This window comes from Ostrea edulis, chromosome 1, assembly GCF_947568905.1.
Source record: "Ostrea edulis chromosome 1, xbOstEdul1.1, whole genome shotgun sequence".
NCBI classification, from domain to species: domain Eukaryota; kingdom Metazoa; phylum Mollusca; class Bivalvia; order Ostreida; family Ostreidae; genus Ostrea; species Ostrea edulis.
Genome location: NC_079164.1, coordinates 73,126,116 through 73,185,492, shown reverse-complemented (window position 1 = coordinate 73,185,492; position 59,377 = coordinate 73,126,116). Strand labels below are relative to the sequence as shown.

At 36.1% G+C, this 59,377-nt stretch overlaps 3 protein-coding genes and 1 long non-coding RNA gene across 5 annotated transcripts; 2 read left to right on the top strand and 2 right to left on the bottom strand.

Moving 5' to 3' along the window:
* Positions 1-4,728: 4,728 nt before the first annotated feature.
* Positions 4,729-14,898, top strand: LOC130053134 (uncharacterized). 2 transcript variants are annotated; one of them, XM_056159786.1, is made up of 2 exons: positions 4,729-4,809; positions 9,634-14,898. In XM_056159786.1, exon 2 carries the CDS (start codon positions 9,874-9,876, stop codon positions 11,401-11,403), a length of 1,530 nt encoding a protein of 509 aa, XP_056015761.1. In that variant the 5' UTR covers positions 4,729-4,809; positions 9,634-9,873; the 3' UTR covers positions 11,404-14,898. Both variants share the same exon structure in this region, with proteins under 2 accessions (XP_056015761.1, XP_056015765.1).
* Positions 14,899-22,408: 7,510 nt separating this feature from the next.
* On the bottom strand, positions 22,409-46,183 carry LOC130053133 (SCO-spondin-like). Its single transcript, XM_056159780.1, has 12 exons — positions 46,023-46,183; positions 39,310-39,460; positions 39,008-39,183; positions 38,406-38,550; positions 37,669-37,847; positions 37,452-37,596; positions 34,535-34,725; positions 33,889-34,452; positions 32,123-33,667; positions 27,730-31,998; positions 27,519-27,632; positions 22,409-22,861 (listed from the first exon to the last, which is right to left on the bottom strand). The coding sequence occupies exons 1-12, from the start codon at positions 46,102-46,104 to the stop codon at positions 22,770-22,772; spliced, it is 7,653 nt and encodes a 2,550-aa protein (XP_056015755.1). The 5' UTR covers positions 46,105-46,183; the 3' UTR covers positions 22,409-22,769.
* A 922-nt stretch (positions 46,184-47,105) lies between these two features.
* LOC125660621 (uncharacterized) lies at positions 47,106-54,311 on the top strand. Its single transcript, XR_008801618.1, has 3 exons — positions 47,106-48,137; positions 49,036-49,102; positions 51,512-54,311. It is a non-coding gene; the product is annotated as an uncharacterized LOC125660621 (long non-coding RNA).
* Positions 54,312-58,041: 3,730 nt separating this feature from the next.
* Positions 58,042-59,170, bottom strand: LOC130048124 (semaphorin-5B-like). Its single transcript, XM_056144389.1, has 2 exons — positions 58,690-59,170; positions 58,042-58,595 (listed from the first exon to the last, which is right to left on the bottom strand). The coding sequence occupies exons 1-2, from the start codon at positions 58,772-58,774 to the stop codon at positions 58,042-58,044; spliced, it is 639 nt and encodes a 212-aa protein (XP_056000364.1). The 5' UTR covers positions 58,775-59,170.
* Between the last annotated feature and the right edge of the window lie 207 nt (positions 59,171-59,377).

Below are 59,377 nucleotides of genomic sequence, written 5' to 3'. Positions count from 1 at the left end.
TGTTAATAATACGATAAAATTAAGTATAGTGAAATAAATTAATGTCATATCTAAAACAATAGTTTCTGTATATGTCATAACGCAATGAAATTGCGTAGAATTGAATTTACTTTGACAATGCGTAAAATTCTATTCCAGACTGAAAATGAAATAGAGCGCATAAGGGGACTATGATATGACTTACAATGGTCAGGGTATGGGGGGTAAACGTTTCTTTAGTATGTTGAGATACCGTGAGTTTTGAGTACCCCGTCATTGTGTTATGAATCCACAAACTTATGTTATACACCAATAAAACCAAACAGACTGCTTTCTCACTCACTCTTCCACATGCAGATCCCTTAAGTTTCAAGAGAAGTTGTGTTTGATAGAATGACGTTACTAGAGTTGATATTTCCCTTGCCAGATGGACGTTTGATGGTCCTGCAACACTGAATATGGACTTTGTTGTATTGATCATGCTGAAAGCAAACACGCCCATTAATGACAAAATGAGAAGATACGTGTTAAGTCCAGCACTAACCGGCTGTGTGTTTTGCCGATTTCTTGTTGCATAGGTCAGCCAGATTATGAAACAGAAGGAATTGATATTTGTAAGTAGGAAACCCCATTCCTTTGTCAAAAATACTAGTTCAATATTTTTTTTAAAAGCAAATTTCCCCACACAGGACAAAAAGATAGGAAATGCCATAAATATTCCGAAAACAAATCCAAAGGCAGAATAACCTGATAGCATGTTGGACACACGGTTATCCGTAGTTCGATTTTCATTACTACCATATTCAGACGGCCATAAACGGCAAAGAAGAATGGTGGCCATGACACTAAATTCAAGACGATATGGAATCAAATAAGGTAAAACCTTTAAGAATTCGGAGTTAATCGATGAATTAATTTGACATTGTATTTCATTCTTAAGAGCACTCCCACTGAGATTGAAATGTGTTTGTGAATACAATCCGTAAACATCCGACACAAAGGAGTTCGTCCAGATCGTTAAGTTTGCCATGGAGGTAATCGCGATGCATCCACGACTTAGAAAGCTGCTGTGCATCCTCCTGAATCTGTTATACGTAACTAAAACCATTTGTAGAATGTAGAACAACGTATACAAAACGTATGTTAAAACCGAAAACACTGCATAGGTAGTGTTATAATGTATCTTCCAAACACAGTCCACGACACGCACTATGGCAAAGACCGGATACAACGTCATGATTAGGCCACACAACCACAGAAACGTTAATCTCATGTAAGTTTCAGATTCTGGCGCAGTGCTGCACTCTTTTTTCTTGCTCATCATGAAGAATGCCATGATTTCAAATAAAACACTAGCTACGAGGACTAACAGGATTACCCCCCCCCCCCCACTACAAACCGAGCCAAGTCGTGGGTGATCTGATGACCGGCATATTTTGTTATGGCGGTAATCAGCACTGCAGCAACACTGGAAAACAATACTACGGAGAGAAGCTCATTGTCAAGACGGGGTTTTCTTTCAGGAGCTGCCATGGAGCTTGTTTACGACAGTCCAGAATTAGGTACCAATGTTACTGCACACAAATGATCTGATTTCAAAAGCAACCAATCCTTTCCTTTTTATATATATTTATTATTCAGATAACTTTATCTACAATGTTAAAAAAGCCTTAAAAGATAGATATTGTGTTGAACTTTCCTTGAATATCATAGATGATGATATTTTATACTTCCCACTGCAGCAAGCAATCATAGATTCAATCAGATAAAAAATACATCAAACGATAATTTTAGTTTCTTTATTACGTGAAATCACAAAAAACCCCAAAAACCAACCAAACATCATGCATGTGTTTATCAATCGCAACTACAAAGTGAATATTTTCCGGTAGGAAATATTCTTACCGTGTGTTAAGATATATGTGTAAGTACCAGAGGAATTTCTACAGTTTCGCTGATGTACGCGAACTTGTAACCTAACACAAACCTAAAATGAAATAATAAATTAATGGTTTGGTTTTCTGAATATTCTGATTTCATGAGAAAGAACATCCTTGAATAGGCACGGTTGATTTCTTCATCATCCCATCACCTGCGGTCAAATTATCTAACAAACTGTCTACCAAAAATGATTTTTCCGGACCGGCAACCTACAGGATCTACATTTGTCACTTAGCAGTTTCAATAAAGATAAAGTATAACTGTTAATTATTCTGTAACAATCTGTACCTTAAATATTTATAATTTTAGAATTGCTTATTTTTTCCATTTCATCAATTGTAACGTAATTCATGTAAACTGTACGTCTGTCGTGTTGATACAAGTTTTCCGTTATTTTTTATGTTTGATTTCTCCTGATATCATTTTTTATGTAACGGCAAAAATTCAAAGTCATTTTGTAAGATTTCATCAATTTAGTTTTGTACAGTTTTGCTGATGAAGATAGGGTGCCGTGAGAAAAGCAGGCGCTACAGGTTATGTATAGAGAGATGTAGAGAGAAGACAACAGGACAGTATGATGTTAGTACTTGTTATTACTCTATAAAGGAATTTCATATCGCGAATATAAAATAGCTAAAAGACGTTTTTGCATTGCCTTTAATGAAGAAAAATAATAATTATTTAGAGTATCATTAAAATAGATCTTACCTTTTTATGCCAAGCAAAGTAAAATACACTGTAAGCAAGTAAATAATGTAATGTATTTAGGGGGAAATACAACGAATCCCAACACACTGATCAAATGCATGTATCAATATTGAATAATTCGATGAAACACGATTTTAAAATGTTGGTGTTCCATGTCATTAATATGTGTATTCGATCTTCAATAACAAAGTTTACTTCCCGGGTAACAATATTTGGGTTTATCAATTACATGTGCCTTTTTATTAAATGTGGAGCAAAAGATTTTTTTAAAAAATACCAATTTCATTAAATAGCAACATTTTAGTGCTCGCGCTGGTTTTTGCCAGTAGCTGGGGTGTTGTTTTGAAAAGTGTCGAAAGAAATTCAAAAGTAGCAAAAATTATGTTTGCGATATATTGAATGTAAAAATACTATCTTGAGTTTCTTTTCATGTTTATTTGTCTATTCAGTCAGGCTCTGTTTTCTTTTTATGTTTATTTGTTTGTACTACGTACAGGTAGATAAGATTCGTCTTGATATAATGCTAATGATATCCCACAGGACCATATAGATATTTTAAAACCCACAAAAAGACTAAAGTTCGGTAAAAACTTCTCAAATATTTAACATGGCCGCTTCCCACTTCTTTGGACTTGAACAATGTGATCAATCTCATAAATCATAAAAAGAATACAAAATTATGAGTAGGGCAAACACACACCCCTGGACATACCGGAAGTGGGATTAGGTGCCTACGAGGAGTAAGCATCCCCTGTCGACTGGTGAAATCCGCCGTGAGCCCTATAGATGGAGTAATCCGTGGTCAGAATCATTGTGTAAAGAAGGGCCTAACAATCGGTATAAAACACGTCAGGCGACATTTGACCCAAGGGTAGGATGTAGTGGTAAATTAGATCTTTATACAATGTAACGACTATAAAATATGCGAAATACTGACTGTAAGGAGGAATGCTACAGCAGAGAAACTTGATATGGATGAAAAGTGGAGGTTGTGTACAACTATATTTTGAAATTGAAAACTTTCTAAACTTTATTCAGTCAAAACTGTAGTTTTAGTAGAAAGTAATCTAAAGAAAAAAAAAATGTAAACCCTGCTGGACTCAAATCCGCGATCTACAGATCAGCAGTCGACACGCTAACCTACTGAGCTAATCAGCTACGCAATTAGATCTAAAAGAATTGGACATATATTGCTGATACTTATGTTTTCTTGCTTTAAAAGGAAGTCAGACATTACGACGATGCAGTATACCTCCTTAAAGGATACAAGCTTCGTGACGCACATTTATATCAACGCCTATGCTTGAAAAAGTAAAACATACTACAAGTTGGATCCGAAAATATGAATATGACAGGAAAAATGAGTAGTTTCCTCATGGAGGATCTGAAAGGAATAGAATTATGGGTACTGTTTCTGTAAAATCAGCAAAGTCATGCTTCAAATTATTTTTATACGTCTGTAATCATTTATCTTTGTGGACGACATTTTTTATGGTTTGAGAAAAATAAACTTGTGATTTAGTGTGGACTTTTATTGTTAGAGAATTCTTATCTTTTGTTACAAAAGTAAAAGTCCATAAAACAAAAAAATCAGAAAGGTATATACGATATAAAAGTAAAAGTCCATATAACAAAAAATCAGAAAGTTATGTACACTATAAAAGTTGAAGTCCATATAACAAAACAAAATCAGAAATGGATGTATAATATATACGGGGGTTGTGACCAGTCGACAGGGATGCTTATTCCTACTAGGCACCTGATCCCACCTCTGGTATATCCAGGGGTCCGTGTTTGTCCAACGCTCTATTTTGTATTATTTATAGGAGTTATGAGATTGATCACTGTTCGTTATCTTCACCTTATATAGGAGTTATGAGATTGATCACTGTTTGTTATCTTCACCTTTCATGTAGAATATAAAAGTTAGATCCCACAATAACAAAACAAAATCAGAAATGTATGTACAATGATTTACAGTATTTCAACACTACAATTTCCCGTGAATGTAGGATCAGTACTTAATGAAAAGACATAACAAGGAAATATTATCGATCATACTTGTACAAGTTAGTGTGCTGAAATAAAGCTGGTCACATGATTTCCGTTTCGTAATTAGAAAACTTCAATTTCAAATTTGGAATTTACATGGGCGTCCATGTGTCAGGATTAAAACTTTTCGTGAGTAAGACTTTCCTTTGATCATATCATAAAGGTATACAGATGTATATGTGCAGATGCTAAAAGAATTCCGATAGGATTTAATATTTAGTGTAAAAGGCTATCTACCAACACATGGTAATTTAAAATGTTTGTGTTCGAGGGAACTGATTAATTTGAGTCTTAATGCTTTAATATTATTTAAAACTTATTATCTAAAAATTAGTTCCGAATACAAGCAACTACGTGTATCTAATTTGCCTATATTTTTTTTTTACATTGAGTACATTTTGACCGTCTTTGAATTAAAAAGAGAATGATTTCAATAAATTCTCATATGATATGCATATATCAATTTTGCTACAGTGACACTAAAATAGAAAATAAGGGTAATGTTTTTACCTTCTAAGATCTAGATGGCATTACCGGTCGACGGGATATGCTTACTCCTCCTAGGCACCTGATCCCACCTCTAGTATATCCAGGAGTCCGTGTTTGTCCAACGCTCTATTTTGTATTATTTATAGGAGTTATGAGATTGATCACTGTTCGTTATCTTCACCTTTCATGTACTTTTTTTTTACTTGTATTCCTTATAGGAGCATGAGATTGATCACTGTTCGTTATCTTTACCTTATAGGAACATGAAATTGATCACTGTTCGTTATCTTCACCTTATATGAACATGAGATTGATCACTGTTTGTTATCTCCACCTGATATAGGAGTTAGAGATTGATCACTGTTCGTTATCTCCACCTGATATAGGAGTTAGCGACGTAGGTTTTATTAAATTTATTAAGAACTAAAGGCAATGGCAGATCTTAAGGTGTGGCACAACGGACAGCTACATGTATAGGTCTACTCCCTCTAAAACAAATTTCCCGCACTTTGTTAGTTAATTTAGTACCTTCAGAATGTTCAGACTTGCAGAAAAGAAATACACCTAGTGAGTTTATTAATAAAGAATATGACACTTTCCCGTCTCTAAAATTGGATGAAATCCTATCTCTACAGTCCGCTGACTCAAACATTGGAACATTTCTTAATATATTCAATGAGGGAGTGAAACCAACGAAAAAAGAAATGAGAAAACTACAGAGAGCCGTGGTTACCTTGATACAGCAGTGGGATAAATTGATGTTTATCAAAGGAGTACTTTACAGAGTGGTAGCAGATCCTACGTTAGGGGATTTAAAACAGCTTGTTCTACCCAGATCGTTGCATGAGAAAGTGTTGATCAGTTGTCATGACAATCTAGGACACCAAGGTATTGAGAGAACATTCTCCGCTATTCGATCACGATGTTACTGGCCAGGAATATTTAATTCGGTGAAAGATTACTGTAAGCGTTGTGAACGTTGTGTTATTTCTAAGATGCCTCAACCAGCTGTTCGGACTACCATGAATAATCTCATCGCTTCCAAACCGTTACAAATTCTGGCAATCGACTTTACTGTTCTGGAGCCAGCACATGGTAAGGAAAACGTTCTCGTGATGACGGATGTCTTTACGAAATTTACTCAAGCCGTTGCGACTAAAGACCAAAAAGCAGATACCGTTGCAAACGTACTTCTCAATGAGTGGTTTTACAAGTATGGTGTACCGGATCGTCTACATTCTGATCAAGGGCGAAATTTTGAAGCAAATGTCATTGCTCAATTGTGTAAGATGTATGGGATTTCACGTTCACGCACCACTCCTTATCATCCCGAAGGAAACGCTCAATGTGAAAGATTTAATAGAACTCTGCACAACTTATTAAAAGCACTTACACCTGAGCGTAAGCGACATTGGCCGAAACATCTTCCAGAGTTACTATTTTCCTACAACGCAACGCAAAATACAACAACAGGATACAGCCCCTTTCATCTTATGTTTGGACGTCTTCCTAAACTACCGATTGATTTTCTACTTGGATTCTTGCATGACGACGATGACGATCCAATGTCTACTGATGAATGGATCAGAAACCACCGAGACCGACTAAAGTACGCGTTCGACAAAGCTGGTGACCGTACATCCATGATGGCGGAATACCGGAAGTCTACCAACGACTGTAGAGCATTCGAGCCGAACTTGGACATTGGTGACAAGGTATATGTTAGAAACCGTCAAGTGCGTGGCCGTAACAAAATACAAGATTCATGGGATTCAACTGTGTATCGCGTAGTGAACATTTCAGGAAACGTTATAGCTGTTGTATCCGATGGTGGCTGCCAGAAAACATTAAACCGCCGTGACGTTACCAAATGTGTTTCAAGATGACAATTCTATACATATTATATCTGATATTATGAACTTTTTTTGTTGCTTTGTGTTTGCATGTAAATATTATTAGTAGGAAGTATGTGGCTGTTCATATTTGATTAATCTTTTTCATTTATCGAGACGCTAAATTTAAAGCTGGGGAGTATGTGGCAGGGTGATCTTTATATCTAATTGAATTTTCTACATTTTTCAATACTAAGCTGTGCTATATTAATTGCATGAAATCTATTCACAACATTCTATTGGCCAGGTTGGTTGTATGAATTCACTCACTCTAGCTAAAACCAGTTTAATAACTTTTTCTTCTATAAATAAGTTTCACGGGCTTTTTCATCAGTGCGGGAAATTTGTTTTAGAGGGAGTAGACCTATAGATGTAGCTGCCCGTTGTGCCACACCTTAAGGTATATATTTGAAATGTTTATTATTAACTGATTGATAATTATGTACGTTGAACTATTTTTTTATCAGTATATTTCTCTACTATGAAGTGGCCGGTGTTTTTTTTTTTTTTATGAAGGACTATAAATTTTGTTACTTTTTGAAGTAAAGTAATAAAATCGATCATATACATTTCATTGGAATATTTTGACTTCTTTAAAGGGAAATACTAATATGAATTTATGTAATTGTATATTTTGTTGCATATGTAATGTGGTGTGTGATTTGTTAATTTCAGATCTGCCATTGCCTTTAGTTCTTAATAAATTTAATAAAACCTACGTCGCTTGGTTATAGGAACATGAAATTGATCACTGTTCGTTATCTTCACCTTATATGAACATGAGATTGATCACTGTTCGTTATCTCCACCTGATATAGGAGTTAGAGATTGATCACTGTTCGTTATCTCCACCTGATATAGGAGTTAGAGATTGATCACTGTTCGTTATCTCCACCTGATATAGGAGTTAGAGATTGATCACTGTTTGTTATCTCCATCTGATATAGGAGTTAGAGATTGATCACTGTTCGTTATCTCCACCTCATATAGGAGTTAGAGATTGATTACTGTTCGTTATCTCCACCTGATATAGGAGTTAGAGATTGATCACTGTTTGTTATCTCCATCTGATATAGGAGTTAGAGATTGATCACTGTTCGTTATCTCCACCTCATATAGGAGTTAGAGATTGATCACTGTTCGTTATCTCCACCTGATATAGGAGTTAGAGATTGATCACTGTTTGTTATCTCCACCTGATATAGGAGTTAGAGATTGATCACTGTTCGTTATCTTCACCTCATAAAGGAGTTAGAGATTGACCACTGTTCGTTATCTTCACCTCATATAGGAGTTAGAGATTGATCACTGTTTGTTATCTTCAACCTTTCACACATTCCGATCAGTCATCCAATTATATTCAGTTCAAGTGTTGTGAGAAACATGTCTATTTTTATACATATGTAGCAAGGATATTCGTATAAGATGAGGGGGGGGGGGTCAAAGATTGAAATTGATTGGGAGTTGTGGCGTATTCTAGCTACTTGGAGGTCAGAGTTGGTTATGTGTAGAGTGTATAGCGTCAGTCTACAGGTGACCTTCATCATGGTGCGAATAAAATCTACAATGTCAGGAAATAATTCTATTTTATTTGTCTGTACCTAGCACCGCATGGAAAAACTTAGTTGAGTCTATTCTGAGATATTTAGAACGAAACACTTGCTTTTAAGAGCAAGTCCACTCACCAATGCTGAGAATTTGTACACGTGCAAATAGTGATGATACTGTCTATCAGCTGGTTATACAAGGCTAAACACCAATAGTTTCTGACCCCACCCTTCACATCCATCCTGCACAGATATTCATTGTCGGGTGTGCATAAGGTACCTGCATTGTAATATAATATTCTATTTCAGTAATATAATATTCTATTTCACTATACTTATTGATAATTACAGGTGTTATATTCCATGCGATAGACATGACGTCATAAACTAGTCATAGTCATGCATATTTTTATGATCAATGAATTTTATAACATGCGAGGAAAAGAACAATGCATTATATACGGCTCTCGTTTTCAAAGAAAAATATACCGCTGCGGTGGTCTAGAGGTAGAGCGTTCGCCCCACATGCGGAAGGTCGGAGTTCGAATCCCGGCCGCGACAGACCTAAGTCGTTAAACAGGTAGTGACAGTTCCATTACCAAACGCTCGGCATCAGGTGTGAATGTCACGGGTCCTCGGAGATGACCTTAAAAAACGGATGTACTATGTCACAGTAGGTGTGGCACACTAAAGAACACTCACTGCTCAATGGCCGTAAGCGCCGAGCATAGGCCTACATTTGAAGTCCTTCACCGGTCATGGTGACGTCTCCATATCAGTGAAAATTTTTCGTGAGGGACGTTAATCAATATACAATCAATCAATCAAAGAAATACACATATGTTCTTTCTGTGAAATTAATGTCCAGATTTTGAATTTATTTCTGTCTTAGGAGCGCGGTATTCATCTGCTGAAAATGATCACTATTTTGTGTTAGTACTTTTGACAGAGTTTACGTCTTTGTTTTTAGCAGTGCAGATGTGAACAATGTTTCACTGATTGTATCCAAATAAACTTTTCTTTAGGTCTCATCTGAACCACGAATTCAATCTTTTGATGAATGAACTGAGTACTACAACCACCCTGTCGTCTGCTGACTAGGATGAAGCTAAGCTGTTATTCCTCTGTCGACAACAACGCTTCTCAATTTGTCAGCGACAGAATGAACAGACTTTTGGAAGAATAAATAGAGTGAAGTTACAAAAAGTTCTGGTACTCCAGTTTAATATCATCTACGGCGATTTATACTTTTCAAATTAAGAATAATGAGGAATATGTGTTCCAAACTTTGTGATGCAGTGTTCATAGCACCTTTCAGTGCAGGCAACCCTACGAAGACAAGTCGTGGTGAACAGAAAACAGACGGTAGCACTTCCGTTACTGTCTTAACTGCGGTCAGTTTTCCATTGATAACAATCATGTTTTTCATATTGATAAGACATAGGGGAGACAATGAAGAATTATTTAATCTTCACTGGGCGTGCAGCACACCATTTATGTTGATTGCTTTGACATCACTCATTGCCTTCACAATTAGTACATCAAGGAATAAACAGGCATGGACGAAAGAAAATGCAAAGAATAAACAAGAGCCGTCAGTTAATGTACAGCTAGGATTTCTTTGGATATTTGGAATAGCAATGATGGTGCAATGTTCCTTGGAAATCATAGTTGTAGCAAGCTGTATATCTTCCACTTCCGGGGTTCTTTTGGGATACCTTGGTCATCTGTTATCTTCAGCTGCAAAGATTGCATACTTGATTGTTCAATTACTTTTCATTTCTAGCAATATGAGAAGACATTTCGTGAACACTATCTGGATCAACTTTATGCTGGGGGGTATCGTGTTTACTAATGCGTGTATATGGCTTGAATTTGTATCGAGAAGAATTGCGTATCTATATGAATTTGAACAGAATGCCTTTCTCAATCGTACATTAACATGTTATCATCATTCCAAACCCCAGGAAATAATTAGGACGATCGACGTCTATATTGTTCCTATAACAGCCGCTTTTGTTCTTTTGGCAATTTCATTTACAGTGAAGATGTGTCCAGCAGTAGGGAGAGGAACAAGCTCTCGGGAAAGGGATCTTGTTTTGACGGAAGACAGCCAAATTGGACACAATCTAGTGATGAAAACTGCAAAAAAGTTCGGATTCGTTATATCCATTCTTGTTCATATACCGGTTTTCATTTTTGCTTTATTAACTCGCTATGTGTACGTGCACACCAATGTTGTCCTCTTCTACTGGCAAATAATAGGTGTTGTCCAAAAACTATTAATGTTAGGTATAATCTTTGTTGGGTTTTCATACTTGGAACCGAGAAAGTCTACAGCATGGAAATTATCATCCGATGATTACGTTTTGTTAACGTGTATGGTGGCAAAACTAATTAGTGTTATTGTGGTTAATCTTTCCGCTTTTAATTGCGGTTACAATCAAACATCTTTAATAGGCCTATTGTACCACGGTTTCGTTTATCTGGCTCTCATTTTTTATCAGACAATTTACCTCCTTATGTCTAATCGCCCAATGCACAACCGTAATGCAAAGTCACGCGTTTCAACATTTATTCAATCTGTGTTCGTCGTGGTATATATAGGTAGATGGTTCGTCGTATCATTCATTCTCTCTTATCAAGGGGAAGATATTATTATTACAGAAGACAAAGTGTGTATATTCAAAGATTCTCGGGTATGGAGTACAACACAGTATTTGATTACTCCATGTGCCACATTTTATGATTTTATCTCTGCCATGTATTACTATGGTATGATATTTACTCAATGACATCCACCATGATTTACATTTTATATCTAAAACCAATATTCTGCATTATCAGAATATTTTTTTTCTTTCCGTCTGTCATGCACTAAGGTATTCGTTTCTATTTCGTTGCATAATTATAAATGAAAGAGGAATCTAATTAATATATGATCTTCTCTAACCGTTGCACTAGACAAGATCTGACAGAATTGCATTTGAGGTCATGTTATTGACCCCAGTCTCATGAATAATTCAATAAATATTAGACCAATAAAAATAGTTTGATAAAAAATAAAGTACCAATCAGGAATCGTTATACTGAAGCGTATTCGGATTGTAAATTCACATAAAATGGCGACGATCCATGAAAAGTTTAAACGAATTCCAAATATTAGCGTCAACGGAAGACCAAAAGAAGATCTTACATTTTATACATCCATTATCGTTGAAAAACATTTTCTGTTGCACACTAACATCGCTCGTGGGTGCCATCATCTTCTTCGATTATTCTCCCGTGCTTCTAGGCAATTATTGACATGCGTATTATAAATACATAAATATCAAGTATGTTTGGATATATCAGCGAATCTTTCATGTTAACGAAAACCGTCATTTGATTGATAAAGTGTGAAAGATAAAATAACATGACCTCAAACGCAATGCTGTCAGATCTTTCTCCAATGTAACGGTTGGAGAAGAACTGGTTTTAATTAGATTGAATGAAAGACTACATCATGTTTTAACATCAATATAACATGTTATATTATGGTGTTTTTTTTATGAAAGCACATTTGCCCAATGTTACTTAGAGTCTGGCAGACAGAATGTATCGTGGGCCATAATTCCTTTTTCTCTAAGCATAAGCATGCTTTTTTTCATATTATCTTCAGTGTTTCTGATTAAGATATGGTCCAGTATTGAAATAACATCTCATATAGACCCATGCAAAGCAAGAGGTAGGGAGGGAAATGGTGCACCACAGCTTCCAGAAAGTATCATCCAACCACATGAACAGAACGGTGGCCCAAACCTGAAAATCATCCGATTCATATCCACTATTGTGGGAATCACGTTAGTCGTAGCATTTTTGACTATGGCTCTTTTGATGAAGTTTGTGTACTTGAGACATATAATTGCAGTTAAAATCTTCTGGGATGCTTCCATTATTGCATGTTTGGCGATAGGTTTGATCATTGTCCTTGTGGGTATTAAAAGTTTGGACTCTTATCGACCGATTACATGGATGATATCGTCTTGGGATTGTGTACTTCTGTGTTGTATGGCTGGTAATGTGGTAATGAATACAATAGGAATTATTTCCGTCAGTATCTGTCATGTCGAGAGACGAAAAACGATCTTTACAAAAAATTTATTAAACTTGTTTATGGTGTTTTATCATACGGTATACATAATGATGGCGAGAAGAATTCCATCAAACACTTTACGGAACAAGCCTGTGACTTTATCGGTTCATATTGTATTCTTTGTAGCGTATGCGGGAAGGTGGTTTCTGCTAACATTTATTCTTAGCACGCAAGGAAAGTATTTATTACAGGAAGGACAACAATGTTTATTTTCTGATCAAATATGGTTGACTTTGCAATATTTCACGATTCCCCTAAACACATTTTATGATTTTCAATCATTTGCATATTATTATAGTACTATATGGTAGATAATTTGACAGGTGTTTTTATTTCTCATTCGCGATGTATTAAGTAACTTACATGTACTATGTTATATTTCATTATTTTCGCACATTTTATTAATCATAAATATAATACCTGTGTTTTGAAAACGTAATTTTATAAAATATGTTAAATCATGAAAGACCGTTAACACTCTTATGAGCATTAAAGCTATAAGGAAAATGAATTATTTATAAAGTTAATACTTTAATAATCAATAAAATAAACAAAGCTGTTGCCGTTGGAGGAAATATGATCATTTGAAAACAGCTGTCATAACATCGATGACTGTGATTTGATTCTTCGAATTCATGTATCTTTATATATTGCATCTTGAGGTTGATGCTGAACTGGTATTCCGTTTAGGTAAATTTTTGCAACCATACTTATTTCTATATGTGTTCATAACTGGTCAAAGGTCACCATACCTACCATGTCTGTTTGTTTATTTGGTTTACGCCCATTCAAGAAGTTTTATCTCATATTGAGAGATCACCAGATGTAGGTGAAGTACCACAAACTGAGACCTACATCGTTCTTAGCAATCTCAGGGTCATTACAGTGAGAGGTTTTAATGTAACAATGACTGTCACGACACGGGTTGGTAAGAAGTCGTCCGAAAAATCCGCGACTCTCAATTCCGGCTGATGAAGGTTTAGTGAAGGACTACGTACTTCTTATGTTTACGTTTCAGCTCTTATGCTGCCAAATAAGGAGCATGGCTCGAATCCCAGAAACGAACCCTCTAACCAGGGAACTAAGGAGACATTTGTCCGAGACCAAATACGGTGATGATTTGGAGTACAGCAAATTGCGTTGGATAATGATATCAAGGAGCTCATGTATTGTGTGTGTTTATTCCATTTTTGGAAATATCCGAATTATTTTGATATTTACCATGTTACCAGTTAGAAAATAAAAAATAAAAATTAGATCGACCAAAACACAGCCACCATGTATAGATCACAATGTACCAGATTGCATAGTCTTAATGTATTTATAGTTGGTTCGAGAGTTTAGAGATTGTTCAGCAATACAATATAGTTTGTGAACCGTTGTCAGATGGTACCGGGTAGTCAATTTTTCTTGCGAATTCGATTCGGGCAAATGAATACAGAGATGAATAAGATTTCTTCAGATATTTTAATATGCATGGGAGTTCCTCTTGCGATCTGGTTAGAGCTAGCGAACAAAGAAAGGGTTTGGGAAACGCTTCAATCGTGACCCTATAGTGTGCAGAAATGTGACATTCTCCCGAGATAGCAAACAATCTGTAAATGTACAAAGAATTACAATACTTGTGATTGATGAAGGTTCTAATACCAGATGACTGAGAGTGGTTACAGGAAATCATTGTTCTTGAATATGAAATGTAGTCCAGATTTTGTTTCAAAATTCATAGGGTTATTTTTCCCAATTTCAAGAAATCAAAAATGTAAAATTAATCAACAGTTATCAATTTTATAAATCCTATAAAGAATACGAAATTGAAAAGTGTTGTCCCCTGGGGCATATAAAAGATTTAGACTTTCTATTTTTAGAAGTTCACTTGAAAGATTATCGTCCCTTTCTATGTTCAAGAAGAGAATTCTCCAGAACATTATCTTAGCATTAATAGACGATAAAATGTGTGGAAATAAGCACTAACTGAGCATTCTACAGAATTTTGAATTATCTCTAGAGACTAATTAACCTAATTATCACACGGCGGTAAACAAACAAAATACCAAACTCTGTTTATGGGAAATCTGATTAGATTGTCAATAATTTATGTTCTTTTTTTTTTTCACTGTCATATGTTTCTGTAAAAAAAAATTGTAAATAAATTGTTGATTTTTTAAAATCTGCTTGTGGTTGATTTCTGCTAGTTACACGGGTTATTCTGGTCCATAACCAGGACCTTTGGAAGCACAAGAGGTGGGATCAGGTCCCTAGGAGGTAAGTATCCCCTGTTGACCTGTCACAACAGCTGTGAGCCCTGTATTTTGGTCATGTAAACGGAGTAATTTTAGTCAAAATTGGTATGTAAAGAACATATTGGTAAGGAACCCGTCAGACAGCATTCGACTAAATGAAAAAATGTAAGAAGCAACATGCTAAGCTGTTACATCATTGATTCTATATGGAAACATTTTTTTCAGTCTGTATGAGGAATTTATTCTGAGAATGTTTTGTTGTTGTTTTTCCCATATGCATATATAATACGTAATACATGTATTATATACCGGTAACACAAATATCTTGGGAAATTAGATGTAATTTCTTTTCTCTTGTCTCTGTGAAATAAGAAATTGTATCAAAATAATCTTGAATTGGGTTGTTACGCATTACCATATTGGATATTGTATATATACATGCATCCTGTATTGACAGTAGTACAAGATATATGATATATATTCAATACTCATAAGCATAAAATTATTGTAATTGATTGTGTAGAATATAGATAAGAATGACCCTCATAGGCAATAGTTATTATGTTCAGGTGTTATCGAATTCCTTTGTTTCCCCGAGTTTTATTTTCATTCAGTCATAATATATACTTTTATATATTATTGAATCGGTGTAGAATATATGTACGTAAACCTATATATAGATATGTAATTCTCCAAAATCAAGTACACATGTATCCTTTTTTCAACTGTAAATTAAAGGCATGAATTCAATCCACATTTGATTTAATTTGGCCCAAATATTTTGGTAAATATAAAACCCGTGTATCTGATATGCAGGACTATATTGAAACTAGGTGTATTGCCAAATATGTTATCCTAGATATTGAAAGTATTTATCCTCACAAAGTGCGAAGTTAAAGCAATACTACATGTATACACTGACACTACTGTGTGCAGTTTTGAATTGGCTGCTGTTATTTTCACTTTCTTGTCTAAATCCACTTACAAGTGGCTATGAATTCACTGTTTTATGACACCATAACAACCCTCTGTTGAAGGTATATTCATTGTGCATTAAATTTGACCGATTTGGTCCTGAGAGAAATAATGATCTTTAAAATACAACGATAAAAAGATTGTACATGTATGCGGTATTCCTTCTGACATCATCATTATCGGAGAATATTTTATGTTGTCCTATTGTACTGTAATGGAATTGTAGTCTATATTGTACAATAGTGGTATTAATACAAAATACAAATAAGGTGGAAACAAGCCAGGAATGCAACCAAGAGGAAAGAGTTCGGAATCATCACACCTATCTCTATTTTTGTGTTTTCAATAGATAATCTACCGGTATTAACATATCAACACTAGTCTTCATTTGCTTTAAAAAGTGCATAACATCATTGGTAAATCATAGGTTTTGTTTTTATTCTGATAAGGTTTTCTTTAACCGGTAGTGGTAGTTCAGTGATAGCTCGTGACACCACCTCGAGCCCCGCTTGTGTCATGGTCACGTCAAACCTAAGGCATAAACGTAGACAATGATTTCTCCTTCGCCAAATGCTAGGCATTTCGAAGTGAGTCACACGTTTTTCTGATTTAACGTTAAATCCGGATGTTCCATGTCGCGACAGACGTAGTACGAAACGTTCACTGTTACAGCTCTGAGCACTACATAATTTTGAGAAAAAAAAAATCAATTTTTTTTTATCAAAATTTAAGGTTTGAAAAAAAGTCCTAAAAGAGATCCGGTTTTCATCGCGCTGTGGCTGGGTGTGTATGGCGACATTTTTTAAACAGACACACACACACACACACACACACACACACACACACACACACACACACACACCAACACAATCCTTCAAAGAATACAGGATTGAGAGAAGGGCAATAAGGAAGAACTTTTGAATTAACATACTGTAGGAAGTACTTTCGTGTAAACTTTCCCTTACAACGAAAACATTACCACAAGTTAGGAACCATGAACTTTTCAAATAGCGCGTTCATATAACGATACCTTATATCAGGAACGTTTGGCACACCAGAAATGATGATAACGAAAAATTCTTCCTAAATAAGAGATAAATATTGTTAAAAGTGGATTTATGTGCATACATTGTATATCTATTTTGTATTGCTTATGGGATGTATGGTGTGTGACCGGTCGACAGGGGATGCTTACTCCTCCTAAGGACCTGATCCCACCTCTGGTGTGCCCGGGGGTCCGTGTTTGTCCAACTATCTATTTTGTATTGCTTATAGGAGTTATGAGATTGATCACTGTTCGTTATCTTCACCTTTCATTGTTCGATATCTTCACCTTTCATGTATGCTTAATTCAAGTTTGAAATATTCCGATGAAGTATGCAAGAAGCTGTTCATCACAGACATCCTTTAGCCATTCTTCTAAGAACCCAAAGGAAACCTTAAGCAATACTGACTTGAACACATATGAGAAAATGTCGATAACCATGTTTTGTCAAGGTTTTAAAGACAATCTTCAATGCCATCTCACTTATCATCCTCCAATAGACGCTCAGCGTTTTTAATACCGGTTGCTCAATAGGAACTACACATTTTCTGTATATATTTGCAGAAGGAATCTGGGTTAATTCTACAAGATATGGAAAACGGAGTTCGGGTACATTACAGATGATATGACTGTGGTTTTTTTTAACAGGATGATGTGTTTTGGATATGCGTTTTAGATCATCGGAGTATTGGATAGTGTATCTTTGAATTCTCAATTTTATACGGGGGCCAAATGTTAGCTTATTTCAAATATGTGTACTACTAGATTTCTGATCTTTTAGTCTACTTTTTCAATAGACTCAACGCTGAAAGTAATATATTTTGTCTATGCGATAATGATATTATATTCTATACTTGACTCTCTAACTCTTACTAAATCAGGGTTAAATTTTGTATCAAAGAGAATATCAGAAGGTTCGGACTGGGATCAGAAAGACTATTCGAATTTCATCCCTTCAGTGCACTGTTACTATCAATCAAAGCAATGCATCCCAGTATACTGTCCTATTGTACATGTGATTATATTGGCCAAACCAACTGTGACGTATATAAGTAATTAAGGGCATAGATCCTCATTAGGGCTACATTCGCTACAATAACTGTACGCATTCCAAATGTTGTAATAACCACATGAGATCTACACATATGAAAGTATAAAGAATATATCTTCAAAGGGATGAAAATGAATGATATATTTCAAAATGTACCCAATTTCGGAATGCCAGTATTATCAAGGGATATAATGCTTATAAAATTCACCAATGAATTATTATGGAACATCAATATCCTTGACTGTTTCGCTCCTCTGTATGGTTTCAAAGATCACATGTCCTGTCATTACTTTTCTGCCTGTGTCTTCGTATCCAAATTGTGAAATTGCTTCATTGGCAAACACTATCCTGCTACTGATAAAGAAGTTGATTTTACAGGGATTTCAACATTCTTGTTTTTATACGTCCGCATAAAAATGCTGGCGTATTACGCTATACCGCTGTCGTCCATCCGTTTGTCCCTTTAACTTTGTCTTCGCAACTTTGTCTTTCCTCCTAAACCCTCCAAGGGAATTTGATGAAACTCGGTACAAAGAAAGATCACAATGTGGAACTGTGCATGTTATAAGGGGAATCTGTCCAATACTTTTTAAAAAATGTGACCCTTGGACTTAATTTTTTTAATATTCAATATACGTTGTCCTCGCAACTTCTAAGCCCTTTGGGATTTTGATGAAACTTGGTACAAAAAAGCTCACAATGTGAAGATGTCCAAATTACAAAGGGAATACTGCACCATTATTTTTAAGGAGCTAAGGCCCTTGGCCTTAGAGTTATTTTATGCAAGTACATTGTCTTCGCAACTCCTCCTTAACCCTTCGGTGGATTTTTATGAAACTTAGTACAAAGGAAGATCACAATATGTGCATGTGCATATAACAAGGGAAACGCTATTCCACTATTTTTGAAGGAGTGCAGCCCTTGGCAAAATACATTGTTATTGCAACTCTGACAAAACCCTTGTGTGGACAATCTTTTCTGACTTGTTCAAATTCCTGGGTCAATAATGTGTGCGGGTGTATCATGTACCGGTTTCACGGTGCCCTATTTGTATTTTTAAAGTCAGCCTTTCGCACATTGTGTTGTCTTTATAATGATGAACAAGTGTATATAACGAACTGTGATAAATCACATCAATCCTAAAAAGAATACAAAATCAAGAAAAAGGCAAACACAGACCCAAGAACATACCTGAGGTGAGATAAGATGCCAAGGAGGAGTAATCTTCCCTGTTGACCGGTCACAACCGACGGTAGCCCTATATCTCCATCGGGTAAATGGAGTAATTCGCAATCAAAATCAGTGTGTGAAGAACAGACTTACAAAATTGATATGAAACCCAGTAATAGCTTGTATTTGCAAATTGCATCATTATATTAACACACCATTTCGGAAATGTTGGCTTTAAACAAAACTGTTGGTTCCCCAAAATATCAACTTATTTGACAGCAGTCTGCCTCAATTCAAAAACCTATCATAAGCAGAACACGCTTTCGTACATCGAAACAGTTGAAGGATATAAACACCTTATGCAGATGGTTTTGGAATATTAATACACAATATGGGAATGGAGAAGTTGAAGTCGTCCCGATTGTCAAACATACATGTATGTGTCGTTAGTTTACCGTTGACATATATGAAGCAGATATTTCGAGTTCACAGGGATGTATCTAATCGACTGATTGGTTATTGTTTAACATCCCGCTCGATATTTTTTACTCATATGGAGACATCGGCATGAATGAGAATGAGCGTTGCTGATATATGAAACATCATAGATATATCTAAATATTGAAGCAGCAAGAGATTTTCTTCTGGTGTAGAAGCTTTCCAATAAATTCTGCCTCGTAAGAATAGAAAAATTGATAATATAGCAGTTATGAGATAGATCATTGCTCGTTATCAAGCTTGTAACAATGTTGTCTTTGTTTGAAAGGCTCATTATTACAACTGTATTTTAAACGAACGTGGTATGAATTCCACTTTTGGTAATCGTACTTATACTCCAACTGTCCTTTCAAAAGATGAAATTCTTCAAAACCATGCTTCAGTTTTAGACACATTTAATATCCCAGTCAATAGGGCAAATGAATATCAGTTACCGTACCTACATGTATACTGGATTCTTAAACTACATAAAAACCCTTACAGCGATAAATAGCGGGATCAAGTATGTGCTCAACCAAGCCCATATGTTTGCTACTCACGAATTTATTAACAGCTGTGAGAGAAACTTCAAACTTGATCAAACGTGAATTCTAAACAATTCTAAGGAACTTTTAGTAAACATGAAATCGCAAACCTTTTCCCAAATCAATAACATCAAAACCTTTTTTCAACACCTTACAAGACCATTCCTCACGATAAATTAAACAATAGACTTTTTTGACGTCATGGACAACTGATTCTTCCAACAAACATGAAAAACGGAAATATTCATATCTAGAGATCAGTCATTCAAAAAATTACTTTATCAAACACCACTCTGATTCTACGCAAAAGTCCACTAAAGTTGAAATATATATGCTAGAGTTCTTCATTGAAAATATCTTCGTGGTCTTTGGTGATTAGGTCTTCCAACAGTCTGTTGGAATTCCCATAGACACGAATTGTGCTCCTTTGTTAACTGACATGTTTTTTTTATTCATATGAAGCAGAATTTATTCAAAAACTTCTACGTGAGAAGAAAAATTTTCTTGCTGTGGCCTTCAATTCGACATTTAAATATATCGACGACGTTTTATCTATTAACAATAATGACTTTCATTCATATGTCGATTCGATATATCCTTGCGAGCTCGAAATAAAGACACCAGAGTCGTCCACTTCCGCTTCACACTTAGATATTTTAATGAAAGTAGATATTAACGGCAAACTGACAACTCAACTGTATGACAGCTTCTCCGTCGTCATCTTCCCATATCTTTGTAGCAATATTCCATTCTCACCTGCATATGGTTGTTCTAGTCAGTTTTTAAATAGAGGCAAGCTACTGACAAACAAGTTGATGGTACAGGGGTTTTAACAGTCTCATTTAAAGCCAGCATTTCGCAATTCTATGGTCGTTATAACGATATATTCGTCAATACGACCTATTTGGGTCAAATGCTGTCTGACGTGTTTCATACCGATTGTTAGGCCGTTCTTGGCACACTGATTTTGACTACGAATAACTCTGTTTACCTGATCAGGATATAGGGATCACGGTGGGTGTGACCGGTTGACAGGGGATGCTTACTCCTCCCACGCACCCGATCCCACCTCTGGTGTGTCCAGGGATTCGTGTTTGCCTAACTGTCTATTTTGTATTGCTTATAGGAATTATCAGATTGATCACTGTTCGTAATCCTCGCCTTTCATTCAAATAATCACAAAATACGAAGAAAATATTAATCATTCAATTATGAAATACGTGATATAGAAAAATAAAAATTTCTGCCTTTTACTTAAGGAAGTTAGCTCCTGAGCTTTTGAGTACAACTGCGCAGGATGCTACAACTAAGTATTCACTGGTTCAATACTGATCCCATTGGTGCAAATATATTACACATCTATTGCTGAACCCTATCCAGTTGAATTTTTTTGTGTCAATTCAAATTTTGAATGGGTTTGACAAGGACTCTATTTTGTGGCGGAAGGATTCACTAATCAAAAAGTTCTAATTCTGCATGATATTACGGTTTCTGTTTCATCCAATGCATCGTCTATTTTTATACCCCTATACGTGTATTTCAGTTTTATAATTCACGATACAGGTATAGTTTATACTTGGAATAGTTCAAATGCTGTAATTTATCAACTTGGTTGATATATTTTTCCAAACAGAACACTGAGTCTTAAAAAAGTTCTAATTAATTCACTCGAAATTTTGTATAAAATTTCAGTATTTTCGCCAATAATTAAAAAATTGGTCTTCAACCCCCACTTTTTTAAGTTGTATTTTAAATTGGAAGATCGGACCTTGAAAATTATGTAAAATTTTAGAAATTGACGTTACTCCTATGTCCTTTTAAACTCTCAATTTTGATATCATGAAGTTTTTCGTATATCAAGTGCAGAAAGGTCATTATTTATTTCCTTTACTAGTATTAATTTCTTTTTTCATCTGTAGTGTTAGAGGACATGGTTATGTATCCATTTTATGTAATGATTGATTTCTGTTGCTTATGTGTGTTGACACCAACAGAAAAATCAAGTTTAATTGAATAAATTTTAAGTGCAAAAAGGTGATATTTAGAACACTATAGCTCAATAACAACCGTTGCGACCCCAGGTTTTCTTTTTAATTTCCTAATTCTCCTTCAATGTAGAAATCAAACATACACTTCCCAAAAAATTGACATTACTCCAAATGTCAGGTGCGAACGTCTTTAATGCATTTAAATTGTAAATAAGAAAAACGCATTGACAAGAAATATGGAAAACACATGGCATAGTGTAAATAATAAATCAAACACTCAGATTGATTGTATACCAAACAATTAAATCATAATAATACATAAATAATCCTATAATTGATGGATTTTATGATATAGAATTGGCCGTAAATATAAAAATATAACAAATGATAAAGATAATGTTGCAATGAAAATAATGGACATTGATGATCGATGAAAATATTCCTTTACATTTGACAAGAGTATACACTTTCATAACACAATAATGAAATTGATCTTTACCGGTACATAAAAATATATCAATCCAGCATGGTAAAATTAACAATCATACTGACTGGATTTACAGGAGCCATCCGGGCACCTATACAATCCTTCAGGACAGGGTGAAGAGACGCTGGATCCACCATTACCTATAAAGATAATAATCCATTCATAAATTTGTTTTTGAAATACTGAAGAACTAACATAATTCTGTGATTACAAGATTACTTCATTCTACGAAATTTGAAGAACATAAGAACTTTGATATCATATATATCAAACATCAAAATCGATTTACTTGATGTAACAATCTCAATGACAGACGGAATCATTTCAACTGACTTACACTGCAAACCCATCTATAAACATATGTAGCCTAATAAAATATATAACCACTCCGAATCTACAACAAAAAATATATCACTTTTGGACTTTGGCTCCGTGTGCGTAGAATATTTTCCACAGAAGAAAATTTATCAAATTCAACAAAAGAAAATAAAGAATAATTTAAGAGAAGAGGCCCAGGGGCCTTATAGGTCACATGAGTATCATGTAACAACCTTCCAATGTTTGAATTAGGTTTGTGTTTAAATATAAGAATTTTACTTTTGGATGGAAGAAACATTGAATAGCTATGTGGTCATGAAGTACATGTGTCATTTTTATGTTCAATCAATAATCCTTTTTAAAAAACCTAGGTCTGAGACATCATAAAGAAAAGGGTTATTTACTCCTTAGATAAAACCAATATAAGAAGATTTTCAAAGAATTTCTACATTTTCACTATATGACCAATAGAGCCCCACCCTAACACAAGAACCCCTGCCCCAGGGGCCATGAATTTCACAATTTTGGTAGAGGGCTCAACGCTCATTGTAATTATGCCCACAGTTTGACTTCTTGATGTCCAGGAGTAAAGAAGAAGATTTTTTAAAATTACACTCATTTTGATGGTTTTTGCCCCACCCCTCAGGCCCCAGGGGGGCAGGGACCACGAATTTCACAATTTGTGTTCCCCTCCACCCACAGATGCTATATGCCAAAATTGGTTGAAATTGGTTCAGGGGTTTCAGAAAAGAAGCTGAAAATGTTCAAATGTTAACGTACGACGAACGACGACGGACAAAAACAGAAGATTTTCAAAGAAATATTGCATTTTCACTATATAATCAATCAGTCCCGCCTTTGCACCAGAACCCCTGACCCAGGGGCCATAAATTTCAGTTTTGAAAGAAGCATCCTTCATCATCATTATCATACTATTGGTTTGTCTACTTAATACCCAGCAGCAGAGGAGAAGATTTTCAAAGAAATAAAATGCATTTTCACTATATGATCAATAGGGCCCCACCCTAATACCAGAACCCCTGACCCAGGGGCCATGAATTTCACAATTTTGAAAGAGGCATCCTTGCTCATCATAACCATGCTATTGGTTTGTCTACTTAATACCCAGAGACAGAGAAGAAGATTTTCAAAGAATTTCTACATTTTCACTATATGACCAATAGAGCCCCACCCTAACACACCAGAACCCCTGATCCAGGGGCCATGAATTTCACAATTTTTAAAGAGGCATCCTTGCTCATCATTACCATGCTATTAGTTTGTCTACTTAATACCCAGAGACAGAGAAGAAGATTTTCAAAGAAATAATGCATTTTCACTATATGACTTATAGAACCCCACCCTAACACACCAGAACCCCTGATCCAGGGGCCATGAATTTCACAATTTTTAAAGAAGCATCCTTGCTCATCATTACCATGCTAATAGTTTGTCTACTTAATACCCAGAGACAGAGAAGAAGATTTTCAAAGAATTTCTACATTTTCACTATATGACCAATAGAGCCCCACCCTAACACACCAGAACCCCTGATCCAGGGGCCATGAATTTCACAATTTTTAAAGAGGCATCCTTGCTCATCATTACCATGCTATTAGTTTGTCTACTTAATACCCCGAGACAGAGAAGAAGATTTTCAAAGAATTTCTACATTTTCACTATATGACCAATAGAGCCCCACCCTAACACAAGAACCCCTGCCCCAGGGGCCATGAATTTCACAATTTTGGTAGAGGGCTCAACGTTCATTGTAATTATGCCCACAGTTTGGCTTCTTGATGTCCAGGAGTAAAGAAGAAGATTTTTTAAAATTACACTCATTTTGATGGTTTTTGCCCCACCCCTCAGGCCCCAGGGGGGCAGGGACCACAAATTTCACAATTTGTGTTCCCCTCTACCCACAGTTGCTATATGCCAAAATTGGTTGAAATTGGTTCAGGGGTTTTAGAGAAGAAGCTGAAAATGTTCAAATGTTAACGCACGACGAACGACGACGGACAAAAACAGATAGCAATAGGTCACCTGAATGATTCAGGTGACCTAAAAACGCGGTCATTTAGTTAACAATGTAGAAAAAGATCATACGAATCTCGAACAATCGAATTTCCTAACCTACAGAAAAAAGACGAAGCTGAGTAACCGTGTTCCTTTCATGGTAAATTATTCTAAAGGATTTACCAATATTCATAAGATTTTAAAATAAAAACGTCAAAAAATTCTTGGAATTTTCTTACCACCTCGGAAATGCTTTTAGTGATATTCTCATTGTGGCTTTCAGAAGAGAATTTAAAAGGCATTCTGGTACATAAGAAACATAATAATCTGATATTTAGAAAAGAAAATGTGTGCGAGCCGTGTGGTGCTAAAAGTGTATTTCATGTAAATATGTCATTAAAACTAATCAATTTGAGGACTGTAATGGTAACAAACATCATGTAAAAAAAACTCTCCATCGTCAAGTTCACATATTTAGGTAGCACTATTCCATTATCACCTGCATATGGTGTTTATATATCTCAACTGATTCGGTACGTAATAGTCCGCAATGTGTATGGTTAGTTTTTAAATCGAGGTAAACTGCTGACAAACAAGTTGATGGTACAGAGGTTTCAACAGTCTCATTTGAAGATAGGATTTCGCAAATTCTATGCTCGGTATAGCGATCTAGTTTGCCAGTACAACCTATAATTGGGTCAAATGTTGTCTGACGTATTTCATACCGATTGTTAGGCCGTTCGTGGCACACTGATTTTGACTACAGATAACTGCGTTTGCCTGATCAATATATAGGGTTCACGGCAGGTGGGACCGGTCAACAGGAGATGCTTAATCCTCTTAGGCACCTGATCCCAACTCTGGTGTAACCAGGAGTCCATGTTTGTTCATCAACTATCTATTTTGTATTGCTTATGGGATTTATGAGATTGATCACTGTTCGTTATCTACACCTTTCATACACACGTTGGTTGTCTTTATTCTTTATGACTATGCACATCGGGGACAATTTCAAGGTCACAATGTCATATAGAGTTTACTTTAGTGCAAACTATATATAAAAACAGGAGAGATATTATCAAAGAAAACTGGGGAAAAAAATCATCCGACAGATTTAAACATATACAACTTCAACACTGATTGATAGATTGATTGTATCTTGTTAAACGTCTCTCGAGAGAATTTTTCACTCATATGGAGATGTCACCAAGACCGGTGAAGGGCTTCAAATATAGGACTTTGCTCGGCACTTACGACCATTGAGCAATGGGGGTTCTTTAGCGTGCCACACCTACTGTGACAAGGGACATCCGTTTTTAAAGTCATCCCCGAGGACCCCTGACATTCACACCTGATGTCGAGCGTTCGGCAATGGAACTGTCACTACCTATTTTAACGACGTTGAACCCTGACTTTCTGCATGCGGGGGGAACGCTCTAGACCACCGCGGCGGTTGAACACTGGATAACAGTGGTAAATATGGAGGAAATATTATGATAATTTCCCCGCGATACAACTATACACCTGTATGTCATGACGTACTTATATAATTTGACGTCATATTATGTGCAGTACACTGAGGTACATTTTATGATGCGTGTTAAAACTTCACTCGGAACACCTTAACCCTGCTATATATATATATATATATATATATATATATATATATATATATATATATATAAAACACAACAAATTAACGATCCCAGTACAAGAAATACCCCCATGCACTTTGACACCTGTGCTAGAGGCAACTACAGCGTATTTCCATTTTATAAACTTAAAACAGAATCAACGTCCATGAGACTTGCTAAAGAAAATTATTTCATTAAACTGTTTTCTCCTAAACTAAACAAACTTTAATCAATGCATATATGAAAAATTCTGATTGTTAAATCTCTTAATTCATCAATTTTTATCATGTAAATGTTCATGCTTATTTTGTCCAAGTCACCTTTCCCGAACTTTTGTATTATGACGTCATGTATCTATTCCCTCCTCGCAAAGACTATCATGACGTCATGACGTCACAATAGACGTCTCTAAGATAAACAACTTTGTATTCATTATTAATTTGTATTCACCTGAGGATGGATGTTAAAATCCAGAAAGCGCTAGTGATTTAAATATATTTTGGAACTGCATATTTTCCTGCTTTTTTATTGAATTATTTTGACTGTGTGATATCAACTCTTTCTATTTGGAATATATATATATATATATATATATATATATATATATATATATATATATATACCTGGACACACCAGGGGTGGAATCAGGTGCCTAGGAGAAGTAAGCATCCCCTGTCCCCCTGTCGACCGGTCACACCCGTCGTGAGCCTTATATCCTGATCAGGTATATATATATAATATATATATATATATAATATATATATATATATATATATATATATATATATATATATAGGGAGAGAGTTAAATTTTAAAAATCGTAACATACATTCCGTTTCGTCACTGTCATCATCACAGTCAGGTAATCCATCGCACACATATGATTTAGGAATACAGCGAACTTTGTCACGACATTCAAACTCATCATTCGGAAATTCACAAACTGAAACGGAAAAGAATTACATATATTTTACAGAATTCACCATTTTCCGCGTAACTTTTAATTTATAATTTATGCAGATTAAGAATGAAATACTCACTTGAACAGCTATCTGTGTTGCATATTTTTGTTTCATTGGTTGGTCCCTCACATTGTCTACCCCCATATCGTGGAGCTGGATTAGTACAATCTCTTTCTCGAAGTGCAGTACCTCCCCCACATGTGACGGAACATTCTGACCATGAACTCCACTCACTGAATATACCATCTATCGGACACTCGAACGAATTGCAAGTTTTATTTTGTTCTGCATCGCCGGAACATGTCTTTCCCCCAAACTGCGGCGGTGGGTTTGTGCAAGTGCGAATTCTCGTTGCTTTGCCACCTCCACATGTTACAGAACATGAAGTCCAAGCCTCCCAATCGCTATATTCTCCATCAACAGGACACTCGTTTGTGTTGCAAATAACTGAATTTGACATTTCAGCATCACAATCTTTTCCACCGTATTTTGGAATCGGATTATCGCATGACCTGTTTCTTGACTGAGTGCCCCCACCACAACTTACTGAACACAATGTCCATTCACTCCAAACACCTATACCCCCATCAACTGGACAAGGAAATGTTTTACAATTAGAATATTCATAGAATAACCCAGAACAATTCCTTCCACCGAATGCTGGAGCAGGGTGATTGCAAAGTCGTAACCTTGATTTTTTACCACCACCACAGCTATGGGAACATGTTGACCATGCTTCCCATTCACTAAATGCACCGTCTATTGGGCATGGATGACTGTTGCATGATGAATATTCCTCACCATTACCGCTACATTGTTTCCCTCCATATTGTGGCGATGGATTATTGCATCGTCGAGACCTTGACTTCGAGCCACCTCCACAGGAAAGGGAACATTTAGACCAACTGCTCCAATCACCGTATTTTCCGTCGATAGGACAGTGATGCGTATTACATAGCACAATTTCTCCTTTGTCGCCATTGCAATTTTTACCCCCATATAACGGACTTGGATTTGAACATGAGCGTGATCTTCTAGAAGATCCTCCACCGCAAGTTACAGAGCATGGAGACCAAATACTCCAAACAGAAAAACCGCCATCAATAGGACAATGATGGTAATTGCAATTCAGAGATTCAGTAAAATGACCATTGCAAGGTTTCCCACCGTGCTGTGGTAGTGGATTACTACATGTTCTTAACCGTGTTTTCACACCCCCTCCACAACTCTGTGAACACTGTGACCAAACAGTCCAATCTGAAAAACCACCGTTAATTGGACATGGAATATCATTGCATGGCAGCGTTGTGGAGGAATTTCCATCACAATTTTTACCCCCATGCCTCGGTGTAGGTGAATCACATTGTCTTTCTCTTCGCTTAACACCTTTTCCACAACTTCTAGAGCAAACAGACCATGACTCCCAATTTCCGAATCCACCATCCACTGGACAAGGTAAAATGTTGCAATTTTCGGCTTCTTCGTATTTATCTGTACAATTTTTCCCTCTATGTTGTGGAAAAGGGTTACTACATTCTCTTTTTCTTGTCCTTGACCCTCCACCACACGATAAAGAACATAGAGACCACAAACTCCATTCACTAAATCCACCATCAATTGGACAATAATCCTCGTTGCACACTTTAGATTCAGAATATAAACCTGAGCAATTTTTACCGCCATACAGAGGACTTGGATTGGCACAAATTCGTCTTCTAGTTGATAATCCACCACCACAAGTAACTGTACAAGTTGTCCAAATTCCCCATTCTGAAAATCCTCCATCAATAGGACATTGACGAATGTTGCATACACTATATTCAAATTTAAGACCATTACAAGGCTTCCCACCGTGTCTAGGAGATGGATTGGAACAAGATCGCGATCGACTCATTGATCCACCACCACAGCTGGATGAACAAATTGACCAATCACTCCATTCAGAAAATTTCCCATCAATTGCGCAGGGAAATGAGTTACAATTTTGAACTTCTGAAAATGGATTGCTGCAATTATTTCCACCAAACGCAGGTATCGGGTTATCACATTTACGTTTCCTTGTTTTCATTCCACCTCCACATGTAGTTGAACAATCTCCCCAGACTTCCCAATTACTAAATCCACCGTTGATAGGACACGGTCCAGAGTAGCAGGACGTATCTTCAATGAACATGTCACTGCAATTTTTCCCATTATATCTTGGAAATGGTTTGTCACACTGCCTTCCTCGACGTTTAGAACCGTATGCACATGATGCGGAACATGGGGACCAAGAACCCCATTCACCGAAACCTCCGTCTATCGGACATGGATTTGTTTGACATGTTTTTATTTGAACAAACATTTCGGAGCAATTTTTTCCTCCATATCTTGGAACAGGGTTTGTACAAGAACGTTGTCGCTTCGAACTTCCGCCACCACAACTCGATGAACAGGAGGACCATAATCCCCATTCACTAAATCCACCATCTATTGGACACAATTGAATGTTGCAATTCAGATAATCTATGAAATGTCCAATACAAGGTTTCCCGCCATGTTGCGGACGAGGATTATCACATGTTCTGTTTCTAGTCTTGATTCCCCCACCACAGCTTCTTGTGCAATGCGACCAGCCATTCCATTCGGCAAAACCACCATCAACTGGGCATGAAAATTCATTACATTTTATTTCTTCTATGTTGTTGCCTATGCAGTCTCTACCCCCAAACGACGGAGTTGGTGAATCACAAAATCGTATCCTGTTCCTAATACCACCTCCACATGTCACTGGACACGATATCCACGGCTGCCATTCACCAAACTCTCCATGAACAGGACATGGTTGTGCATTACATTCGGTTGAGACTTCAAATAAGCCTTTACAATTGTCTCCCCCAAATCGTGGTGTAGGATTATTACATGATCGTTCACGGGTTCGTTGACCAGTTCCACAAGATTTGGAGCAAGAGGACCAAACACCCCAATCGCTGAATCCTCCCTTTATTGGACAAGGATTTTCCATGCACATTTTGATATCTTGAAATTTACCTGAACAATTGTTTCCACCGTATTGGGGAAGAGGATTGTTGCACTCTCTGACTCGCTTTGATGTTCCTCCACCGCATGTCACTGTGCAACTATCCCATTCACTCCAAGAGGAAAACCGTCCATTAACAGGACATGAAAACTCATTGCAAATTTCTGATTCCATTGACTTTCCAACACAATCTTTTCCACCATACTTTGGAAAAGGATTTGAGCAAGTACGTCTTCGATATTGTTTACCACTCCCACATGTCTTTGAGCAATCTGTCCATTCATTCCATTCAGCGTAATTCCCATCTACAGGACAGGGACTTTTGCTACAGTCACCCTCTTCTTTATAAACACCACTACAATTTTTACCACCATACATTGGTATGGGATTATTACAATGTCTAGACCTTTTCTTAGTCCCTCCACCACAACTTTTAGTACACGGTGTCCATGTATTCCATTCACTGAATGCACCATCGATAGGGCAGCGATTGACATTGCAATTCAATGATTCAACGAAATGCCCCGTGCACGCACGGCCTCCATGCTTAGGATCAAAACATATCCGATTCCTTGTTTGTATACCACCTCCACAGCTATGAGAACAAGGAGTCCAATCTTCCCATTCATCAAAAAAGCCATCAATTGGACAAGGAAACGTTTTACAAAATGATTCTTCTGAAAAATTTCCACTACAGTTTTTACCCCCAAATGACGGAATTGGAGAATCACAAAACCGGGATCGATACTTTTTCCCACCCCCACAACTAACTGAACAATCTGTCCAGCTGATCCAGTCACCGAAGCCACCGTCAATTGGGCAATTCAGTGTGTTACATGTTTTAGTTTCAGAAAATGTCTTGGTGCAATTTCGGCCACCATATCGAGGGTATGGACTATCACATTGTCTTACTCTATTTTGAGTTCCCTTTCCACACGATTTAGAACAAAGGGACCATCTTTCCCATGCTCCAAACTGCCCGTCAATCGGACAAGGATTAGTTTTGCATACGTTAGATTCTACAAAGGTACCTGTGCAATTACGCCCACCGTGGGATGGAGCTGGGTCATCACAAATTCGGCGTCTAAACGTGTCTCCTCCTCCACATGATTTTGAACACAGTGACCACGAACTCCAATTTGAAAACCCACCGTTGATAGGACAATTTCGAACCATACAATTGTCTTCTAAAATGGTATCACCGTAACACTGTCTACCGCCATATGCTGGTACTGGATTATTGCAATACCTGTACCGTTGCTTTTTCCCCTGACCGCAGGTCACGCTACAGTCTGCCCACTGCGTCCAGTCGTTGAACCCTCCATCAACTTTAAATGAAAACGTGTAAATTAGAATTAACAAAAACATACCATACAAATACATATTTTTGAACTGAATTGATAAATATTATCAGTTATCTAGCAAATAAACTACTGTATAATTCTTGAATACCTGGACAATGGTGATCATTACAGGTCTGAATTTCTTTCCAGACACCGGAACAGTTGGATCCTCCGAATGCTGGAGCAGGGCTTCCACAATTTCTTTTTCTTGTCCTCTGTCCACCATTACACTTTCGAGAACATACACTCCAGGTACCCCACTGACTAAATCCCCCGTGAATTGGACAAGGATTTGTATTGCAATCCATAATTTGTTTACCTCCACCAAAGCAAAGTCGACCTCCATTCCTTGGTCGAGGGTTATCGCACACTCTCTCTCTCTCACGCCGGCCTCCTCCACAGGAAGCGTTGCAGTGTGTCCATGAATTCCATACACTCCAGCCACCGTCAACAGCACAAAGTTTAATCAAGCAATCTTGTGTCTCTTTTTTAACCCCAGTACAGTTCCTGCCATTATATTTTGGTAATGGATTAGTACATGTACGACTTCTAGTTTTCTCTCCCAGATTGCATGTCTTTGAACAACGACTCCAATCGCTCCACTGACTGAATCCACCGTCTATCGGACATGGGTCTGCATTGCAGTCTATTTCCTCCTGATTGTCCCCGGAACAAAGTTGTCCCCCATATCGAGGAGAAGGGTTATCACACCTTCTCTCTCTTTTACGCCTTCCTCCACCACAAGAAACACTACACTGAGTCCAAATTGACCATAAAGCCCAACCTCCGTTCACAGGACAGAGTGTTGTTAAACAAGTCTCTGTCTCCTTGTACGGACCAGTGCAATTTCTACCGTTATATTGGGGAGATGGATTAGTGCATGAACGATTTCTAGTTCTTTCTCCCAGACCGCATGTCCTTGAACAACGACTCCAATAGCTCCACTGACTGAATCTGCCGTCTATCGGACATGGGTCTGCATTGCAGTCTAGTTCCTCCTGATTGTCCCCGTAACATCGCTGTCCCCCATATCGAGGAGAAGGGTTATCACACCTTCTCTCTCTTTCTCGCCTTCCTCCACCACAAGAAACACTACACCGAGTCCAAATTGACCATAAAGCCCAATCTCCGTTCACAGGACAGAGTGTTGTTAAACAAGTGTCTGTCTCCTTGTACGCACCAGTGCAATTTCTACCGTTATATTGGGGAGATGGATTAGTGCATGAGCGATTTCTAGACTTTGTTCCTAATCCGCAAGATTTTGAACATGAATTCCAGTCACTCCATGAACTAAACCCACCATGAACGGGACAAGAACCAGAGTTGCACGTCAGGGTTTCCATGTTTGCTCCCGAACAGAGAGTGCCCCCATGTTGGGGTCTTGGATTTGTACAACCTCTTCTTCTTCGCTGATGTCCATCTCCGCATGACACACTACAGTCTGTCCAAGGCGTCCAATCACCCCAGTGTCCATCTACAGGGCAACCAACTATTGTGCACGATACAATCTCTCTGTAACTACCGGTGCAATTTCGGCCATTATATGCTGGCACTGGATTTGTACACGTTCGACTTCTTGTTTTAGTTCCAGTTCCGCAAGTTCTATTACATGTGGTCCATGTAGACCATTCGCTGAATCCTCCATCCACGGACGCTAAAATACACGTAATAATCTATTGACATGAATCTTCTGCTATCTATGTATATAAAATTTATATTGATGAAATATCTAGCAAATTGGTCGTCTATATATGTCCTTGGAGTAACTTTCGATACAATGAAGGAAAATATTTTGAATTTCAACTTAGTATTTTATGATAATTCAAAATCGAATTAATCATTTAGATTAAAAGTTAGTTTCATTATCAACTATACCTTCACAGGTTCTATTTTGTACTGCACTTTGAATTCTTGAAAGTGTCGTAAATGAAGAGACTTGAAAAACATGCTCATCACTAGGAGATGACGCTATTGCATTCAGTTCTTCTGTATCTGGACCACTTCCAACTCCAATTGAAAATATTCGTACTTTGCGACTACGTAGCTCAACTGCTTCTTGTTTCGTTTCATCCGAGTCAGTAGATTTCCCATCCGTAAACAAAATTACAATACTAGCAGCATCTGGTCTTTTAACATTAAAGATCGACTGTCTTGCATATTTGAGAGCAGCATCTGTCCGTGTAGAGCCGCCAGATCTATACGTTATTTGTTGTACTGCTAACAGTATGTCAGTGACATCAGAATAATCGGAAAATCCGATAATTTTATTCACAGATGCACTAAATATTATCACACTAAATCTAAATTGCTGGAAATATAGACCTTGTATGACGTCTTTTACGAACAATTTCATACTTTCGAAATTACTCGTTCCAACACTACCGCTATCATCCATTATTATCAAGATGTCTGCAGCTCCACAGCCTTTAGGTTGCATTCCTAAAATAACATTCATATTACTCGTGTGCAAAAGCAAATATAAAAAGTGTAAGAGTTTCTGCTATTCAATTATTTTACGTACCGCTTCCAGGCCATTGCGTCGATCGACAAGACACACCAGCGTCCTCACTATGTTGGCAATCGTGATTTTTCCAACCGCCATGCTGACATTCTGAAATGGCTGTCTCTGTGCCCATACAGTTTACGTTATCAAGCATGATAGTACCAAGGCCTTTTGGAAAGTATCCTCCCTGCCTAGCAATGGCATCTTTCCTGCGGTGAAGAGAATACTGAAATTCTCAATAAATGTGTTGTATTTGGGGATACATTTCACACACACACACACACACACACACAGAGAGAGAGAGAGAGAGAGAGAGAGAGAGAGAGAGAGAGAGAGAGAGAGAGACTTCATTTCTATTATGAAGTCTGTGGAAGATTATGCCAGACGATGGGTTAAATATGAAAAAGAGGAACTTGACACATTGTCAAAATGGATTAGAAATATAAGAGAAATATTAAAATCCCGCATTAGACATATCAAAACAAAAGCATGTAATATCTATCCTCCTGTGTTTAAAGGACACATATCGTGTTTTCAAAGTATACAAAATTATATGCATTTTGTCTTCCTTATGCTTATAGAAATTAATTGTAATAGTTCGTTCGCTGAAGTATTCCGATAATTAGCCACAATACGGACTTAAATCTAAGCCCCGATTTCAAAAAGCCTAGTTAATTAGATAGGTAGTCACGTGGTACAGTGACGTCATATGCGACCTTCGTCGATCAACTTGTTGTAAAAGTAGTGTTAGATATTTTTAAAAACTCGGGTTTTAGGGGCCTAATAAATTTACCATGGATAACATTTATTTCGATGTTAACAAATTTCCCGAGCCTTATATCTTTTAGCCACCAGTGCATACAAATAGCGGCCCAAATGTAGCGAGGAAAGCGAGTATGAAATCTGCGAGTAAATAGTGTTTACATGGGATCACTGTCTAAACACAATATGGTAATGCCATTTCTGTAAAGAACTGTAATTAGCGTTGTTGCTTTTTGAAAATAAACAGTGCAATTATTATTAAATTTATTTTGGAGAAGTTAGATCTAAATTATGATACGATTATGTATCATTGACAACTAGGCCTACTGTCACGGGTGCATTTCGAGAAAAAAATAATAATAAAAATTATCAAACTTATGGTGAAAATCCCAATACTTTTAGATTATTTTATTCAAGCAATTTTATTAATCATTATTTTTTTGTTATCTACACGTTGTTACTTAGGAAGTGGGAGCGCGGCGTGCTGTACGTTGTTGTAAACACGTACGTGTTCCTTAAAAAAAAAATGAAAGCATTATAATTCAATTCAAAGTTGGGAAATATCATATTTTATTATTTATAATTGAAAGTTCAATTATCTTTTATCTTCAAATTTCTTTTTTAAAACTACCAGTTGGTAGACACTGCTAGCGAAGTTCTGCCTATATGGTGTTACAAGGTGAAGGTCAGTTGGTGCGAGTGTGTATTGAATTTGAGAGCAGAACGGAAAGCATAAGCCATAGGCCTATATGTAACAGTGGGTAGCTTCGATAGAACCATTTTCTCGCAGTTTATCTACGTCTTTGTCCAAGTGCTTGTTTAAAAAAGTACAGGGACAAATTCTACTGGGTTTTTTATGGCAAAGTCGTTGTGCCGACAAAAAATATTCACGTCTTGTCCCTCATACCTTCCTTCGAAAATTGAAAAAAACACAGTCCAAAGCCTCTCTACTGACAGCAAGTACACCCTTAAACGGCACAAAACACCCTAATGCAGTGTTATTTACAAGCCGTTAATGTGATAATTGTTTGTTTGTCAATTAAATCTAATCTGTTAATGAAATGGCTAACAACTGTTTTCAAATCTTCTCGCTCGAGGTCGCATATGACGTCACAGATAATGGCACGTAAAATATCGAAGAAAATATGCATATCGCAAGATTTGAATTTCATCGCTTTCAAACTCGAAAACTACGCAAACTGTTTCCTTTAAAACACATGTAAAGTAGTTTTAGGCATAAAATGAATTAATTTTGCTGAAAAAATTAAAAAGTTTAAAAACATGCGATGTGTCCTTTAATAAACCAGAGAGATAAAAGAATTAGATAGGTTACATGAGGAATTTGGTTTGGTTCCAGCTGAAAAAGCTTGTAACAGCATTGCCTTTGCTTGTAAGGTTCATTATTACAACTGCATTTTAAACGAACATAGCATTAATTTCACATTTAGTTGTCATACTTATACTCAAACTGCCCTTGCAAAAGATGAAATTCTTCAAAATCATGCTTCAGTTTTAAACACATTTAATATCCCAGTCAATGGTTTAATTGAATATAAGTTACCGTACTTATACTGGATTTCTAAACTTCACAAACCCCTTACAAAAAGATACATTGCTGGATCCAGTAGGAGAAAAGGTGAAGATAACGAATGGTGATCAATCTCATAACTCCTATAAGGAATGCACAATTAAGAGTTGGGCAAACACAGACCTCTGGATATACTATAGGTGGGATCCCATCTCAGGATCAGGTGTCTAGGAGGAGTAAGCATCTCCTGTGGACCGGTCACACCCGCCGTGAGCCCTATCTCCTGATCAGGTAAATGGAGTAGTCCGTAGTCAAAGTTAGTGTGTAAAGAACAGCGACCGATATCATAAATGCGATAAAATTGAGAGTACGGCAAAAACAAGGACCCCTTGAATCACTAGATGTGGGACCAGTTGCTTAGGAGGATTTACCACTCCCTGTTGACAGGTCACACACTCCGTGAACCCTATATATCTTAATCAGGTAAATGAGGTTGTGAAAATCTCAAAACTTGCTATGTAAAGAATGGCTCAACAATTGGCATAAAACACGTTAGGCGGCATTCAACCTATTTTATTAAAGTTTACTAGAGTATGTGTGGTGTTCAGTAAATTTTCTATACTTAAACGAGTAAAAGAGGTTTACCTAGAAAGTCCAAGTGTTGAGCACATCACCATCGCATCTACGTTATCCCAAGAATCGTCACATATTGTTCCCCATGAACCATTGTAATATATTTCAACACGCCCTTCTAATGCTGTCTTCCCGCCTACAAGGCGCACAGCTCCATCTGTTGTAGAAGCTTCAGTTAGAATATACACACCGAAAGGTAATTACAAGCTGTGTATTTCTATATACAAACCTAATGAACAAACAACCCCTGCATCCTCCGAGTGTTGGCAGTTATGTGAACCCATGGCCGTTCTGTTACAACGAAATAAATCTATTTCATCTCCTTGGCAGTTTACATCATCCATCCAGATTTCCATCTGACTGTTACCTTGGCCGAAGTAAGCTGATGTTTTCGCTACAGCATTTACTCTGTAAGTTCAGTAAAATGGAATTCAATATGCATACTGTTTTACATCCATACATCAAACACACTCATTTGATATCGCCATAGTAGCCACTAATTCCATTTGAACAATCAAAATAGAAATTTTTCTTCCTAGAAAATAGCTTTTACTTTTGATGATAAAGGTTATGTGCAGTTTGAATTTCAATAGTATTAGCTGAATATCAATAATGCTTGTTTCCTGGGTGTGTCTGGCGATGGCATCAAGTATTAGCGAAGAACAATTTTTGTTCGTCAATGAATTTTCCACTAAATTACCAACGAAACTGCATGTTGTAACGAATCCATGAAATTTCTTTGTCAGTAGCCTGTCTTGATTCAAAAACTGATCAGACGCATAACATGCTCTAGTGTCTTGAACCCGTAAAGGAAATATAACTTTGCATAAAAGAGATATTTCTCTAATATCCGGAAGATATTTATACCAATTTTATATGTTGGCTGGTTGTTGTCGACTCGTAAATCGTTGGTATACATTGTATATGCATTTTTATGTTAAAGAAAAATAAACGGCGCAATGTCACCTTGAATATCCCAGCATGAAGCATGTAACCGCAGCGTCCGTATTGCCCCAGGAATCATCACAGACAGTCCCCCATTTATTATTGTAAAGTATCTCCACCCGACCCTCCATATCACTGGTTCCTCCCGTCAATCTTATATTTGAAGCTTTAATCCAAATCAATCTTAATACATTAATTACTGATAACAAATATCAGGTACTGATAAGTCTAATATCAATTTGTAATACTATCATTCCAATGTTATTCATTACAATTGTTTTAATTGGACAAAAATAATAAATCCGAAAATGCGATGAATTCATACGCGCCAGAAAGGAAATAACGTAGTGCGGGGAAACTATTCATTTTTTTGAAATTGTTAATACAGTAAACGAATTGGAATTATAAGAATCAAACGTTCTTTTAAAAGAATTTATCGATGTGGAAACTGTGGACATTCTAATCATAAATTTAACATAAAAGTGCTTCAAAAATAATGTTTAATTCTATAATAAACATAATTCTATGAATAAGTCATCTTAGGAATCTATTTTATCTTCAAATTGCTAATAGTTTTATCGAAGAGTCTTCATAAAAAGTAATGGTCCAGAAATTTAGAATACCCCCCGCTTGGCAGACAACTCCGGCGTCCTCCCCATGACCACAGTTGTGAAAACCAAGCACGTTTTGTTGACATCGAAACAGATCTGTATCAGCGTCTGCACATCGAAGTTCATCCATCCAAATTTGCCCCGTCCCTTCTCCAAAAAATGCCGACTGCTTAGCTGTAGCATTGGTCCTTTAAAAAGCAGAAATAGCATCACGAATGACGACGACGACGAAAACAGAAAGGAAGAGAAAGAATACATTCAACCCATTACTTCAGATAAAACAAAAAGTATATATAATCAATTGTGATAAATACCTCCTGAATCCTAGCATGGAGCAGACGACAGCAGCATCTTTGTTATCGAAATTGTCATCGCATACCGTTCCCCACTTTCCATTATGTAACACTTCTACCCGACCTTCACTAGCTGATTGTCCACCCACTAATCTTATAAGCTGGGACTGGGCTGAGAGAATAAATAGTAAATACTGTGTAGAATCATTCAAAGTGATAGCTACGAGGTAAACTGCCAACACTCCCTGATTTTCACGATTATCTAAATACGTCACAATAGCGTTTTCTCGTCTGCTTGATAAATCTAAATAAAGACAAATGCAGACATACTAGTACACTGTTATGCATTGTCTAGATCACATGACTACATTTATTATATTTCGGCTATTATGACGTTTGTGATTGCCGTTGAGTAAGATAGTCAATGGCTCCGAGCAATCTTGGTGATATGATTCTAAATACTATTTTAAAAGTATTTTGTTTCTATACGTATCACGAAATCCTGCTATAGTATATATTGGTATTGTTTATCAAATGAATGGAATACACACGACTAAGAGAGAAAAAATACACACGACTATAGACCCACATGCAGAAACTTAGAAGTGCAAAACTAATGTTACTTTGTTAGGTACTTCACTTGCAGTTGCTTCTACCTTTTAACACTGGACGTAAAAGTATAATGAAATGATTTACTAATACTGCACATTGTAATTTTGGTACATACGAAAAACGATTTGAGCCACACAGAACATTTACAATCAACTGAAGTATTGGCTGGTAATACTTTTATTTCTCAGAAACTTATGCCAAGTTATGGCAAGGTATCGCAGTAAGAAAATACCCAGTTTAACACAGATAAGACCACCGATGATCTTACCTCTAGAAGTCTAAATTGGACATGTGACTGTCACTTGATTTAATTCTGGTTAAAACAGGTGAAAGAATGCATGACATGTAGTACAGTCTCAAATATGTACGCGAGATATTTATGTAGCAATATTCCATTACCACCTACATGAAAGGTGAAGATAACGAACAGTGATGGTGTTTATTTATCTCAACTGATTCGATACGCAAGAGCTTGTTCTGCGTATGGTCAGTTTTTAAATCGAAACAGGCTACTGACAAGCAAGTTGATGGCGCAGGGCTTTCAACAGTCTCGTTTAAAGTCAACATTTCGCAAATTCTATGGTCGTTATAACGATGTAGTTTGCCAACACAACCTATCATTGCATGGGTTGGGCCGTTCTTGGCACACTGATTTTGACTACGGATGACTTCGTTTACCTGATCAAGATATAGAGCTCACGCCGGGTGTGACTGGTCGACAGGGGATGCTAACTTCTCCTAGGCACCTGATCTCACCTCTGGTATGCACTGTACCCAGGAGTCCGGTTTGCCCTACTTTCTATTTTGTAAAGCTTATATGAATTGTGAGATTGATCACTCTTCGTTATCCTTACCTTTCATGATTTAACAGTATTTTTACTAGGAGGACAATATTTGCAAAATTCGGACCATGCAACTTTAAAGATATCATTTATAAAATTCTAAATTACACTGTAAAATATTTACAACTGTTTCAATTCAGTCTACACAGATTACTTTCCGTTTTGGAACATTATTATCATTATATACTTACAGAAGAACGGGAGGAGGTAGTATTGGGGTTATTGAATTGGAAACCTTTGTTGAAGAAATCTATGCATGCAATGTTCAACAGAAGAACAGATGTGAGGGTGCTTCTTTCGATTCTTAGTACGGGTCGCTACGGATCGTCTTCACACACACGTTACATATAGAGGAGCGAAGGTCATTTGGTTAGTTGATAATTGGATCCATTAAAAAAAAAATTATTGTTTAAATGTCGTTTATATTGCAATAGATCATGTATAACGTGAGAAACGGATTCATAGGAATAATCTAAGTACATGTATATGGAATACAGGATTTTGGAGAGAAAAAGACCACGTCAAGAAACCGACGAGTGGTTAACTGGAACTGTGCCATCCCGGTATACTTCTCGCATATACATATGTATGGGTTACTCTGGTTAGTTTAAATCCTCCAGTTCAACATACCTTTTGAGGTCTCTTTCTCTCGCCCTGCTTTTCTGGTACTTAACATTTTTCTATATTTATGCTTCCTGATTGTGACATTTGAGATAAGTCACATCTTGTTCTCTATATGCTTATCGCTGCCACAACTATTACTAGTACTTATGCCTCATTGAAATATTCATAGTACATGTACTATTCACGATCGTCCTAAACTTGCAGAGTATGCGAGGTCGCACGTCATAAATGAAATTGGTTCATCATAAGTAAAGATTTACTGTAACCTGTGACCGTTTTTATTTTCCTTGTAGAATGATCTTGAAAGTTTTGTATTACAAAAAACATTGTTGGTTTACAAAGTATTGCCATCTCTACTGAAGATGACTGGTTGTTCATTGTTTATATGAAATTAATTATAGCTCCTGTTTTATGCATTGATAGGGTTGGCATGTCTGAATCCACTAATGATTAACAAAGAACGGTGAATAAGTATGGCTTCTACTGTAAACTGACAGTTACTGATTTCAAATCTTTTATAGGTCCACTTTGTATCGAGATCCGTGCCTGATATTGATTTTAATTGTTTACAAATAATTCAACTATAGACATAATTGAGATATTAATGTAATGGATTCTTTAGTAATTCTACATGAAAAGTGTAAAGGCGTTATACAATAGTTTATTTTACGAACAATTCAAGAATACGTCACTCGCATAGAGACATCGCCTTATTCAGATGAAGTCCCAAGAAGTTTCAGCTTTGCACGGCGCTCAAGATCGTAGCAGTTAGGGTTCGTCATCTTGTCAAGACCTACCGTGACATGGGACATCCGTTTTATGATCACATCCGAAAGATCGTGACTCTGACTTCTTATGCTGCGCGCTTGGTGAAGGTACACCATTTCGTATGAGGTTATATCAAACGTTTAAGGTCTGACGAGGCACTGGGGTCGAAAACTGAATCCTGACCTCGTAGTTGCGAATCGATCACTCGCACCACTAAGTTACCAGACCGGTAATGTTTCATGTTCTGATATTTCTAGAGGTCCAGTGACAAAACAGACCTCACCGGTCGGTGGTTTAAGCATTCGCTTCGTGACCGGAAGTCGTGAGTTCACGTCCCGCTAGCACCATGTCGGCGTCTAACTTAAGACATAAAAATAAGCAGTAGCGGCTCCTTCGCCATACGCTTGAAGTAATTAGAAGTGACAATACCGGGTCTTTCGGATATGACCTTAAAAATGGGAGTCCCATGTCCTAGCAGGCGTTAGCACAATATAGAACCTCACTGTTACAGCCCTGGGTAGAAATTTGTGGTGCATATACTTCATCTACAGCTGGTGACGGACATTGAGCAAACAAACGAACAAAACAAAAGGATTTTTCAATTACAAAAAATAGAACTAAAAGAAAGAGTGAAGGAATTCAAATATGCGGGAATTATACTTTTAAGGTCAAAAGTCTTTTGTAAAATAGAACACATTTATAGAGATATGTACAGTGGCTAGAAAAATCAGAAGACAAAACCCAATTACATGTCAACTTGATTTGCTGACAATTTAAAGGTGTCGTACAAGTAACACATGTACTTTACAATCTAGATGTCTTAGAGGTATGCATTAAAAATGCTGACAAATTGTTTTAATTTAAAAGCTCTGCAGCAACATAGAAACTAGATCTACGGTGAAACGATACATTTTCCTTTGAATGTCGATATGTAGGATGATCCCAAACAGTTTCATCCCCAAGAAAATAAAACTGAATGTTCTGAATAGATATTAATTTACATGATATCATATTAAAACTTAACAAGATGTACTGTGAGCAATGCTCACTAAGAATACCCCCCCCCCCCCGCTTACCCCAATCTTCCAAAGGGTGTTGTTAATAGGTATAAATTACCTCTTTCCTGAGTGTAAAAATATGGTACATGCCTTTGCAGAAGAAAATTGAAGATATAGTCCGAACACAAATCCATGGCGTAAACTTATAATTTTGACCTTGAGATCAAAGGTCAAGGTCATAAAGAGGTCATGAATGTACATGACACATAGTCTCATGGTGATACACCCATGTCTTATGGTATGACTATGTCAAAACCCTATAATCAATTTTGACCTTGAGGTCAAAGTTCAAGGTCATATAGAGGTCATGAAGGTATTCGACACATCGTCTCGTGGTGATACACTCATGTGTCAAATATGATATGCCTATGTCAAAGAACAAAGAAGTCATGGCCCTGAAACGAATCCATTGTAAAAGCCTTTAATTTTGACCTTGAGATCAAGGTCATATGGAGGTCATGAAGGTACATGACACATCGTCTCATGGTGATACACTCATGTGTCAAATATGGTATGCCTATGTCAAAGAACAAAAAAATTATGGCCCGGACACGAATCCATTGTAAAAACCTTTAATTTTGACCTTGAGGTCAAGGGTCAAGGTCATATAGAGGTCATGAAGGTACTTGACACATCGTCTCATGGTGATACACCCATGTGTCAAATATGGTATGCCTATGTCAAAGAACAAAGAAGTTATGGCCCGGACACGAATCCATCGTAAAAACCTTTAATTTTGACCTTGAGGTCAAGGTCATATAGAGGTCATGAAGGTACTTGACACATCATCTCATGGTGATACACTTATGTGTCAAATATGGTATGCCTACGTCAAAGAACAAAGAAGTTATGGCCCGGACACGAATCCATTGTAAAAAAAAAAAACCCTTTAATTTTGACCTTGAGGTCAAGGGTCAAGGTCATATAGAGGTCATGAAAGACTTGACACATCGTCTCATGGTGATCTACCTGTGTGCCAAATATGGTATGCCTAAGTCAAAGAACAAAGAAGTTATGGCCCGGACACGAATCTGCACAGACAGACGGACAGACGGACAGACAGAGTGATTCCTATATACCCCCCAGAACTTCGTTCGGGGGGTATAAAAACAAACCACAGATTTATTGCATTCACAAAATCTTAATAATATACAGATTTTCAAATATTTGGTATAAGCAAAGTTGAAAAACTTTAAATGAGCTACTCCTACTGGCAACGGAGGATAACACCCATTTTTATACTTTCGGACATTGTCAAATGACGTCAACGAACAGATGAAGATAACGAACAGTGGTCAATGTCAAAACTCCTATAAAGAATACAAATAAGAGTTGGGCAAACACGGACCCCTGGATATATCAGAGTTGACATCATGTGCCTAGGAGGAGTAAGCATCCCCTCTTGACCGGTCTCACCCGCCATAAGCTCTATAAACGGATTATTTCGTAGTCAAAATCAGTATTTAAAGAACGGCCTAACAATTGGTATGAAACACGTCTGACGGCATTCGTCCATAGGCTATGTAAACCTAACTTTCGAATGGTAAAATAGATAAATATTTTACCAAAGACTTTTTGAAAGTCCTACAAATTATCGTCCCGCAGTAGAGATTGAGAAATTATTTAGTTTTCCCCTGCTTGAAAACATTTGCAATTTCTGTAATAACATCCAATGAATTTCATTAGTATGTAATGTAAGGAAACAGTACCCAGACATTTGATATTGAGAAGGACCAAGTGTGATATAATGTTCAATTCTTTAAAAATTCTTATAAAGGTTTCAGTTTTTATTTCAAAAGTATACGAATTAGTGTTTCTTCTTTAATCCTCATATATTGTATCGCTGCAGCATATACTACATGTACATACAATGTATGAATAGGAAATACCTATTTATTTTTCATTTATCTTTGTACCTCCTTAAGGTAACCTATAGGTTGTTATGCGTACCAATGTAGTTGTAGTCTAAGGGAATAAGCTGAACTTGAAGCTGAACTAGAAATTGTGTTTGACAGAAACAGTCGCAGATGACGCGAATAAAAATATTGCATTCGTTTTCTTCCCAAGCTTTAAGGTGGCTCACTACATCCAGAAATAGTTTCTTAAATCAGCACAAACTGATTTAATCATAAATGATATGCTGATATATAATAAGTATATATGCCAAAAAGGCAGAAAATATGCAAATTTGGATAGAAATATAATTTTCAAAAAAATTATTTCAATAGATATGTACAAAAGACTCTGGCGGATTTGAACTCGAGATCTGCGGTCCTCCAGCCAAATGCTTTAACCTCTGAGCTACGATGGCAGACAAACAAATCAATCGATACAAATAATTTCACAAAACATTTAAATCGCCATCTTGTGACGTCATGTCATAAAGAGTATAAGCGTTAGTGTAGTGCGCTACCTTAAAATTTGTATATATTTGGTCAATGAATTGTTGAATATCAATATTGATTGATTATTTATTTATATTAACATGTCTTTCTATTCAATGCATAAAAAAGTTGGGTTATAACATCATTTTAAAAACGAGAGAAGAGCGCGTGTTAACTAACCAAAACAAAAAATCTCTAAACTTCGTTCAGGAGGTTTAGAAATGACAGTTGATAATCTTGCACAACATACATTTTAATATCCTAGGCCTATCTTACTTGTTTGTCATTTATGTTTTTACAATAAATATATGTTAAATCCATTCTCGTCCGTGATTTAAACATTCAGCATTGCTGTAATTTAACACACGATTCGATCTATACCGTTAAGAGAGAGAGGGAGGAAGAGAGAGAAACAGAGAAAGAAAGAAAGAGAGAAAATTCCTTACCATTACTGAAAGATGAGGATGGTATAAAAGTCAATCCAATAAATACGATACAGATATTAATATTCAAAAGTGACGATTCCATTTTTCGTTAATGGTTTGCCAAGTTCGCCATGTCATTCACCTTTGTAGAAGAAATCTTACTACGTAATAAAACTTATGTTTGAAAGAGGAAAGGGGAAGTCTCAACTTAAAAACGGTTCTTGTATTTGTATGGTGTATAATATTGCTGTGCTTATGGTGAAACTACTTAGGAAGACAATTGTTTACGAGAACACTTAACACAAATCAGAAAAATATAGTTAGCTGCCAATCTACCGAAGTCCACATTTGTAAGATTCAATTTTCTTTGTATTTATTTTCCGTTAAGGTTATGAGTTGATGATTTCATGGACAGATTTGTTGTTTTAATTTTAAAGGAGTTTGGATGTCTGTAATATTTGATCTTAGTCTCCATACACTACGTCATAGCTCCAGATCTGCCGGTCAATGTTGCATCTAACTATCCAGAGAATCTTTTATATGAAGTTCAGCTACTATTTATTAAGAAATGTTAAATATCCCTGAAACTAAGTATTTAAGCAAGCTCTCTCTCTCTCTCTCTCTCTCTCTCTCTGTACATGTATACAAGTTACCTTTACAAATGATGACTTGTATAATATATATACATGTATACTAATCAAAACTTCTATCCCGTCACTCAGTGAATAAATACTATCGTGAATTATTGTTTTTCTGGTGCTTGAAATTTCAATGTGTTACAGATTCAAAGGCATAAACAGCTTACATCTAATTTTCATCATTAATTTTATCCGTTATCTCTCATGATTGAATTGGCATTGATTAGAATGATAGACATGATAAATACCACGTGACCATCATTTGCACAGATAACTGATCGGCACCCGTTTCTCATAGAGTTGATGCAATGGAACAGAAATCGTTGACGAAGGTGATTCCAAACGTTTACAGAAGTTCTCTTAAGTTTTGTTATTGTGGAAGCTGCTTAATCCGTCTGTCTACGTCATCCCGCACATGCGCTATAGATTGCATAGAGGCCATTCTATAACTCTAATATGCTTTGTTGCTGAAGCAACTGTTGTGTTGCTCTTGCAGTATGTAACGTTGGATTGTTGTATTGTCTTGCATCAAAAGCATATCCCTACTGCCATGGATATGAGGAATTGCAATCGGATGAAGGACGATATTTTGGTAAGCATGTTCATGTAACTATCAAAATTCAGTGGCCACGGTTTGTCACAGATTTTGATGAAACTTTGTGTGTAACGATATTATGATAGATATAAAACAAAAAGGACATCCAAAGGTTTGACTTAGCAACGGTTGCCATGGAAACCGATCCTCTAACAACAGCTGGACAAGATATGTACATGTATGTTATATTTTGAATAATTAAAAATTAATCGCTATTGTTTATAAAAACAACAATGGTCAAACTTATTTTGAGCTAGGTTTTAGCTTTTAGAAATTTTTTTGTATTTATTTAATCCTTGAAAACAATAGAAATAATTATTTTTATGATGTATAAGGGTTTGATATATGTAATTTTTAGAGAGGGATAAAATATATTTGCCCAGTCATTTGGTGTACACTCACATGCTAGTAAAATGTACTGAATCTGACTTTAAAAAAGTACAGAAACACATTTGTGGAGAAACGAAAGATAAACACATAAACCAGTACTTTCCTCTGGTGCACAAACCAAAATACACCAGAAAGAGTTATTGCCCTTTGTAACTCTCTCTTGTATTGGAGATATGAACAGCCTTCATTTGTTGAGTTTTTATTCTTCAGAAGTTTATCAATATCAGATGCTCTTTGTTCACTTTATTCACTACCACGATCTTTATCTTCAATTGTGCTAAAGGATTCCGGTTTATTTCGTGGAATTCAAATCCGTTTGATCTTTGCCATAGTCACCAGACTCTAGCATCCAATCGTCTACGTATTCGTAGAAAAAGTAAATGTTGTAGAATTTGACGCTTTATTGCATCACATCCGACTAAAAAAATGACCAGGGAAACAGAAGGCTGACAGACATATTCATAGAAAATATGAAAAAGTCCTGCCTGTTGCCGTGTTGGAACTTGCATTGACGTAAGTATTCTATTTGATTTAGAATCCAAATTCTAAAGTAAAGGCTGAATAAAATGTATCAGAAAATTTGGCTTAAATAGTAAACATATGAGAACCCAAATTTATTTTATACTGCCAGCCAGGCTAGTCAGCTATAGTGGTATACATGTAGACTGAACATTGCAAGTAGTCCTGTCATTTACTGCATGGGTGTACAATATAGAATACTAGTTAATTATGTCCCCTACCTAACATTCACTCAGGGAGTTTCCTATCACATTTACACAGAGTTCGGGATCTGTAAAATTGGGGAATACTGATAAAATCATGTTTCATGTGGACATTTTCAAAAGGACTAGGCTTAATTTATGATGATACATGTAATCCTAAGTGATGACCTGTATCTCTCTCTCTCTCTCTCTCTCTCTCTCTCTCTCTCTCTCTCTCTGACTGTCAAGTTTACAATAAAAACAAACATGTGAATGTCCTGTGTGCATTCTAGATAAAGATTGTTAAAATCATATATATTGGTGAGCCAGGCTACCTTCAAGTTTGTTTACCTGTGGTAACCCCCACTAATATGTGATGGTTCTAATCTACAGAAGAAATTACAAAAATACTCTTATGATTTAAAGTTTTTTCATCTCTGTAATTATGAACTTTAGGACACTTGATTTGGAAAAATTAAATGATGAAAGTAGGGGGAAATTGATGATTTTGAATTGGGTCCTGTAACTGGGCCCTCAAATTTTAATATATGTAGGTCCTGTCAACTGAAGTAATTCAAAAAATATTAAATGTAAATTGTAAATATTCAAATACTTTTGAATTCTTACTTTTTCATCCAATAATCACATATTTTGGCCAAAGTACATGACCACTATTTTATGTAATTAATGTGTGCTTTTCTGTGTTTCAGCTGTATGAGCATCATACTGTGCAAATCACCTAAAGATGGAGTTGACCAAGTTGATGACTTTGAGGAGGTAAATATTCAGCATTAATACATACACATTGAGTGCATAATTTGAATCCCAGTACATTTGTATTATAAATTCTAAAACAAATTAATAAATTTTACACTTCACTTAGCATACTCAAAAAGACTAGTTGTTTTGTTGCCAATGACGCACAAAAATATATACACATGTATATGAGATCAGTATCATTTGTAAAAATGATTAATTCTAATTAGGTCAATGTTGAGAATCACTCAAGTGACCTACATATTGCTATTTGTCTGCGTCAGTCATCATAAGACGTTAATTGAACATTAATATTTTTCTTGATAACCACCCTTCCAATTCTTTTCAAATTTCTTTTAAGGATCTTTGGGACAAGGGGAACATAGATTGTAAATCTAAGGACTCTGGATTGACGGTACTTTTAAAAATGCTCTATACCAAAATTGAGAATTTTGTTTTAGAACCAGGGTTTGATTTCTTCAATTTTATGGAGAAAACTTTTTAAGATATACACTTCATCAAATTGTAGAGTTGGGGAGGGGGGTTGGGGTTATAAGTGTATTTGACATTTGTTTGTGTCCAAATTATGCAATTAATACTGATAATTTCAATAGTAGTCTGTTTTTAAAACAACAGACACCTCGAATTAAGAGCACAATGAAAGCATACATGTGATAAGGAGGGGGGGGGGGGGGGTGACTTCATAATATTGCCTGAAAATTCTTGACAAGTAAATTTTTTTTTAAATCCAAAGCTGAAGAAGGAAGGTGGAAGGGTTGATCTTTCAGTTCTATTCATCTGTTAACTTTTAACATTCATGACAATGCTTTTTTTTTTTTTAAAAGATGGGGGGAACAGCCTATCTATAGAACTATATGTAACCAACTTTGTAATAATAAAAGGGGGCAGATCCATTGTTCAAATGTTGTTATGTTCCTGCTGATTGTTTTTGTGCTCATTTGAGTAATTTAAGTGCAAGAAGAGCTGTAAGTTGATGTACACAAAATTGAACTTTCAAAACATTGAATCACATGCAAAACAAATATTTTAACGAAAATTTTACACTAGAGATGCCAATTCGAGATAATTAACATGCTTTGTTTATTGGCATCTGGTGTACATTTAGCAACAAGTAGTTTTGTTCATTGTGAAACGATAAATTGATAATGTACATGTATGCGTTGGTTGTACATGTGTTTTCAGGCATATCTTATTGCATGTTTTGTTGTCGAAAATATTAATAGAAATTAATAATGAAGAATTGCTGATATACTAAGTACATCATGATTCTGATCTAAAGAAATTGAGGACTAGTTAATATTTACATACTTTGTTACATCATGACCATACATTGCTTGCAAGAAAAACACACAAGGGCCACATACATGTAATCAGTGACTAAGACATTTTGTTCAGTCATACTGTTTTCAAGTCATTACACTTAATTCTTAGAAAAATTCCTTAACTGGCAATTGATTGCAATCAGAAATTGCAAATTTTCTATTTATTCCTTACTTGACACCATCAAATGAGGCCAGCAATGTGCTGCGCGCTCCCTGTAATCAGGGGAAAATAACTCATATAGCATTGTGAAAAATGTAGCTCATTGATTATTCATATACGTTTGAAATATTTTATGGTTATACAAGATTTTTTACAATAACTATTGAAAAAGACTCGAGCACAATTTATGTTCATGTTATGCATAAATCTTATTAAATCATTGACTTCGCAAAATCTTATGATGTCACAGGAGGGTGGAACTACCTTAAATAAAGCTGAATGCTTATGAAGGAAAAGCAGAAAGGGGTACCAAAATTGCGAATTTCGAAAACACAGGGTTGTGAATATGGGTCCAAAAGAGTCATATAGAGTATAACATGGATTTCATAGCCCTTAGAGCTATAGTGATACTTTGAATTTTTTGAAATTTGATTAATACTCAGGTAACCAATAAGGTCTGTGGACCTTTTGTTAATTTATGAGTATTAACACTATTAATAGTTCTTCAGTACAGCATAAACACATGTATACAAACTGTATCAAAACATAACATCCTTTAGGCCAATTCAACTTAATTAGTAAGATTATCATCCAGGGTCACCAAAAAGTATGGGGCAGGTGGGAGGATTTTATTTTTTATTTTCTGAGAAATATATTGATGACAAACGAGTTTTTGTCAACAGAAGTGCATAATTTAATGCCAGATATATATAAATCTATGCTTATTTCACAGATGATTTTTGAGGGGCGGGTGGGGATGATAATCTATCAATTCAGTAATTAATTAAGTGGTAAAATTACTATTCTAGCATCATGAATGATCTTGTACATGTAAATTTAGTTTAATCAAATTGAATTAGGTGTGTACTGTATGAAAATGTGAAAAATAAGGTGAACTTTTCAATATTTGTTCAACACATTTTTTAGAACCTGAAGAGCAGAAGATGCATTCCATGACTCTTATATGATATAGAAGGCAAAGGAGAGCTCTTGAGAATGGAAAAAAAACCTGCGAGTTTTACAGTCATTGAACACACCTCACGACAGAAGTCCATCCTGATTCAGTAAACTGGTAGTCTATTCTTCTAAGGACACACCATGACTTAATTAAGATCAAGTTTTGGTGTCAGAAGACTAATGTAACTAAAACATTGCAAAATTAACCTGCAAGTGTCTTATGTGAGCCTACTGAATAAGGATTCATTACTGAACAGTTGAAGGAAAATCACTATAACGATTTTTTTAAAAAGATGATTGTGTTGTTTGGATAACATTTAGCTGCAATAATGTAGCCCTCTCTGATTTTTTTTTTTTTTTTTTTTTGTAGGGAGAGGGCTACAACTCCTTAGGATCTCCGTAATGGTGCAAATGCGGGAGTGATTCATTTGCGCTCATTCTAAACATTTCCTGACTTTCTTTACGTAAATAAAATGATATTCTATGTTTCTTAGTCAATATATAAATTTACAACCTGCAACTTAAGATTTGTGAGGCTCTATTCTACCGTTTTCAACAATTTCGATAAATTCCAATTTCTCGATTCATATTTGTGCGCCATGTTTGATGTACTGAAGTTTCAACTTCCGATTGTCAAGTCATTTGCATATGCCATATAAGGTAGTATTTACATCAATGGACAAGTATGGAGGCGAAAGCTATTTCGTCGGTATTGAAAAGGTTTGAATTTAATATCAAGTTAAAAACCGAACAGCAGAGTGTAAATTCTTTCTGCAACAATATGATTTTCCTTTCTTTGTCGAAGTGGCTCGAGTAACTACATTTTCGCGCTGATTGTCAATTTAGGTTTTTCATTAGATCCACCTACGAGATCTCGCGATAACAAGCATGGCGGAGCAGACGAAGAATTTTGCATGCTGTACATTATATTTAATGAAAAACACCTTTATTAGACATGCCCGAGCACAAAGTTGGTACTTCTTTTGGTGTAAACAACATTTGGGACTAATACACAGAGTTTATTATCGGTTATTCATAAAATTATTTTGCACCATTACGGAGATCCTATGGAATACGGGACTTTCGAGATACGGATCCACTCTGACTTTTATCGCGCGTTGAACGTAATTGTATAGTCTAGGTCACCTACACGTTTGTCAATGCAGTGTTTTGAGTGGGAAGTCAAACGGCTTGCGTGACCTAGGCTAGTAATTGTAGGGCATGTCACTTCCGGATTACAATAACAACAAAGTAAACAAACATGGAATATTTCAATTGCTATCAATTTCCTGCATTTAAATGCTATCTTTGAAAGAAAGGAATCACTACAACCATTTTATAGGAAAATACAATTGATTAAATTATGCGAGTCGGCGCGGGAAATAAATCTAGGGAATATCTTGAGGATATCGGTAAAACTTCACGCCTTGCATCCAATGGTACGCGTCTAAATGCGCCTTTTCCCTTCCATCTAATTTACACCCAGGTACTAAGCACCAATAATGACTTGGATCGTCATCGTGGGACTGCGCATAGCTCTTTACGGACCGTCTGTTAGCGAAACACCATATGTATCGATATCAACTTTGCCCTACAATTGGTTATTATCACGTGACCGTGGTGTATAAACGTCAAATAATATGTATACGGTGTGACCGTTGGACCGAGCGAAGCATGTAATGGTCATTGGAGTGTCCCAAGTGGTAATCATAATTCCGTTAAGTATGGCAGGTTATGATTCATTTAAAAATATATATTTTTAATGAAATTTTCCTTGCGCTAAAAACCCAGTAACATCTCAATATTAAAGGTGTTTATATGGGGACAACAGCTTTACAGGATCCGCCTATTCATTGAACGCGGGAAATAAAACACAGGGCGACGTAAACTGTGTATTGTGACGTCATATTTAGCCTCAACCTTTTACAAAGCAAACAATTATAAACAACAATAATACATTCCGTATACAATGAAAAAGGCCGTTATAAAACTAAACAAAATTAACCAATAAATTCAAAATGGTAAAAATGTAACCGTAATGTTATCGTTTATTATTATTTTAAGAAACTCATGAACTCGTTCATCTATTTAGTCGTATTACGGTTTTATATGTAATTATATGCTAAAACCTGTTACAATGAAAATTATACTATTCACTTTGAACAAACAGAGTGTTTAAATTACGAATTGCACGTCAGAGTCGTCTATTATTTGCATTCATAATAAAACACGAATAACTGTTGAAGCAGGTGATGAAAAAATAAATGGCGGCGCCCATATGGATCACGAAAAATTCAGTGAACGTATATAGAGATTGCCTCTTTTTCTTTTGCTGATTTTGACTTTTTTCTTTTACATACGTGTTACCTTTAGAGCCTTGCTTCGCGGACGGGCCTTCGGCCCGTCCGAGCTTCGCTCGGTATAATCGGTCGTTCCGGCATATCCCGAAAGTTCCGTATTGTAGCCCTATCCCGAAAACGTCAGAATAAAAAAAAAATTGGATAGGGCTACATTATTGCAGCTAGATAACATTGTGATCCATGTTTGTTGAATAAACAACTTTGCAAAAATGAGTTCTTCTGTGTTAATATTATAAATTTACTAATTACTGGTATGTCAACATAGATTACAGTAACACTGAACAAACTTCAATAAATTTTAAAGTTTCATGCAGTTTCTGCAGTAGAAAATGACACCTATTGATTTTCTGGTCCAAAGGTCACCAGGTGCAATACAATACTCTGTACAATTGATGTCTGACCAGTTTCTTCAGAACCCTTTGATTCATAGTGATATTTCATACAGGGGTTGGTCACTGATAGTATATGACCCCCATTGATTTTCAGGTCAAAAGATTAAAAATGGCAGGGGCCTCTGTGGCTGAGTGGTTGGAGCATAGCGTTCAAAATCACACGACCTCTGTCGGCGCGGGTTCGAATCCCGCTCGCACCGGTAAGTGAGAAAGTTTCCCAGTTTACTTTGGGAAGGTCGGTGGTCTCTTCCCAGGTACATTGTATCTGGGTTCTCACTTTCACCAATAAACACTGGGCACCACCAGCTAACTGAAAAATTGTTGAGTGTGGCGGAAAATATCAATAAATCAATCAATTAAAAATGGCTAGGTGCAATGTAGCTAGTACTCTATGCAATGGTGTCTCCCCCAATATCTTGGGCCTGTTGTTCAATTATGATATTTCATATATTGGTTGGTTATGAATAGTAGATGACCCTAATGATTTCCAGGTCAAAGGTCAGCAAATACAAGGCAATACAATGAACAATTTATTGATATCTACCCAATATCTTGAGAAGACTTTTTTATAGTTATTGATAATAGTTTACATGGCAATACAGTACATGTAATATAGCTCGTTTATGGAAATGATTGCAAAATCTACTTGGTGTTTGGGGAGGGGGGGGGGGGTACTACTGGATTACAGTTTATGTTTACATGGTTTTTTTAATCATTCTAACTAATTTTTATTAATATGTTAAACTTCTCCATGTTTATTTTTGAAATATCAATTGCTCATATTGTTTATTTTAACTGAAAATGGTGTAGGTTGTATTATTTGTCATTAGTATGAATTTTTGGCAAAATGCCCAAATCTACAGTTTTCGTACTACAATAGATCAATTGTACTACGTTTCACCATTAATCTTTTTATATACATTAAGAGTCTTTGATATGGACATCCTTTGATGACAGTTGATTATGCTGTATGTATTTTCCAAATTATCTAAATTCATCAACGAAATCCAACAAAAAATCCCTATTTGGCAAAATGCCCAAATCTACAGTTTTCGTGCTACAATAGATCTATTGCACTACCTTTCACCATTAATCTTTTTATATATATTAAGAGTCTTTGATATGGACATCCTTTGATGGCAGTTGATTATGCTGTATGTATTTTCCAAATTATCTAAATTCATCAATGAAATCCAACAAAAAAGCACTTTTTGGCAAAGTGCCAAATTATAATACATTGGTACAGCTGTCAGTAACACACTCTTTCCCATAGGTGGATATAGATATCATAAATAAGAAGGGAATTTTATGGGGAATCGAGATTTATGGAGAAAATTAGTTGTCTTTTTTAATTTTTTATATACCACAAGGACAAAACATGGGCAAAACGGGCTGAATTTTGCAGTTCAATTAGCCCTCATAGATTGCTGTCGGTTTCCATGGCAACGGATGGTAGAAATTTGGTGGTGAGGTTGAAATTATGTAAGATGGTGCAAGTAAAGTTAATACTGTGAAAATCAAAGAAATCTGTGACATTGAGTGGCCAGACCCTATCTGATTTCTTTGATTTTTACATAGAATTGATCTTAAGTTGTGATGAGGGAGAATCAGCACTATCGTTGTATGAAGGGAAATGCCGGTCCAGATCATTATCGATCCACCCCCAAACTGTCCCCTCTCTCTCACACAGGAACACAGTATTTTTTTCTTTCCTTCTGTATACAGGGCTCCGATGTTCTAATCCTGAAACGTAACTGGTCTGTAAATAAAACGTTTGCCCAATCTGTTTTGGTGAAACGGAGTTGCCGCCTCACCCAAAACAAACGAATTCGTCTGCCATGTGTCTTCTTGTGAAACCTGGACCAACGGACTGTCTGTGGGATCTACATGTAATCCCTTTCTCTTGCAGTTTGTTTAGCACTGTTTGGTCGCTAATTGGTCTGCCGTCTGTACTCAAGGTTCTACTCTAAGTTGCTTTAGCGTTTAGTTCCGGATTCCTTCAATACGAGTCCAAAATGTAACAATCTTGACGAAAGCCTGGGCTTTCATCAAAGGTCAGCAACACTTCCGGTACCTTGGAACTTCTGGTATAGCACATTGATACTTTTATGATGACGATGCAACTGCATAGCAACTTACAGATTTTTTCCCCTCATGAATCATTGCTTAAATTACTCGATATCAAAACAATGAACTCTCAAAGAAATAAAGATACCGATTGAAGCATAAAATAATTCCAGAACCTGGCCTCTTTAATGCTGTGACCAGCTTGTATCATACCAATGGATGGCTCCTCCGCGCTCCTCTGCAGACATGCGCGGCAGTTTTCCGACACGTTACATGATTTGTGGTGTCAACGATGTTCAAAGAAACCAAACAAAAAATAAAGGAGATAATTTTTTTTTCCATAAAGCACGAGCACGATTTTCCTTTTCAGAATAAAATTGTAATGATATATTGAATTTCTAGCGATTTCAGTTTCTCGTTTCGTTGAAATCCGAGAATTGTCAAATGAAACTTCCCGTAAAACTTCATATTGTGTCACAGCTTAGTTAAAATGTTATTTTAAAAATGCGAGTGGCGGGTTCGAAGTTTTGATTAGTATACATGTAACGGTAACACCAGTTACCTAACCATTAAAGTGTAATATTTATGTACATGTAACGATAATACAAGTTACCTCACAGTTAATGTGTAATATATATGTACATGTAACGATAATACAAGTTACCTCACAGTTAATGTGTAATAATATATATGTACATGTAACGATAATACAGGTTACCTCACAGTTAATTTGTAATATATATGTACATGTAACGATAATACAAGTTACCTCACAGTTAATGTGTAATATATATATATGTACATGTAACAATAATACAAGTTACCTCACAGTTAATGTGTAATAATATATATGTACATGTAACGATAATACAAGTTACCTCACAGTTAATGTGTAATATATATATGTACATGTAACGATAATACAAGTTACCTCACAGTTAATGTGTAATATATATATGTACATGTAACGATAATACAAGTTACCTCACAGTTAATGTGTAATAATATATATGTACATGTAACGATAATACAAGTTACCTCACAGTTAATGTGTAATAATATATATGTACATGTAACGATAATACAAGTTACCTCACAGTTAATGTGTAATAAATATGTACATGTAACGATAATACAAGTTACCTCACAGTTAATGTGTAATAATATATATGTACATGTAACGATAATACAGGTTACCTCACAGTTAATTTGTAATATATATGTACATGTAACGATAATACAAGTTACCTCACAGTTAATGTGTAATATATATATATGTACATGTAACGATAATACAAGTTACCTCACAGTTAATGTGTAATAATATATATGTACATGTAACGATAATACAAGTTACCTCACAGTTAATGTGTAATATATATATGTACATGTAACGATAATACAAGTTACCTCACAGTTAATGTGTAATATATATATGTACATGTAACGATAATACAAGTTACCTCACAGTTAATGTGTAATAATATATATGTACATGTAACGATAATACAAGTTACCTCACAGTTAATGTGTAATAAATATGTACATGTAACGATAATACAAGTTACCTCACAGTTAATGTGTAATAATATATATGTACATGTAACGATAATACAAGTTACCTCAGTTAATGTGTAATAATATATATGTACATGTAACGATAATACAAGTTACCTCACAGTTAATGTGTAATAATATATATGTACATGTAACGATAATACAATTTACCTTTACAGTTGTTTGCACTACACTTTCCAATTTCCTCCAAATTTCCCGAACAGTGTTTGCCAGACAACAATGGTTCTGCACAAGTTCTCTGCCTTTCTCTAATCCCTCCACACGGCTGCGAACACAAGCCCCATTCACTCCACGGGCTAAAGAAGCCCTCATCCGAACACACAAGTTCTGCATCACAGAAAACCTTTTCAAAGTTACTTCCTCGGCAGACGGTTTCCTGATCTGAACAGAACCTGATTCGTTGTCGATAACCGGTTCCACACGTCACACTACAGGCAGACCAGCTCGTCCAGTCACTCCACTCTCCTTTCACCCGACAATCATTCAACAAACAGAAAACATTTTCTTTATAAGCCCCAGTACAGTTTCTACCTTCGGTATCTTTTTCAGAGTTAGTGCAAGTTTTGCTCCTTGTTCTGGCTCCTATACAAAGTGTGTTTCTGCACCATTTCCACGGGCACGGCGTTTTACATCTGGACCATGCAGACCATACAGAATCTAAAAATTGACAAAATTGAAACAATGCGACAAATTAACACTGAATCCTGTTTAAGAGAGAGATAATGGGAGAGAGATGATCCCCACGACTTACCGTCACAAAGCACTGGGTGCGAAGCAAGATTTAGAAACATGACTATAAATACAATATAAATGAAATGAATATTCGACAAAGCCATTTACAAGTTACCGGAGATTTGTATTTAGTATTTACTACTATCTACGAAACAATCATGCAGTTATGAACAAATGGTAGATGTTTGAAAGGATGTAGAGAGAGCTAAATATAAGCACTTATCCTCTTGTGTGGGCTTACGTGCGGGGGATTATCCTCATTACATATTTCCCGAACATTTACATGTTTTAGCTGTGATTCTGCTACATTGTTATTTCAAATACTAATTTTCTTTATGCAAGATAATTTTAATGTACATGTATAAGTACTGTAGTATTTACGTAATTGCGTTGATGAATATAATCTGTCATGCCAGAGAAAAAAAATAATATTGTAGTTTTATGAAAGTGAGAATGTTTAAAAAAAAAAAAAAAGAAGACTTTTATTAATAGATTGCATATTGAAGAAACACATTCTTTAAAAACAATCACTGTTTAAAAACTGTAAATACGTGTATAAAGAATAAACTGATTAGTAGAGAAGAAGAGAGCTACCGTAATAAAAACAACTTTTATTCCCATAAAGAATACAAATTCAAAATACGTTTCATATCATCTGTGTAAATATGTCTTTATATTATGTGCCATATAAAATACAAGTGATATAC

Coding starts and splice junctions, on each gene's coding strand:
- LOC130053134 (XM_056159786.1), top strand. CDS start 9,874: ATGAGGAATATGTGTTCCAAACTTTGTGATGCAGTGTTCATAGCACCT.
- LOC130053133 (XM_056159780.1), bottom strand. CDS start 46,104: ATGGAATCGTCACTTTTGAATATTAATATCTGTATCGTATTTATTGGA. Junction 37,597..37,668: donor AGGGGTTGTTTGTTCATTAG/GTTTGTATATAG, acceptor CTTCTACAACAG/ATGGAGCTGTGCGCCTTGTA. Junction 33,668..33,888: donor ACAAAATAGAACCTGTGAAG/GTATAGTTGATA, acceptor CGTGTATTTTAG/CGTCCGTGGATGGAGGATTC.
- LOC130048124 (XM_056144389.1), bottom strand. CDS start 58,774: ATGGCTTTGTCGAATATTCATTTCATTTATATTGTATTTATAGTCATG. Junction 58,596..58,689: donor GCACCCAGTGCTTTGTGACG/GTAAGTCGTGGG, acceptor GTCAATTTTTAG/ATTCTGTATGGTCTGCATGG.